Genomic DNA, 52409 nt, shown 5'->3' with positions numbered 1-52409 from the left:
AGAGTCGGCCTCTGTAAACTTACTTGGTGTTGCTCATTGCGTGTAGCATCAGTCTCGAATCCCGTCAATCATCATCCATCGAGGAGAAAAAACAGATGGCTAATCCACCGGCCCGATGACGAATTCTCACGCCTCGGGACTTTGTTGCAGGACCGCTATAAGTCCTGGCTGACGTCAGTCTTTCGGTGTGTCTCTTTTCCCCTCGGTGAACGTCGACTCCAGGGATCCGGCTCTCGAAGGACCAATTAATGATAGGTTTGTAGCATAAACCTATTCGCTGGAACGTTAAGGACAATCTGCTACGCAGCAAAAAGCAAGACTCAAGGCACCAAAGTTCTCTGGTTACTCATGCATGAGGGAGACCTGGCTGGAGCCAAGCGTCGTTCCACCACTTGACCACTGTCAGACTCTCAGCCAGGTTTCCCCACAGCACTCCTTTTATTGTGGTTACATGAATATGCATAGGGTCATTAACATATAACATCTTACATAGGTATACATGTGAACAAAGAATACTGTGTGTGTGTGTGTGTGTGTGTGTGTGTGTGTGTGTGTGTGTGTGTGTGTGTGTGTGTGTGTGTGTGTGTGTGTGTGTGTGTGTGTCAAAAGGGTCATATAACATCCTTGGTCAGGAAGAGGGTAGACTAGACCCCCCCGGTAAGGAAGTCCAGCAGTTCATCTAAACAGAAAAGCACTTAGACTAGAACAGACGTAGCTACGTTAATCCTACCATAAAACAATTAAGACAAGATGCGACCTCTTCCCATGCTCCCAGGATGTAGGTGTGCATTCTAGTGTGGAATACACACCAAGCCTCTGTAGCCTGTTAAAGATCACACAACTTATCACTACACAACTTATCACTACACAATTGATTATACACCTCTAAGCATATATGGTTAAATGTTTCCTAATACAAATGACAATAATAAAATCTAAACCCAACAATCTCCAAGACTCTCTTTGAAAGAACTAAAAACCTTTGTTCTCATGGTCCAATCATGAGTGAACTCCCCGATGAAGCCTTGTGTGCTAAAACATGTCAGAGTTTTAAAGGTTAAACATGAGTTTCCAAAACGTTTTGCTGGAGAACAATGAACTATTTGACTGAGTTTCAATCATTTACAGACGAGCAAAACCAGGACAGAGAAAAAAGGACGAAACTGACTCAGTAAAACAAAGAAAAGAAGATCCCATGTAGATCTGCATTATGTAGAAGTTCAGCCCAGCAACCAGTTCAGTTCAACACAAGTTTAAATGATTCTATCTGAACTCTGTGGAGCCTGATCTCAAGCTTTTTGAGTCTGACACAGAAACCAGAGGATCTTTCTGTGTCTTCAGATTCACTGTGATCCAGTGATGGGAGTGATTTCAGCCCTGAGTGATCGCGCTGATGTTTGCACAGAGCAGACAATGAGGTGAATGTTTGGGCACATTGGTAACAGTGAAACAGTTTATTAGTAACGTGGGATCGTTTGTGTGCAGAGTATGATCTGAGCTTCCTGAAGCTCTTGTCACACTGGTCACAGCTGTAGTTTCCTTCCATGTGTGCACGTTCATGAATGTTACAATGACCTGACCGTGAGAAGCTTCTCTCACAGTGTCTGCACTTGTGTGGTTTCTCTCCTGTGTGGACTCGTTTGTGTGATTTAAGCTGACCTCCAGTGGTGAAGGATGACCCACACTGATCACAGAGGTGCTTTTTAACCCCACTGTGAATCAGTTCATGTTGTTTTAAGTGATGTGATGTGGTGAAGCTTCTCCCACATTCTTTGCAGTATTTCAGTTTGTCTCCAGTGTGTCTACGTTGATGTCTTTTTAGGGTCTTTTGCCGACTGAAAGTTTTTCCACAGAGGTCACAATGAAAGTCTTTCCCACCACCACAGTGATGACAGGGTTGAGAACTGGATCCATCTGTGTCGCTCTGCTTCTAAACAAAGACACAAAGACAGTGTAAGTCAGTCCTTCAACATTTGTATCCTGAACGTCGCCTGAAATAAAGAGCATCTCTGCAGACGTCCAACTACATTTGACTGTTTCAGTTAACACACTCAGTTTACTGGGCTGCAATAACTACAATACTACCACCATAATACTACAGTAATACTAAAATCATAACTGAAAGGAAAATCTGAATAATCACTCAGAGCTGCTTTTCCATGCAGTAGAATTGCTAACATGCTAACACAGTTTAATGAGCAGAGTTGTTCCAAACAGTCAGGCTAAAATGACAAGATAACAATATAAATACATACCTCACAGTAGCTGCACTTGTAGAGTCTCTTTCTGGTGTGGATCTGTTGGTGTTGTCTCAGGTGATGTGGAGATTTAAAAGTCTTCTCACACAGGTCACATTGATAAGGTCTCTCCTCAGTGTGGGTAAACATGTGTTGTTGTAAGTGTGCGTCTGTTGTAAAGTATTTGCCACACTGTTCACAGCAGTACACATCATGTCTGGTGTGAATGCGTAGGTGTGTATTTCGGTTCCCTCTCCGGCTGAAAGTTTTTCCACAGATGTCACAGCTGTATGCCTTAATTCCAGAGTGGGTAACTAGATGATTCTGTAAGTGGCTACTGTGAGTAAAAGCTCTGCCACACTGATCACAGCTGTACGCTTTAACTCCACTGTGGATGAGTTGGTGTTTTTTTAGGGAACGCTTGAAGGAAAAAGACTTTCCACACAAGTCACAGCTGAACGGTCTCTCTCCAGTGTGGATGACCTGATGCTGTTTTAGTGAAGCCTTCAGAGTAAACTCCATCCCACACTCGTCACAGCTGTATGCCTTAATTCCAGAGTGGGTAACTAGATGACTCTGTAAGCTGCTACTTAAAGTAAAAGCTCTGCCACACTGATCACAGCTGTATGCCTTAATTCCAGAGTGGGTAACTAGATGCCTGTATAAGTGGCTACTTTGAGTAAAAGCTCTGCCACACTGATCACAGCTGTACGCTTTAAATCCACTGTGGACGAGTTGGTGTTTTTTTAGGGAACCCTTCCAAGAAAAAGACTTTCCACACAAGTCACAGCTGAACGGTCTCTCTCCAGTGTGGATGACCTGATGCTGTTTTAGTGAATCCTTCTCAGTAAAACCCTTCCCACACTCGTCACAGCTGTATGGCTTAATTCCAGAGTGGGTAACTAGATGACTCTGTAAGTGGCTACTTTGAGTAAAAGCTCTGCCACACTGATCACAGCTGTACGCTTTAACTCCACTGTGGATGAGTTGGTGTTTTTTTAGGGAACGCTTGAAGGAAAAAGACTTTCCACACAAGTCACAGCTGAACGGTCTCTCTCCAGTGTGGATGACCTGATGCTGTTTTAGTGAAGTCTTCAGAGTAAAACCCTTCCCACACTCGTCACAGCTGTATGCCTTAATTCCAGAGTGGGTAACTAGATGACTCTGTAAGCTGCTACTTTGAGTAAAAGCTCTGCCACACTGATCACAGCTGTACGCTTTAACTCCACTGTGGATGAGTTGGTGTTGTTTTAGGTAACCCTTCAAGGAAAAAGAATTTCCACACAAGTCACAGCTGAACGGTCTCTCTCCAGTGTGGATGACCTGATGCTGTTTTAGTTTAGCCCTCACGGTAAAACCCTTCCCACACTCGTCACAGGTGTGTTTTTTCTCTCCCTTTCTTCTGTGAGGTTTGTCGGCCTCCTGAGAGCGCTGACTTCTGGCTCCATGTTGGTCCTGCAGTGACAGAGATACAAACAGAGGCAGTGAGTGAAATGCAGTCGTGGAACAAACTCAACCTTCAAACTCCATTAACACTAGTTTTAAACCTGAAGGTGGAGCGTGGCACCAAACACCTTAAAGGTCTCTTATCCCCACCTGCTGGTAGTTCTAACACATTACATCCAACCTGCTGTTAAAGATAATTCATGACTGTTCAAACACTAAAATCATGCCCATCCCTCCTGATTGTACACACACACACACACACACACACACACACACACACACACACACACACACACACACACACTATTTTATAATTTAGATTATTTTGTTGTTTCCTATTACATATTTCTATAATTTGTATAGATTTATACAGAATTATTCAGTGATAATAAATCCTATGTTTGTTTATTCTAAAGGAACCCCGTTAGCTTCCACAACAGATGTTGCTCGTCTTCCGTCAAATACTCACATAAAATATTACACAATAAAGTGGATTCAAGATATCCACATAATTTCACTCTTACATCCACAGTGAGGTTTCACAATTGTTCAAATATAAGCAATCAATAATAATAATATCAATAACATTGAGGCACATTACACAAATTTCAAAAACAAATCATGTCTTACAATATTTACAACAACTAAAAGCTCTGTAAATCGGCTTTTAAGTGTTCATTGAAGTTTTGAATAATTCTCTAATTTTATAAGGCAACTTATTCCACTTAAAAGTTGCTCTAAATGTAACAGTTTTACAAAACGTTACTTTTAACTCGAGCATTTACTAAATTGCAGTTTGTTGAAAACTGTGTAATATGATGATGTATTTCATCTGAATACTGCAGCTGAGCAGAATAAATGTGGTGTGTTTAACAGAATTGCTTTTTTTAGAACTACAAGTAAGCCATAGAATATTTTAGCCTGTACAGGAAGCCAAGAAAGGTTATTATGCATTTGATCAATATTAGTATAGTATGACCATCCTCCATACCCGCTTGATACCATAAAGGACAGGGCTGTGGCTCCCCACACTCCCTAGCAGATCATTACATGGAGAAACCTTTGGAATGCAAGCATGCTGATCCACACAGGTATGCACACAGGTGTACACATGGGTATTCACAGACGTGGACTAAAGCTTTCTCGGCTGCTGCCTCAAAGCACCCTGTGCGCTGTCTATCTTGCGTGCTGAACAATATCGTCTATTATTTAGTAACTATTGATATCTATGACTAGCTAGTTTATTGTGATGGTGCTTTTTTTCTATTATTATGTTGCTCTTTGTTGTTTGCTGTCTCCTCTGTTTGTTTGTTTTTTTTTTCTCTCTTCCCCCCCTTCTCACCGTCTCTTCTCCCCTTTGGTTTTCTTTCTTTCTCTCCCCCTCTTTCTTTCATTCTTTCCCCCTGTCCTATTAAAAAAAAAAAAAAGTATAGTATGAACATCTTCACACTAATCTGGACGCCTTATTCTGGACTAACTGAAGTCTGTTAAGATCTGTCTTATTAGCTGCTGACCAAATGATTGAACAATACTCCAGATGAGACATTACTAGTGCATTAATGACATCTTTCATAATGAAGAAGTGATACACAAAGAGCATTTCATAGCCATAGCTATGCCTTGTCGGCAGAGTTATGTGACATTAGTGATGTTTGTACTTTCAGCGTTAACTTGGTTTTAAAGCCTTTAAAATATACGCCGTTCAATAGTCGACCTTAATCTGACAGAGAATGTGATGATTTTGTGGATAATTAAAGTCAGTCATATATCCACAAACACAACAAGCTGAAAGTCAGTGATGCTGCTCGGTTTGCAGTCCTGAACATCACGGCACAAGCAGGATTCACTGCACTGTTAATTTCAATTCAATTCAATTCAATTTTATTTATATAGCGCCAAATCACAACAAAAGTCGCCTCAAGGCGCTTCATAGATACAGAGAAAAACCCAACAATCATATGACCCCCTATGAGCAAACACTTTGGCGACAGTGGGAAGGAAAAACTCCCTTTTAACAGGAAGAAACCTCCGGCAGAACCAGGCTCAGGGAGGGGCGGCCATCTGCTGCGACCGGTTGGGGTGAGAGAAGGAAGACAGGATAAAGACATGCTGTGGAAGAGAGACAGAGGTTAATAACAGATATGATTCAATGCAGAGAGGTCTATTAATACATAGTGAGTGAGAAAGGTGACTGGAAAGGAAAAACTCAATGCATCATGGGAATCCCCCGGCAGCCTACATCTATTGCAGCATAACTAAGGGAGGATTCAGGGTCACCTGGTCCAGCCCTAACTATATGCTTTAGAAAAAAGGAAAGTTTTAAGCCTAATCTTAAAAGTAGAGATAGTGTCTGTCTCCCGAATCCAAACTGGAAGCTGGTTCCACAGAAGAGGGGCCTGAAAACTGAAGGCTCTCCCTCCCATTCTACTTTTAAATACTCTAGGAACAACAAGTAGGCCTGCAGAGCGAGAGCGGAGCGCTCTAATAGGGTGATATGGTACTACAAGGTCATTAAGATAAGATGGGGCCTGATTATTTAAGACCTTGTATGTGAGGAGCAGGATTTTGAATTCAATTCTGGATTTAACAGGAAGCCAATGAAGGGAAGCCAAAACAGGAGAAATATGCTCTCTCTTTCTAGTCCCTGTCAGGACTCTTGCTGCAGCATTTTGGATTAGCTGAAGGCTTTTCAGCGAGTTTTTTGGACATCCTGATAATAATGAATTACAGTCGTCCAGCCTGGAAGTAATAAATGCATGAACTAGTTTTTCAGCGTCACTCTGAGACAGGATATTTCTAACTTTAGAGATGTTGCACAAATGGAAGAAAGCAGTCTTACATATTTGTTTAATATGTGCGTTGAAGGACATGTCCTGGTCAAAAATGACTCCAAGGTTCCTCACCGCGTTACTGGAGGCCAAGGTAATGCCATCCAGAGTAAGAATCTGATTAGATACCATATTTCTAAGATTTTCAGGGCCGAGTACAATAACCTCAGTTTTATCTGAATTAAGAAGCAGAAAGTTAGCGGCCATCCAGGTCTTTATGTCTTTAAGACATTCCTGCAGTTTAACTAATTGGTGTGTGTTATCTGGCTTCATGGACAGATAGAGCTGGGTGTCATCTGCATAGCAGTGAAAATGTATGCTATGTCTTCTAATGATACTGCCTAAGGGAAGCATGTATAATGTAAACAGAATTGGTCCTAGCACTGAACCCTGTGGAACTCCATAATTAACCTCAGTGTGTGAAGAGGACTCTCCATTTACATGCACGAATTGGAGTCTATTAGATAGATATGATACAAACCACTGCAGCGCAGTACTTGTAATACCTACAGCATGTTCTAATCGCTCTAATAGGATATTATGATCAACAGTATCGAACGCTGCACTGAGGTCTAGCAGGACAAGCACAGAGATGAATCCACTGTCAGAGGCCATAAGAAGATCATTTGTAACCTTCACTAAAGCTGTTTCTGTGCTGTGCTGAGCTCTGAAACCTGACTGAAACTCTTCAAATAAACCATTCCTCTGCAGATGATCTGTTAGCTGTTTGACAACTACTCTTTCAAGGATTTTTGATATGAAAGGAAGATTGGAGATTGGCCTATAATTAGCTAAGACTGCTGGGTCTAGAGATGGCTTTTTGAGTAAAGGTTTAACTACAGCCAGCTTGAAGGCCTGTGGTACATAGCCGATTATTAGAGATAGGTTGATCATATTTAAGATCGAAGAATTAATTAATGGCAGGACTTCTTTGAGCAGTTTTGTAGGAATGGGGTCTAAAAGACACGTTGATGGTTTGGAGGAAGTAATTATTGAAGTTAACTCAGAAAGATCAATTGGAGAAAAAGAGTCTAACTTAATATCAATGGTACTAAGAGTAACTGTAGATAATATTACATCTGTGGGATGATTATTGGTAATTTTTTCTCTAATGATAAAAATTTTATTTGTGAAGAAGTTCATGAAGTCATTACTAGTTAACGTTAAAGGGATGGTTGGCTCAAAAGAGCTCTGGCTTTTTGTCAGCCTGGCTACAGTGCTGAAGAGAAACCTAGGGTTGTTCTTATTTTCTTCAATCAGTGATGAATAGTAAGATGTTCTGGCTTTGCGGAGGGCTTTCTTATAAAGCAGCAAACTATTTCTCCAGGCTAAATGATGATCCTCTAGATTTGTGACACGCCATTTCCTCTCCAGATTACGAGTCATCTGCTTTAGGGTACGTGTTTCAGAATTATACCACGGAGTCAGGTACTTCTGATTTGAGGCCTTAGTTTTCACAGGAGCTACAGTATCCAGAGTCGTACGTAGTGAGGAGGTGAAATTATTAACAAGATAATCGACCTCTGTTGGGGTAGCGTTCAGATAGCTGCTTTGCTCTGTGTTGGTACAGGGCATTGGAGATGATAACAGTGGGTGGATTATATTCTTAAACTTAGTTACAGTGCTTTCAGAAAGACATCTACTTTGATAAAGTCTACTCTTCACCGCTGTGTAATCAATTATTGTAAAAGTAAATGTTATCAGGAAATGATCAGACAGGAGAGGGTTTTCAGGAAACACTGTTAAATGTTCAGGTTCGATGCCATATGTTAAAACAAGATCTAGAGTGTGATTAAAGTGGTGGGTGGGTTCTTTTACATTTTGAGAGAAACCAATTGAGTCTAATAACAGATTAAATGCCATGTTGAGGCTGTCATTTTTAGCATCTACATGGATGTTAAAATCACCCACAATAATTATTTTATCTGAGCTCAGAACTAAATTAGATATAAAGTCTGAGAAATCAGACAGAAACTCTGTGTAAGGCCCAGGTGGACGATAGATGATAACAAGTAAGACTGGTTTCTGAGTTTCACAGCTGGGGTGGACAATGTTAAGCATCAGGCTTTCAAATGAATTAAAAGTCTGTCTTGGTCTTTCATTAATTAATAGGCTGGTGTGAAAAATTGCTGCCACACCGCCCCCTCGGCCTGTGCTTCGAGGTTTCTGGTAGTTAGAATGACTCGGGGGTGTTGATTCATTTAAACTAACATAATCATCCTGCTGCAACCAGGTTTCTGTAAGGCAGAGTAAATCAATTTGTTGATCAATTATTAAGTCATGTACTAACAGAGACTTGGAGGAGAGAGACCTAATATTTAATAATCCACATTTCACTGTTTTACTCTTTGGTTCAGATGTGGATACTGTATTGTTCTTTCTTTGTGATTGTTTATGTTTAAGTTGTTTGTTGCTGGTTTTTACTTTGTTTTTTGTCTTTTTGGAAGCTGACACAGTCTCTATGGAGATGGGTTTTTGGGGGGGTAGCAGGAGGAGAGAAGCTGCAGAGAAGCGTGTAAGACTGCAACTCTGCTTCCTGGTCCCAACTCTGGATAGTCATATTTTGGGGGGTTTAATAAATTTGTCCATATTTCTAGAAATGAGAGCTGCTCCATCCAAAGTGGGATGGATGCCGTCTCTCCTAACAAGACCAGGTTTCCTCCAGAAGGTTTGCCAATTATCTATGAAGCCCACATCGTTTCTGGGAAACCACTCAGACAGCCAGCAATTTAAGGAGAACATGCGGCTAAACATGTCACTCCTGGTCTGATTGGGGAGGGGACCAGAGAAAACTACAGAGTCCGACATTGTTTTGGCAAAGTTGCACACTGATTCAATATTGATTTTAGTGACCTCCGATTGGCGTAACCGGGTGTCATTACTGCCGACGTGAATTATGATTTTACTGAATTTACGTTTACCCTTAGCCAGCAGTTTTAAATTTCCTTCAATGTCGCCTGCTCTGGCCCCTGGAAGACAATTGACTATGGTTGCCGGTGTCTCTAGCTTCACATGTCTGAGAACAGAATCGCCAATTACCAGAGTTTGACCCCCGGCGGGTGTGTCGCCGAGTGGGGAAAAACGGTTAGACACATGAACGGGTTGGTGGTGTACCTGGGGCTTCTGTTTAGGACTATGCTTCCTCCTCACCGTGACCCAGCCTCCCTGATTCCCCAGCTGCTTGGGACCTGCCGGGGAACAGCTAGCGGGGCCTACGCTATTTTCGGCTGCACCAGCTACAGGGGCCTGGCTAGCTACGGGTGAATGAAGGGTGCGAAGCCGAGTCTCCAATTCAGTAATCCTGGCCTCCAGCGCTGCAAATATGCTACATTTGTTACAGATATCATTACTGCTAAAGGAGGCCGAGGAGTAACTAAACATCTGACACAATGAGCAAGAAAGTGCAGGAGGGACAGGTGAAGTAGCCATGGTGCTAATGAGTCGGCTACGAGCTAAGCTAGGCTAGCGAGACAGTACAGAGACAGTGAGTGAATACTTTGGCTATAAATTAGGTAGTGAGTACACAGAAAGTGTGCTTCGGATGAAGCACGTGAAGATTATACTATGAAAGAAGAATGTATTTAAAAGTTGTTAATTAAATCGCTAAGCAAATAAGCTACTCAGAAACACCACTGTGTTTGAGCAGGAACAGGAAGTGATGGCTGGTTAATGTTAGCTGTCTAATATTGCTGCCTCTGTTCGGTGGTGTCGAGCCAAACGCACTTTAACGTGTGTTTGAACGAGCTGACGGTTCACTCGTTAAGCTGAAAGAAAGATGCTTTAATCACAGCAGTCACATGTGTCCACTGCACCATCTGGAACTCTTCTTGTTTACACTCGTAATAACACAAACACTAAATCCTGCTTCTCTGGTGCTGTTGTGTAGCAGTGTGTACACCTGAGACTGTCACCTGTCTGTCTGTCCTGCACTCTCTCTCTGTTTCTTTCTCTCTGATTGTGGAATAAAAGTATGAACATGTGTTTATAAGTTACACTTGTGTTTGAATCCTGCAGCTTATCACACATTTGATTTCCATGTGTGACGACTGCAAGTGTCCAGAGTGAGGACAGACTGAGGGAGCCACTGCTGCACATCATCTGTGAGGCTTTGCAGCCCTGATGATCCACCAGGACAAACTCAGCAGTGTGTGAGGAAGAGGAGGAGGAAGAGCCAGCAGCAGCTGACAGATGGAGAGAATAGACAGACTGTTCCCTGTTTGTGAAGGACTGCTAGGAAAGTTTAACATAACTGTCTGTGCTGAATCAGTCTTATTAGGTAATGTTCAAATAATGTGATCATCCCAGTGTTTTCAGTGTGGGAGAAAGTACTCAGGGCCTTCAAGTTACACACTATGAAAGGCAGCAACAAGTTTAATGTTCAGAAACCTAAAGTCTGTATCAGCAGCAGAATGGAGCTAAAATAAATGTTGGTTTCAGTTCTATGAAGCTTTGAGTATTTTGGATCAGTAGCTGCTGTGTTTGTTGCATCATATTGCTGTAACTGTTTATATGCTTTATATATTCTGAGCTAAGCTGATCTATAGTGTTACATCATATTCTATAAGGATGTTATGTGTTTGTAGACTTTCTGCCCAGTTTGACCCATTTAGCAGAAGTCAGCCTGTTTAAGGCTCTGATATCTATTCTGTGTGACTTACAGCAGTTATGACATGGTCTGATTTTCTCACCCAATAAAGGAATATTTCATATATCAGTCTACTCTTCATTCTATCAGACACAGTTATCACAGCTCCTACATTTGCTTTTTACACATATATGTAAGCACTGAGCCAAATTTAGTACCAACATATTAAATGAACAATATTTGTCTCTTATATATGATACATCTGTATACACACTGTCACAGATACTTGTCTGTGAGTGAAGTGATTAATATAATAACTATAATATTGGCCATATTATATTTACATTACCACAGTGAGATGACTTTAGTCTCATGAACAACATCAGCTAATTGTTATTTACAGCTAATCTTAAACGACTGTTCAGCACAGAAATGAAGCCCAACAATCATGTTTCACAGTCCTGTGGTCTCAGCCTCAGATACTCATCAAATCACACAGAGCTCATGTAGAAACAAATGAACTAAATATGTTCTCCTTCATTTCTGTCAAACAAAGCTGTATGAAACGTTTCCAGCTGTTAGTATCATGGTTGCTAGGCAACCTGGGCAGCGCGACGGAGGCTAGACGTCCCATTTCACGAGCCTACGAGCCTCGCACTTCGGCCTTAGCGGTCTTTGAGTACGCGGCCCTTGAGGACTTTAAAGCTGCAGAACCTGAATCGGGATACAGCCATGATGATCTCCAGCCTCGTGCTCGCCAACATTCTCACCTGAGTTAAGAAGACGATCACTGAAATGGTCTCAGCAGGTCCTTTGATGACAGCAATGAAATGCAGTGGTAAGGCTTTTTGGGGATTAAGTTCGTTTTCATGGCAAAGAAGGACGATGCAGTTCATCTGATCACTCCTCATAACATTCTGGAGTGCAGGCAAAATGCTATTATAAAACCTTAAGCAGCAACTTCTCCAGGTTCCAATATTTATGCAATTCTCAAACCTTTTGGCCACGACTGTATAACCTCTTCTGAAGTTTAGTGGATATTATACATGGTTATGCTCAGGATGTGTCGGCCAGTTTCCACTGGAAACGCCTTTTGGTTAAACTGTCAGCGAGGAATTTGCATTTGCACTGTTACATTTTTATATAACTTTAATGCACATAAACAACAGCTGCTTGTTTCAGTGAAAATACATTGATGGGTTTTTAATAAAGTTGTGCAGCTGTAAAGTATTTTGTCTGGTGTCAATTCTATCGTCAGCTACATCGTTATGGCAAATGTTCAAATGTATATGGTGATAAATATCTTTGGTCATATGGTCCTGCTCTGTCTGTCACCTTCTGTGTTGAGCTCATTGTTTCCTCTGTAGTGGCTGAGCTGAGTCCAAGTAGCTGAAAATGTTCCTCTGCTGCTCCGTCAGACTCTCCTCCTCCTGCTGATCAGCTGGGACACAAAACAGCTCTTTGTTAGGCTCCACACTGCACTGAAGAGTCAAAGTGTCTCATATGTTCATCTGACAAGTAAAAGAACACATTTTTGTTTCCCGAGGTGGGCAACTTGTTGGAAACAAACACAAAAGCTTTGAGCACTGATACCTGCCATTGCTGCCATTGAAAGATGCAACGCCAGCAATGTGGATTGTCAAGACTCAAACCAATCATCAAGCAAAGACAACAGGGATCATTTGTTTCTGTTTATTTAGCATTCACAGCATTTGTAGTTGCCTTCTGTGCAGGGGAAGTCCACGCACACTGTGTGGTACCGCCATCCGCAGAAGGTGCATTCAACCTCTGTAAGAGAAACGAGATTGTCTGAGACTGAAATGATATTAACTAAAGAAGTGGTGATTTGTAAAACTTCACATTTTGATCCGGGACGTACTCTGCATGAAAACAAGCGCTCACTCTTCCTGCTCAACAAATGACAAGGGCGGAGCCTTATACCACGTGATACAGAAGCTGTGCCGTGTGATGCTAAAATTAGCAGGGAAAAAACAACGGAGAGCACGTCAGGGATGACGAGAAAGTGACAGGAGAAAATCCGTCCCGGTCAACCACCCAAACATCAATAACAGGAACCTTATACAGCGCTTCCCTATACACGTCGAACTCCCGCAGGCACAAAGACATCACGGAGGCTATCACTTATCACCTGACCAAAGATATGGCTCCATCAACACTGTGCAAAACGAGGGATTTAGGAAAACGATCAACACCCTAGACAAACGCTACACAGTGCCGTCCCGCAACTATTTTTCTATTGTTGCACTACCTGCTCTGTACACGCAGCGTCGAGCAACGGTGGAGACGGAATTTCAAGCAGGACAACATTTTGCTGCAACAACAAAACATGAGACATTTGTTGTTTTATGTTTATTTATTGTTATGAGAGAATCATGATCTCAATTCTAAGCCAAAAAAATCGTGATTCTCATTTTATGCAAAATCGTGCAGCCCTAACATTAACACAAAACTATTGTTTCACCAGAGAAACACACATGAAGAGAGAGAGAGAGACAATAACAGCTACCAAACAGTCGTCATAATTCGTCACACAATGAGAAAAGGACAAATCAACAAGTAACAATGACTAATTAATATTAAAATCTGTAACATAATGTATTGTTTGGAGTTTAGTCTGATTGGTTCAGGATGAGCTGCCATTATCCAATCACACGTCTGCTTACCTGCATCTTTTCTCTTTTTTCTAACCTGAGCACCTGATGGCTTTGAACTTTTATTGTCCATCTTCCATTGGTTTGAATTTTGCGCTCCAGTACAAACACAAATCCCCCAACCCGAGGATCAGCACAATTAACCTAACAGACCTACACCTTAGTTCACAGATTCACTTTGTCTAAGGTTGATTTCTGGGATTTCACACAACCCAGGATTCAGATCGTGAATCCATGATGGGCTTGGATTTACATCATTATAAATGAAATGTGCTCTACTTGGAAGCAGCCGGCCCCGCCCCTTTTGACGGCTTGCGTGAGACTTTAAATCATCAAACTGTAAATTATAAATTTAAATTGTTATTGATCCTTTACCCCGAGTCCTAAAGTGTAGATTTATTTTCTTACTCTTCTTATATTTATTGTTTGTTTACTTGCACCGCTGTAACTGCAGCCTCGTCGTCTCGTCTCTCTATATGCTGGACTGTCTGTAGCGGAGATGACAATAAAGTTTACTTTGACTTCAGCAGCGCGCAGGCGCACCGAGGGCTCTCGCGCTCACTTTATAGAATTTAGAAAAAGCATCGGTGCAGATTATAAGTCTGTATCATAATATCTGTTTGTTGTGTTGTTTTTATTTTGCGAGTTGGTTATTAGATGCCGCTCCAGCCAGCCAGAGACTCCCCGCCGCCCCGCCCTCTCCTCCCTGTGCCGCCAGCAGCAGGCGCACCTCGCAAACGGAGGGCGCCCTTACTCCCAGCAAATGGCTGATAGAAAACCGATCGGTGCCTACGAATTTCCCAATATGCGCTGGCATGACGTCGGGGAAGCATGGGTACGACCGATTATTTTATTTTTTCTTGCCAATGCCCGTGATGCCCCCCCCACCACGATGCATTCTATTGGTTTGCACACTTACACACACCCAGCTGTGGTTTCCTGTTTTGCTGGACTCTGGAGAGCCCCGCCTTTAACGCTCTTCTCTCACAGAGAGCAACAGAAAACTTGGAAAAACTCCAGATTGACTGAACTCAGTTCAAAGTTACCTTGACACCTTTAGATGTGAGACGTAGCGATGGTCCGCTTGAAGCTGACGCTCCGGTGCGTGTGTCAGAAAGATCAACGCGCTGCTTCAGAAGCACCGTGTCGAGGCTTGATTCGTTTGGCCAGAGTCACGTGATCAGTGACGTCTGAAGCTTCGTTTAGAACGTACCTTTTTTTAAATCGAACTTTATTGAAACACAATGAGTATACAACATACAAACAGATGAAGTTTACAAAAGAACAGAACATGAACATACAGAATCAGAATCAGAATCAGAATCAGAATGGGGTTTATTGCCAGATGTTGAGGTTTACAACATTAGGAAATTGCTGCGGTGCTTCAGTGCAAACAATAAGAATTAAAGTGCTATGTAGAAAGAAAGATATGTGCAGAACCAGGAGTAAAAAAATTATGATATGAGTAGGCGAAAAAAATCAACATATTGTAACGTGCAGTGGAGATGAAGCCAGCCGCGGAGGTGTGCAGGTGGATAGCGAATGAGCAACAGCTTCTGACTTTCCAAAAAGTACTCATTTATTTACAATATCAAAAATAAAAGTGCTACCTCTACCACACATTACTAAAGAGCACACTAGTCCGCGTAAACACGGGAGCATCCATTACAGGAGGAGTGCGAAGAAGAACAAAAAGGGGGTGACACCAGTCGTGAGACAGGAGGCGCCGCCATGTGGTGATACACTGCATTACAATAGCAACTGTTACATAGTCCCCCCCTGGTGAGAAAAAGGCTGTCCTCAGCCGTACACAGCTGAAAAAGCACACACCACACCTAACAGTACCCTATACATAGAGGTTACAGCTAAGATTGGTGCACACACACAGGGCAAAAGACCATTTAAAAATGAAATTGGTGAAAGTAAGACGAATATGTACAGTGGAAAATCAGTTTTCTTAGTTTTTTTCTTTTGTTCTTTTTTTTTCTAAGTAAATGCCAAGAATGAACCTTAACGCACGAAAGAGCCATAAAACTGGATTAAGTAGAGCAAACAGAAACATCTACATATCATGACTCAAAGTAGCAATGCAACAAGACAGCATCAAACAGGTTTAACCAAAACATTTCACTTCAGATCAATCCTGGTTGTGTGAAAATCATTAGTCCATCTTTTGTTGCTCCAGCCAGACGTAACTCTGGGGCAACGTCTGGGCCTGAGATTGTAATGTCCACCAGCAGCTGGGTGCTGGACAGATCTGGGTGAAACACTCTCTGGAACAGCGCCCACACCAGAAGAAGAGTCAATGTCCGGTAAATCAAAGGGGAATGGCTCAGAGTCAATGTCAGTGTCTGCAGGGGGGCCAGGGTGGGCCTGAGAGTCAGAGTTCAGACCCTCTGCGGTCTCTCTCTCAGCAGGCAATGAAACAGAATGTTCTTTGGAAGTGAGAGAGTCCCAGGTATGGAACGGTTGCATGTTCACAACATGATAAACACCTGCATCCACACCGGAGTCCACCCAAGTGAGCCTGTAATTAACATCACTGAGTCTCTGAGATACACACAATGGTCCCTGAAACAGTGGTGCAAGTTTAGCAGTAAAGTTAGACTGAGCGTCTGACCTCACAAGGTCACCAACACGAAACGTGGCATGTCGATGTCTCAAGTCATAGTAATGTTTTTGTCTGTCATGGCTATAGTCCAAAGCTGCTTTGGCGTGGTCGTGAGCTTCCTGCAGGGAGGCTCTCAGAGTCTCAGGGTAAGGCACACCCGGTTCATTAACACCTGCTGTAGAAGGCTGAGTGATAAGGTCAAGCGGGGTGTCTAACTCACGACCATAAAGCATCATGGCAGGAGTCATACCTGTACTGTCATTAGGGCTGCCACAAACAATTATTTTGATAGTCGACTAGTCACCGATTATTTATGCGATTAGTCGACTAATCAGATCATCATCCACTGGACGTAAAACTACAGCTTATTGCACCAGCAGCATCTGCTCTTATATAACTATCATTAGCTTACAGCTTTAAGCTTTTAAGGTGCTAACTAAAAATAAAGACAAGATGATAGTTTATTCAATTTTAATGAAATTTGCAGATTGTTTCGGTAAAGTTTAATAAACTCCTTGCTATCTAAAATATAACAGGACACCGGAGTATATTCTCCAGCATCTCACACTTCTGATAATCAGCTGTCTGCTTGACGTTTATTCAGCTGTGTAAAAACTATAACTTTAATCTCAGCCAAACAGATTTACTCAGGAACAAATAAAATACTAAAAAAAAAAAAAGCCAAACAACAACATTTTTAATTTATCTAAGTGACTCATATATATTTAACCTGAGCTCATTGCAAGTAAATGCAATGAGTATACAACACAATTAAAGACGGCGGTGGGTTTGAAAACAATTTGCCGGGAGTCCGGTGTTCTCACAGCGCTAGTGACCTAGCCCCCGGCTAGCTATCGAGCTAGTGGGTAACAGACGTCTCCGAAAACGTCGGAGCGCTTTTGAAAATATGTGGTGTCTTGATAAACTGAGCAGATATTTGAGGTTTACACAGCTACATTCTCGCCTGAAAATATGTTAAACGTTTATTTTGTGACCCAGAAAGAATAATAAGAGTAATATTAAAACTAACTAGCTACCGCCATTGTTGGAAACTAAGCTGGGCCGCGCTATGAATTCTGGGACACAGCTGCTTCTTCTTCTTCTTCGGGGTTTAACGGCAGCTGGCATCCTTGTACATGCAGTGCTGCCATCTTCTGTTTCAGTCCGTTATTACACTCTTAAATCCTGCTACTTATTCCTGTGTCTTTTGCGATCTTACAAAGCTTCAAACGACGCGTCGACTATTAAATCAGTCGTCGACGATTTTGATAGTCGACGTAATCGTGACTAGTCGACAAATCGTGGCAGCCCTAACTGTCATGGGGGGGGGGGGGGGGGGCGGTGCGCAGAGCAAAGCAAATCTGAGGGAGAAACTTGTCCCATGATGTGTGCTTATCACCTACATAAGCGCGGATTGCAGTTTTCAGAGTCCGGTTGACGCGTTCAGTAGCATTTGTCTGAGGGTGATATGCCGTAGTGAGTCTGTGCACCGAGCATAAGGCAGAAACAACATGTTCAAAAAGCTCACTCACAAAAGGAGACCCTCTGTCAGAAATGAGGTAAGTGGGTGTACCATGCCTAGCAAAAATGTCAGTGACGAATTTACCAGCTGCTACCTGAGATGTAGCTTCTTTGACAGCACTGGCTTCAACCCATTTAGTCAAATAGTCAACAAACACGACCAAATAAGCATTACCAGTGGGGGTGCGGGGAAGTGGCCCAACAAAATCCACACCCACATACTCCCAGGGTTTCTGGGGGACAATGGGAACCATAAGACCGGCTGCTTTTTTCTGACTTGGCTTGGTGAGTTGGCACACTGAGCATGAAATCACATAGCGTTTCACATCAGCTGCCATTTTGGGCCAGAAAAACCTAAAACGCAGTCTAGCCAAAGTCTTAGAAACACCCAAGTGACCTGCTGTGGGGTGGTCATGGTAATAGTCCAGCAAGGTGCCTCTCATGGAAGTAGGGGCAAACAGTTTCAGCTCTTTCAAAGGGTGCAAAACACATGTGGACTTGGGTTCTCTGTGATACAAAAGAGAGTCATACACAACATACTGTAACAAGGTGGCATTGTCCGAGCTGTTCAGAGAGTCTGCTTCAATGTCTCTGAGGAGTGGACCTGTGACATGATCGTCTAACTGCAGCTGTCTGAATTGTGAACGGTCAGCCAGAATGACGGGGGGCAGAGTACGAATGTCCAGGCTGCCCATAACAGCATGATCTGGTAAAAGATCAGTCGGCCTGTCACAGGTCAGAGGCAAAGGGTTGCGTGACAGTGCGTCGGGAACTTTGTTCTGTGCACCAGGTTTGTGCACTATTGTGAAATCAAAGTCCTGCAAACGAAGTGACCAGCGGGCGAGTCGGCCCGTTGGGTTTTGACGAGACATGAGCCACCTGAGACTGTTGTGGTCAGTGAAGATAGTAACATGAACACCTTCAACATATGGGCGGAAGTGTTCCAGAGCCCATATCACAGCGAGGCACTCCTTCTCTGAAGTGCAGTAGGGGAGTTCAGCTTTGTGAAGGAAGCGACTAGCAAAAGCCACAACGTACTCACGACCCTTGTCATCCTTTTGCATCAACACTGCCCCAAGACCAAATGTCACATGCATCGGCGTGAATGGAAAAGGGACGGTTGAAGTCTGGAAATGACAGGATCGGGGCTGATGTGACATGATCCTTCAAAGTGTCCATGGCCCTTCGACAGCTGTCGTCCCAGTGGAAAGCATTGTCCTTTCTGGTGATGGCGTGAAGAGGTTCGGCATGGCGGGCATAATTCTGAATGAAGCGTCGATAATAGCCAGTCAAGCCAAGGAACTGACGGACGTGTTTCACTGAGGTTGGGGTATCAAACTCCTTAACCGCCTTTACTTTGTCCGGATCGGGCTTAACACCTGATGATGTGATGCGGTACCCGAGAAAGGTGAATTCATCGAGGCAGAATTGGCACTTTTTGAGCTTCAATGACAAGCCAGCAGCCTGGAGTCTGCCCAGCACCTCCTCTAGATCCACTAAGTGCTGTTCAAAGGTAGGTGAGGCGATAACAATGTCATCCAGGTAGACTGCGCACGTTTTGTAAATGAGGCCAGTAGGGCTGCCACGATTAGTCGACTAGTCACGATTATGTCGACTATCAAAATCGTCGACGACTGATTTAATAGTCGGCGCGTCGTTTGAAGCTTTGTAAGATCACAAAAGACGCAGGAATAAGTGGTAGGATTTAAGAGTGTAATAACGGACTGAAACAGAAGATGGCAGCACTGCATGTACAAGGATGCCAGCTGCCGTTAAACCCCGAAGAAGAAGAAGCTGTGTCCCAGAATTCATAGCGCAGCCCAGCTTAGTTTCCAACAATGGCGGCAGCTAGTTAGTTTTAATATTACGCTTATTATTCTTTCTGGGTCATAAAATAAACGTTTAACATATTTTCAGGCGAGAATGTAGCCGTGTAAACCTCAAATATCTGCTCAGTTTATCAAGACACCACATATTTTCAAAAGCGCTCTGACGTTTTCGGAGACGTCTGTTACCCACTAGCTCGATAGCTAGCCGGGGGCTAGGCTCACTAGAGCAGCTGAGAACACCGGACTCCCAGCAAATCGTTTTCAAACCCACCGCCATCTTTCGCTACTCAGGTTAAACATATATATGTCACTTAGATAACTTAAAAATATTATTGCTTGGCTTTTTTTTAGCATTTTATTTGTTCCTGAGTAAATCGGTTTGGCTGAGATTAAAGTTATAGTTTTTACACAGCTGAATAAACGTCAAGCAGACAGCTGATTATCAGAAGTGTGAGATGCTGGAGAATTTACTCCGGTGTCCTGTTATATTTTAGATAGCAAGGAGTTTATTAAACTTCACCGAAACAATCTGCAAATTTCATTAAAATTTAATAAACTATCATCTTGTCTTTATTTTTAGTTAGCACATACCTTAAACACTTAAAGCTGTAAGCTAATGATAGTTATATAAGAGCAGAGGCTGCTGGTGCAATAAGTTGTACGTTTTACATCTAATGGATGCATGATCTGATTAGTCGACTAATCGCAAAAATAATCGGTGACTAGTCGACTATCAAAATAATTGTTTGTGGCAGCATGAACAGAGTTCATGAGTCTCTGAAAAGTTGCAGGTGCGTTGCAGAGCCCAAAGGGCAGCACCCGAAACTGGAAGAGACCGCAGTGAGAGATGAAGGCAGTTTTAGGCTTCGAGTCCTCTGCTACAGCAACCTGCCAATAGCCTCGCGCTAAGTCCAATGTCGAGACAAACTTTCCTCTTGCCAGAAAGTCCAAAGACTCATCTACACGAGGCAGGGGATACGAGTCTTTTCGGGTAACTTGGTTGAGCCCTCGAAAGTCCACACAAAACTTTGGTTCCGTGGCAGCTCTATTTACAATGACTACAGGAGCTGCCCAAGGGCTTGTGGAAGGTTCAATGATGTTGTCCTTCAACATTTGTTGCACTTGTTCTTCAATCACACGTTTCTTAGCAGGTGACGTGCGATAGGGTGGGAGATTGACAGGTGTTGCATTGCCAGTCTCTATGGCGTGCTCAGAGCCGTTCGACCAAGTTGACCATCAAACAAGGAGCTAAACGTGCTGAGCAGATTTAGTAAAGCATCCTTGTTGTTCTCTGAGAGACTTGCTTCAGACAGTTTGGCTGTTAAGTCTGAGCGAACCAAGTCCAAAGACATCAGTGTTCCAGGTGAATGTGAGTAATCATTTTGAAGGTCCTCTTCATTGTCTGCGAGTGGGCAGGGGATGTCCTCAACGTAGACTGTTCTAGTGGGAATGTGAATAGAAACAGAAGCTCTTGCCATAAAATCCATTCCCAGAATGAAAGGAGAGGACAAATCTGGTATTATGGCAAAACGCTGGTAAAAGTTCTTGTTCATGAATCCAATATTGAGCCAAATAACACCAACAGGGATACAGGGAGCATTATTGGCGAGGTTAACTGCAGGACCATTCCACTCACTTGTGTTTCTAGGGTAAGAGTCATTTACTTGAATGAGATCTGTTCGTACAGCCGAGAGGGAAGCACCCGTGTCGAGGGTAGCATCCACAGATGAAGCATTGAAGTTCACTTTCGTTCTTAGTGGGGTATTCCAGTGGACTTGTGAAAAATTGTCTTCCAAGTGTCCAAGACTGTGTCCACCCTGTAGTGAATCAGGCGTGTGAGGCTCCGTTAGTAACTGGGGGAAGGTTGGCCTCTGTGAAATGTCCTGTCCTCCCCCCCCCTGTAGTTTCCCGACTGCCTGTATTGTGGCTGGGATGTGGTGCTGCTTAATTCCACCTTTTCATGGCCAGGGTCAGAGGGGCCAGGTGCTGGCAATGGCTGGACTGGGCCATGCCTAGCGGTGTTCGAGGCTCGTTGTGGCAAATGAGGTTGGGTGTTACAGTTTGGGCAGGTGCGTGTAGTGAACCCTGGCTGAGAGCATTTGAAGCAGTAAGGTTCAGGCTTATAGTTGTCTTTGCTACATAAAGCAGGCTGTGGTCTTTGTGGTCCAAGCACTAAGTGAAGCTCATGAGCGCGTAGCAGCAAGTCCATTACAGAAGTGACATTAGCGCCATACAGGGCAACTCTGTATTTTTCGAAAGCATGTCTACTAATTAGGTCAATTCTGTCTTTTTCAGGTGGGGGGCTCTTCAGTTTGTCAAACTCACTCAACATGTGGGCGACAAAGGTTGGGAGCGGCTCGTCCTGAGCCTGAACACGATCCAAAATTCCTCTCAGGATGCGTTCTTGGTTGTCGGAGGGCAGAAAAACTGTCTTAAACAGTTGACAGAATTTAGCCCATGATGTGATGTGGGAACTCAGTGCCTTGAACCATTTCCCGGGCTCTTTTGCAAGAAAGTGTGGCAGTTCGTTTGGCAATTGCCCATCAGTTAGGTTCAATGAGGCTTTGTATGTGCCAACTGCATTTAACCAGTCCTCAGGTTGCACTTCTCTCTTTTTCTTTCTCCCAAGCGGAGCAGCGGCACACCACGGTATCCAGAAATTAGTCGGGTCCCACCTGAGCTGAGGCTGTAGCCATGGCGGGAGAAAACGTCCGAGAGTCCGCAAAACTGGGGGGATTTCCGAGACAGTTCACGTGCTAGAAGAGAAGAATCCTCGGCGGGATGCAAAAATCGTCTGAAGTCCAAGGGGAAAAAGTTCGGGCGCCAGTTGTAACGTGCAGTGGAGGTGTGCAGGTGGATAGCGAATGAGCAACAGCTTCTGACTTTCCAAAAAGTACTCATTTATTTACAATATCAAAAATAAAAGTGCTACCTCTACCACACATTACTAAAGAGCACACTAGTCCGCGTACACACGGGAGCATCCATTACAGGAGGAGTGCGAAGAAGAACAAAAAGGGGGTGACACCAGTCGTGAGACAGGAGGCGCCGCCATGTGGTGATACACTGCATTACAATAGCAACTGTTACAATATAAATATTGTTCTGAGGCTTTTTGTTGGTTGAGTCTGAAATTGATTGTATGTACAATTCATATCCTTATAAAACGGCAGAAATATGGTGTTTTATTAATAAACTTACATTTATGGATATAAAATAGGGCTGCCACGATTTGTCAACTAGTCACGATTACGTCGACTATCAAAATCGTCGACGACTGATTTAATAGTCGACGCGTCATTTGAAGCTTTGTAAGATCCCAAAAGACGCAGGAATAAGTAGCAGGATTTAAGAGTGTAATAACGGACTGAAACAGAAGATGGCAGCACTGCATGTACAAGGATGCCAGCTGCCGTTAAACCCCGAAGAAGAAGAAGAAGAAGAAGCAGCTTTGTCCCAGAATTCATAGCGCGGCCCAGCTTAGTTTCCAACAATGGCGGTAGCTAGTTAGTTTTAATATTACTCTTATTATTCTTTCTGGGTCACAAAATAAACGTTTAACATATTTTCAGGCGAGAATGTAGCTGTGTAAACCTCAAATATCGGCTCAGTTTATCAGGACACCACATATTTTCAAAAGCGCTCTGACGTTTTCGGAGACGTCTGTTACCCACTAGCTCGATAGCTAGCCGGGGGCTAGGTCACTAGCGCTGTGAGAACACCGGACTCCCGGCTAATCGTTTTCAAACCCACCGCCGTCTTTCGCTACTCAGGTTAAATATATATGAGTCACTTAGATAAATTAAAAATGTTGTTGTTTGGCTTTTTTTTTTTTTTAGTATTTTATTTGTTCCTGAGTAAATCGGTTTGGCTGAGATTAAAGTTATAGTTTTTACACAGCTGAATAAATGTCAAGCAGACAGCTGACTGCCTCCTGACATCTGACCCACGTTAAACTCATGGACTGAACATACACACCCCCACAATGGACAACTGTACCCTCAAACACGCAATAATAACATGCACCACTCACAACCACTAGCACTTTATATAGCCTCTGTAGAAACTATCTACACCCTCACTTATCTTAACTGCACTACTGTATAGCTCTGTGTAAATAATCATTCTGTACATTCAATAATCTTTAATCCTACAACTGTTTACAACTTGCATAGTTCCCATTTCTGTATAGCTGTATATCTCAGATTTCTGTAAAGTTATTTATTTCATATTCTGTATAGTTTTTCATATTTATATCCTGTTCATAGCTTGTACTCACTACAGCCTGTACATACTTAGTTATAGAATATTCACAACATACTTCATACCGTGTACATTATAACATACCATAATAGACCCATTTCTGTAATATACTTACATATCTATACTATTGCTAATATATATTGTAATATACCTATATCACTAAAGCACTTCTGGATGGATGCAAACTGCATTTCGTTGCCCTGTACCTGTGCATGTGCAATGACAATAAAGTTGAATTCTATTCTATTCTATTCTATTCTATTCTGATTATCAGAAGTGTGAGATGCTGGAGAATTTACTCCGGTGTCCTGTTATATTTTAGATAGCAAGGAGTTTATTAAACTTCACCGAAACAATCTGCAAATTTCATTAAAATTGAATAAACTATCATCTTTTTATCATCATATTTTTAGTTAGCACCTTAAAAGCTTAAAGCTGTAAGCTAATGATAGTTATATAAGAGCAGATGCTGCTGGTGCAATAAGCTGTAGTTTTACGTCCAGTGGATGATGATCTGATTAGTCGACTAATCGCATAAATAATCGGTGACTAGTCGACTATCAAAATAATCGTTTGTGGCAGCCCTAATATAAAATAGCTAAAAGTATTAACAAATATTTTATAAAAAAAAACATTTATCATTCTTCCTGGGGAACTTAAAGAAAAAGAATAAAACATTTTCCATCGTAAAGAAAACTCCCTTAAAATATGGACAATAACAAAACTGCTAAATTCTTCCAGAATCTCTGTGTAGAGGAACCAAAAGAGATGTGCCACAGTTTCTGGATGAGCCCCACAGAAAGTTCAATTAGTATTTATGTCTCTTTTAAATGTTACCATATAGTGACTGGCTGGGTCACATTTATGAAGAATTTTATATGAGATTTCCTTCACCTTGTTCACAATTAGATATTTATGGGATCATCCAGACTGTCTTCCAGGTGATATCTGGAACATGTCGGTTCCAGTAAGATATTCTATATATGGGAGAGACATGATATCTTCTTGGAATAAACTACGTATTCTCTTATTGCTGTTACCAAGTTCCTGTGAAAAGCAGATTTTTCCCACTGCTGACTCAGCTGGATCAGGGAGAGTGACTGAGGCAGATATTGAGCTGTCAGTGTTTTTATATAACATTAAAGTCCCTGAGGGTATGGCACCAAGCACCATTGAGAATTCCCCAACACTGTTTGACAAGTTTGACGAGCATCTTGACTTTTGGTCTTTGGATATTAACAGTCCTGGATATGTGACTTCTTGTTTAACAGAAATGTTACAGAGAGCATTTGCAGTGCAGCCTTTAATTGCTAGTAATTCACATTTTTTTAGATTTTGACATAAAGCAGATGCCTCAGAGAAATCACTAATAACACTAAGGGCTGGACGGATTTGATTTGCATTCTTCAAGAAGAGTGTGGTGTCATCAGCTAGCTGGCTGATGATGAGCTCCTTATCAGCTGTGCTGATTCCTTGTATAACAGGTCAAATCTCGGGGTGGAGTCTTAATCATTTTAATTGAGCTATTGCCATTCGTGTACAAGGTTTTGATAGCTTTACAGAAAAATGCCAAATTTTTCCAAAGAGTGGAAAATAAATTGATGTTCAATTGTATCAAAAGCCTTTTAAAAATCCAGGAAGAGAATGAAGCTATAGTCAGATACCAAATCAGAGTAATCAAGTAGATCTAAAACCAGTCTCATGTTCTTAGAAAGGTGTCTGTTTCTCATAAAGCCTGATTGTGTCTCATCGATAATTGTGTCCAAGAACTCTTTCATTCTGTTAGCAAGTACTAAAGCCATAATCTCATAGTCATCATTGAGCAGACAGATGGGTCTCCAATTATCAATAAGAAGTAAGTCTTTGTTTGGCTTTGGAATAAGTGTTATGAGACCCTGAGTAAGAGTAGGAGGGAGGATGTTATTCTCTACACTTCCTATGAAAAGCTGCAGTAAGAACGGAGCCAGGAGATTAGAAAATGATTCATAAAACTCTGCAGTTAAACCATCTATGCCGGGAGATTTGTTGGCCTTAAGTGCAGAAATAGGATTACAAACGTCCTCCACAGTCAGAGGGCTGTCACAGTGACTTCTATCTTCCACAACAATAGTTTTTAGGTTTTTAATATTATTGAGAAACAGCGTTGAGACATATATATATATATATTCTACTTTTCTAAATGATTGACTATTTCAATGGAGAACCTAAATGACACGGACCCGTGTTTGTTATTACATATCTCTATTTTGAATGTGACAAGTCTATCATTCCCTGTTATTCATACGTATTAACAGAGTTTTTGGCCTTTTTTTCCTCTATAACAGTTAATTGACTCTTTACAGTGGCCTGCTATGGTTAATAATAACATGTTCAGTCATGAGTGAAATCAAAGCTTTTCTTCACTTTAGCATTTAACATTCCCAACAATATAATGTGATACCTTAATTAAAGCACAGCTAATAAAACACAATTTTCTTAATGCAAACATCAGTGACTCAACATTAGCAACCAAAGGGTTCAGTCTGCAGCTCACACTCATGTGAAGCTACAGCCTCCCCCTTTAGTCTCTGTCATCCTTCTGCTCCTGCACAAACAAAGCAAGACAAAACCTCCACCCTTCTTCTACAGGCTGGGTGAATTGTTGTGGACATTCACTAATCCTAAAGTCGGCACCGTTTTTGTCTCAGTCTCAAGTCAGTTAAACTTTTAGTCGTCAGTCCATCACAGTCCAGTCACATGCATACATCCACACACATTCATACCAGATATTGCTGATAATGGAGTCTCACGCGCAGCCTATTCGAGCCTCCATCACCAGCAAGATGACGTCATCATTTTAAAGGAAAACAGCTCCTTGTTTTTGGACTGGATTGACTCGCTGCAATCCTTTTAGGCTCAGGACTTCTCATGTGATCAATGTCACATATAAGTGAATTTCTCCCAAGCCCATTATAATCATGGAGAAAAACACTTTGCCACTGTTTCCAGTAAGAATATTTTATAGCGCTTTAAAGTTCAACCTCTCAGGTCTGGATTAAAGAGCTGATTTGTTAAATCGGGAACTCACAAAATACCAAAATATCACCACCGGTGGATCACACCTCTCAGATGTTCTTATCTCAGTGCACTGTAACAAAAGCACAAACAAACGCAACCAATAAAATACTAATAAAGTAACAAATACTGGGGGCCATTGCAAACATGTCCAAGCATAAAACCATCTTTCTCTCTCTTAGAGAAAGAAAACAATCCAAACCTCACTGATAAAATCAACCTAGTGTCAAGCAAAACCCAAAAATCAACCAAAACTTCACCAGAAAGTTTTCCTCCCTCCCGGGACAATATTGTGCAGGAATACAGGCACCGTAACTCCTTTTTGCACTGACAAAAACATGTTGGATTTACTTGATTCAATAGTGGACACTGGTTGCACACAAAGGTTTAGCTTTGGCAGAAACTTAAACAACTGAGTTAAATCAACACAACCTTTTCATTTTCAGTAAACCTGCATGTTGTGTTCATAAAACACGATTGAAACATGTTCAGATGGAGTAAGTTGAGCTCCTGGAACATTTTAATCCTTCAATTGAAATTGAATGGGTCTACAACAACTACCATCCTCCTATCTCTATCCTGGTTGCAGCAGGGCTGGGAAATAACCCTGAAGTGATAGGTTACCAGGCAGGGTACACCCTGGACAGCTCACCAGTCTATCAGATAGAAACACACAGCCGTTTACATTCATGGATAATTTAGCCCAGGACCTTCTTACTGTGGAGCAACAGCACTAACCAGCATGCCAACAATGGAGGAAATACAGGAAAGCTATGATTTCCTGTATTTGAGGCAGAATTATTTTGTTCTTGCCCTTGACAGGTTAATCCACAATAAATAGCAACAGCATGCATGTGGTGTGTGTGTCGTTGTCTGCCTCTTATAACTCCAGTGATTTTCCTGTAGTTTGAAATCTTATGCGGTGTTGACACAATAATTTGTTGTAAACCAGGAAATTCCCAACTGTGGTAGAAAGCACAGCTTAGCCTGAGCAAATGTTCAAAGAAAAGTCGTCACTTCCTGATTTCTGCTTCACTGATAAATATTGTCACACTGGGGTTTTTGCAAATGATATCAGTGAGCACTGTGTGGCAGCTGGAGTCAGACAACTGAAGCTCCCACAATCAAGACCACAAACAGCTTTCAAAGGAGATTTGAAGCTTTTCTGGCAGCAAGCTTCATGATTTATGGGACTGGAACTGGAACAGAAACTACCTGATCACCAATGGTGAGCTGGCATGGAATTATTTTTATGACATTTAATCAAAGTTATAAATAAGCGTGCCCATTAACACATAGTGAGTGAGCATGTTGTCTTCCCACGCAGTGAACAGCGGATGCTAATGTTTTTGTCACTTTTACAGAGTCAAACTCAAAGTAAGGTCAGTGCTTCCACGCTTTAAACGCTGCACGCTCACACTCTCTCCACACTCGATAGATTATCCATTGTTCATCTGCACACAGCTGCGGTTTTAGTAACGCAGTAACGCAGCGTGCTTACGGGAAAGTAACAGTAATCTAATTACCTTTTTTGCAATAGTAATCCCTCACTTTACTCGTTTCTTGAAAAAAGTAATCGTATTACTGCCCATCTCTGGTTGGAGCTGTGCACTTGTGGGTTCCACCTTGTGTACACGTTTATCTTTGATGTGTGTACTTGTACCTCTGAGTGGAAGCTGAACTCTTGAGTTCGAGTATCGAAGCATCAGCTGTGACGTTAAAGTCCAAACAGCTCGTTCATTTGACGTGCAAATGAACGAAGGTAACGCCGTTTTCATGTGGATGTGTCACTGAGACACTTTCCACATCCACAGCTCACAAAATGGGAAAACTATAGAAGTATAACAATGAAGAAGTTACTATGTTACGGGTCCCAAGGATGAAGACCTCGATGACAAATATGTTACCTGTAAAAGCAGGTGAAGAGCAGAGTAAGGAAGACACGATGCGTCTCTGCTTTCCTCCAGAACGTGTCTGAGTCTGATTTATTTCACACAAATAAATGCTATAAAACACTAAACATGAGCTTTCAATATACTGTTCAGCTGGTTCCTCATTCACATCAATTACATTTACTTATTTCACAACATCAGTGAAATATACTCTTTTTAACTGGTTCAGTTTCTCAAGTTCACACTTCTTTCCATAACAGCTACATCCTTTTATCATATCAATAAACACATCACATTGTCTTCTGCAGTGTCTTACTGGCTAAACAGTTCTATTCAATAACAGCATTGGTAAATACATTACATTTGTTCCCTCCAGTAATTTACTGGCAAAATCACTATTTAGTGCATCATGAAACACAGCTTGTTGAATCAACCCATGAATGCCTCTGTTAGCTACACAGAGTTGCTCAGAGTGCTTGTGTTACACTAGCTAATCTACTCAGTCACTTTAACAGAACTATTAACATTCACATCTCACAGAACTGATTTGATTGGAGCATTACAACACGTTTGCACAGAGCATAGGAGCGCACTGACTCTGCTTCACGAGCGCTCCACCTAACGAGCGGGCTCGCGGTGCGGTCGCGCGGGACACTCCTCTGGTTTTCTCCCGTGTTTACATATAAATAACTTTGGCGGACCGCCTTAACTCTCCCATTCACATTAACGTGGGTAACCATGGTGACAATAAACAACATTTTCGGTGCGAGCACCGTGTACCGACCTGTAAAAGCAGGTGAAGAGCAGAGTAAGGAAGACACGATGCGTCTCTGCTTTCCTCCAGAACGTGTCTGAGGAAGCAGCGGAAGGTGGGCTCCACTTACTGCTCCCCGAAACCCCGGAGCAAGCACCAAAGTTCCGCCCTCACTGCTTTCTAACATAAAATGAATCCCTGTTACATGGATTTTCTATCCTCTTAAAGAAACTGAAAATAAATACATATAGCAATGAAAAATGTCCCGTTACATGAGTGTTTTACACAAAATAATATTAATGTGGTCATTCCCTCACAGGGGTGCCACAACTACACTGCTGTTTTGACAGAGACACAGTGTGTTTATCTAACTTGGCTGAAGCCAAAGTTCTCCAGACAAATTCAGTCTGTTTCTGCCAAGTGTGAACTCACTGGATGAGCGCCAGATACACAGAATCAAAAAGGGATAAATTACTTTTCTTATGTCATGTTCCCGTCACAAACTGGCTCAAGGAGAGGGGAAGCAGGAGTCCACAGATGAAATGTTCCTATAAATAAAGTGGAATTTATTCAAACTTTACCAAAACTTCAACACATCAAATACAAGCAGTTCAGCAGGGAGTGGATGTGTGTTGCATGTGCCAGGTGGATGCAGAGAGAGGCCAGGGCCACGTTCAAACCTGAACACGCTGCACAGTGTTTTGTTCCATTTGTTAGGGATGAATGAAATGCTTCCTTGAAAGGATGTGTGCAGTCACCAGTGGGCGTGGAAGCATGTGCGCCCTCATTTGGTGGGTGTGCAAGAAAAGTCATCCTGTCACACAGCAATGCCTACATAAATCACACCACTCTGCTTAAAATAATAATGTTTAGTGAAGCAGGTGAAGCAAAGGGCTGCTTTTAATAGGCTGGGAGACCCAGGTGTGCTGCTTTAGCTGCTGAGCCTCTTATGACAGAACAGCGGAGAGTGGTAAGAAGGGAGGAGGGGGTCTGGCTGTGTTTGTGAACGATAGATGGTGTAACTCTGGGCATTTCTCTATCAAAGAGACGCTATGCTGTAAGGACATTGAGCTGCTAGCGGTTAGCATGAGACCGTACTATCTACCACGAGAGTTTACACACGTGATTATGATAGCTGTGTATGTCCCGCCCTCTGCTAACGCTGCAGCAGCCTGTGAGGTCCTGCACACTGTAACCAGCAGACTCCAAACACAGCACCCTCAGGCCCTTTTCCTGATCTCTGGGGACTTTAAAGATGATGTAACCATTTAATTATGGTTACATAATTAATTATGTAATTAATTATGCAAAATGCAAAACGCTCAGCTGTGTCTCCAATCAAAGCTCTGTAACTTCAGAGGTGATGTTCATATGTTGACTAATGGTTTTCTTTCATTTTTGATGTACTGCAGAATATTTGTATAAAATCCAGGCCAGGAAAATCTCCTTCATGTGTTTCTGTGTTTTGTCTTCAGCTACGTTGACACAAAGGCCTCTGCTGTGACGCTCACACCTTTGATAAAGTCTGGAGAGTGTCAGCTTCCTGTTTATAGATACAAAAATATGTAATGTTGTGAACTCTGGCCGCAGCGGCGCAAGAAAAAGGAGAATTACGGGAAGCACTCACAACAGGTAAAATCAAAATAACAAAGTAAAGTAGGATAAAATAAAAACCAACAAAAGAACAACACAATATACTTCCCCGTACTGTTACTGCTAACCTCTGTTAACCTAGTAACTCTTACCTTCTAACTGACAGCTGGTCAATAAACGAGCTCCATAAACGCTCCATATTCACCTTTACATGGAATATAAAGGGAAAAGAAGAAACACAGTGCTGTGTCAGCGTTAGACATATAGATATATCCTTGCTTTTAATACATTTGAAGGTGGGTGGGAGAGGTGCTTCTCCGCGTAGTCTACGGTCTCTTTGGGATGGGTAAAGCTTTTCCTCACATCACCATGGGTCACTAACAGCTTTGCAGGGTATAGCAGTCTGTACCTGACGCCGGTCATCCCACGTAGTCTTCCTCTCATATTTGCAAATGCGGCTCTGCGTTTCCAACAGAGGGAGGGAAATCTGGGAGGATGTTTATTTTAAAAACCCTTATACATCAGGTTCTTGTTCTCTGCAGCTTTCAGCAGAATTTCCTCACCAATGTGGTAGTAGTGCAATCTCAAGATGATGGGCCGAGGAAGATGACTTTGTTTGGGACGCTGGCGATTCGCTCTATGTGCTCGATCGATGAGTGGCTTCTCCTCGAGAGATAGCGCCTCCGCCAACAGGTGTGAACCAACTCAGTCATCTTGGGTCCCTCTGTGCCTTCTGGTATTCCTGCAGTTCTTAAATTATTCCTCCTGGAGTGCCTCAAGAGCTCCACATCTCTCATCTAACTTCTTTACCTCCGCAGACAAACGCTCCACAGTGGCCTGGAGAGTGGCGATGGTGTCAGAGTGGTTCGAGGCACAGTCCTGCAGTTCAGTCAAAGTGTTATCATGCCTGGCCACGTCGCTTTTTATGTCCGAAATTGAGGGCTGGATGCTCTGGTTCAAGGATGATATCTCGCCTCCTATGGTGGTAGAAATCTCTAATATGCAAGTGTCCAGTGCTAGTTAGTTAGTTCTAGTTCTAGTGGTTAGTGGGGCTTTATTTGATGATTCTAGTGTGTGTTACATTGTTGTCATATTGTTGAGTCGCAGAGCTGTACAGTGTTACAGTTTCTGTAGAGTCTGGTATAAGGAACTCAGATCCCTCTGTGAATAATGTTCACTGAAACTGATCTGTAGTTAATGAACTAGTCAGGATTTACACTAGAGAACGTTTCTGCCATTACATGGCCTGTATTTGTAGAGCGCTTTACTCGTCCCTAAGGACCCCAAAGTGCTTTTTTGCCCAAGGACACAACGACCGAGACTGTCCAAGCCGGGGCTCGAACCGGCAACCTTCCGATTACAAGACGAGCTGCCAACTCTTGAGCCACGATCGGCCCACATATTGTTGTCTTTTGTTGCAGACACCAAGTGTTGAGATCCTGTCTCAACCTCCTACATTCTTCCAGCAGGTTACACATTATTTTTTGTACTTGGAATCAAATATATGTGTCAGTTGGGCCTAGTGCAGGGGTCAGCAACCTTTAACACCCAAAGAGCCTTTTGGACCCGGTTTCCACGCAAAGGGTCAGGGTTCGGGAAAACACTGGGAGCCGCAAATACTTTGTGACATCTAAAATGAAGATAACACTGTGTATATTGTTTTTACCTTTATGCTTTGTGTGAACAACTACAGTGTGTTGCTTATGAAATCCATGAAGTGCTACAGAGAAAATTACATTTGATTTATGTAATGAACACATTTTGAGCTCTTAAAGAAATATAAGAAAGGAAAGCTGAACTACAATGATCCATGTAGCAAACACAAACTGTTATATCGCCTTTGGGCTTTTGGAGCCTTGACCTGACTTTTAAAAAAAGCGCGTTCATGCAAACATCGTCGGGTCTGCCGTGATATGTTTACAACGGGACTTCTGCTCCTGAACCTCTGCGCACAGCGTCTGCAGGTCGGGGCTGTACGAAGTCACTTTATCTCTACAGGACTGTAAGCTGTCGTCTGTGAGGCGTGAGCGTGTTTGTTTGAACACAGTTCACGGTGGAGAACAGCTGCTGACATAATGTGGATCCGAAGATCCATAACTGGCCTACCTGGGGCTGAAAGTCTCCATAAATGCAGGCGTTTCGGCGGCTACACCGGCTTCCACCAGTGTGACGCTTATTTTGAGAAAATAATAGAATATAAATGTATTTTTCTATTTCAATATCACAATAATCTTCCAATGTAGAACTACAAGTTAAAAAAGAAGTAACATAAATCAAATCCACTTCAGCTAAATACTTCTCATTTATTTCCATCTTACATGCTGTGACTGCAGCCATTCCCACATCTCTGTGAATGGGACTCATGGACATGGATCAGTGGTTGTTGATCAATGGTCCTGAGAATCTGCATAATTAAGATGAAGGAACGGAGCTCCCAGCCCATCGTTCCTGCAGCTGCTTTCAGTCTTTATGCAAATGTCCTGTTTGTAAGACTGAAACCTGCAGCTGAGACTGAAGACGTCACCTGATGATGACGACACGTTTCTCCCACAAAACGCTGCGTCCAGATGAACAGAAGCAACAGACTCACTTTCCTGGATGATTGAGATGCATCAAGACTTCATTGTGTGTTACTTCTCATTCAGCACAGACACATTATTCCTGTTAGGTCATGTCAGCTGTCACTCAGTACAAGCACAACTGTGAACAACACAAACTTCTCTTCAATGTGTCACAGAAACACTAAGTGTGAGAGCCTGTATGACACACAGGACAGACTGTAAGCTCTGCTGGCTGCACAGCACTTTGTAGCAGTTTTCCAACATGTCCTCCACCCGTGATGTCAGTGGTGGGACCCCAGTCACAGCACTCAGCACCACCTCCTTTAAATGGATTTTATAGCAGTTCCTCCCGTTACTCGGTGCAACGCTTCTTAAATGTGTTTTTGCAGGATAAAACACAGCAGGTGGTGTAGAGAGGACGTCAGCTGACGGAGCAGAGGGAGGCAGACTGTGGATAAATGACAGAGTGAGAGGAGAGCAACCATGACAGAAGCACAGGTGTGGCAGATAGAAGTGGCTTTATAGACACTTATTGTCAGTCCTCGTGCATGCTGTGGAAATAAGTGTCTGTGTCATGAGGTGACATGTGAGCTTATCTTTGGTCAATAAAGCTGAACGACCAGTTTTCACTTTGCTTGTTACGCTTGTTTAGTGACGTCTGGGTTTCTGTGGAGCCCGAATTTTGATGAGTTCTGGTGAAATCATCTGAGATCATCTGAGCATCGGTGAAGAGTCAGCAGAGAAAGTGTGGGACAGAAGTTTGCTTTGGACACATGGACTGAAATCAAAAAGTAACAAACAGGATTTCCAATGGACAGTATGGAGAAGTGAAAGTACACAAAGGCTGTGCTGGAACACGTGTGTTACACTTTTTGACAGCTGAGAACAAAACACAATATTTTGCATCATCTCTGCAGTGTCTCTTCTTTCCTCTGCTGTTGTGCTTTTAGCTCCAAACTGTTTCAAATGGTTTGTCAGCAAGCTGACCTCTGACCTCTGCAGTACTAACTCCTGACCCGTACAAAGAGCGGGCGTTTCTGACCTTTGACCTGCAGCTGTATGTCTCTCAGTCTCAGTTCTTCTCTCCGTCACTGATGGAGCAGGTGTAGTTGCTGCTGACAGTCAGTCGTTTGTTTTCTCAGAGTGAGGCTGAAGTCTGAACTGTTCAGAGCATCAGGTCTCATCAACGTGCGCTGCTGTAACGCCGCTTTGTCCTCTGAGATCACCAGGTATGAAACCTGAGTGCTGACAGAGCAGCATGTTCCCCCTCATTCACCTCCACCACCACAGCCAAGGCATGCTGGGAAACTGAGGACACACAGACGGAGAACTGAAGTGTCTGCTGTGTGTTCATCTCAGAGTCCTCACAGGTGACACATTAGCTCCAGAACACCAAGCCAGGTGTTTGAAGCCTGACAGGGATTCTTCCCATCCAGAGGGAGGATTTAGCTGCACAACAATGAACATTAGTGTGTAGTTTAGAAACACAGACTGTGCCTGCACTGCATCTAGTGAAGAAAAGTGTTACTGCGAGAGAACCAGGCTCCTTTAAAGCAGCTGATATTAAGGTTGAAAAATCAACAATAAGCTGATGTAATCAACGTTTCACAAAATGGTCAGCAGCTAAAATCTGGAGCCGTTCTTTGGTGGTAATTAACAGTTTGTTCTTGTTAGCTAATTATGTCATTAAAGGTAGCAGCAGAAGCCTTGTGTTGAAAGCCCATTCACTCACACATTCACACAGTATGTGTGTGTCTGTGTTACACTGTGGACATCCCTTCTGTTGGAGCGCCATCTTGTGGCAGGTTTAAGAAATGTTCTTCTTGTAAATCCAAACTGATGCACCTCCATAGCAGACTGTGGAGGCTTTCAGTGACATGAAGACTTGATTTATACTGTCATATTCTCCTGTTACACAAAGCACAGCACGCTGAACATGGATGAACTGAAACTCCCAGCATCTGACTGAGGAAAAGCACAAATCATTCTCACACTGACTCCTGCTTGATTTTAGATTTGCTTTCAAATCCTCACACTTTCATATGAAGCACTAAATGGGCTCCAGACTGTTTATCTCAGCTTCCTGTCAAACACACTGCTGCTCACACCGAGGCTCAGTTTACTCCTCCAGCCTGGCTTAACCTGCTGTCTGTTAAAAACAGTCCCACACTCCTCTGTTTAATCCTTCTGATCAGACTCTTTGATTTTGTATTGTTTTTACCTGAAGTTGTGTTTTTGACATGGTTCTGTCTGTGAAATAAAGCTCACACACACACTGCTACAGTCCTTCATACACTTAGAAACGAAGCTGCTCCTTTCCTCAGTGCTGACACATAAAGAAGAGTTGGTTTTATATCCAACACGTCTCTGTTCCAGAAAACAGCTTCAGCAGCCTCTGAGTCTGAACTTGGAGTTGGTTATAAGCCACAGGCCTGTGTGCACAGCAATGAGGAAATATAATGCAGTAAGTGAAACATGGATGTGTGGAACAGATTATCCCAAAGGTTGATTCTGTTCATCTGGACGTTCTCAGTGAAACATTTGGTCTCTCGGTCAGGTGACTCCTTTAGTCTCAGCTGACTGCAGCTTTCCAAACCTTTGTCACTGGATCACTCACTTCATCTCCAACGTGTCCCTGACACAGACAGCTGGAGCCGTTACAGCAAAATCATTGATCATCGTTTTTAGAACATTAGCTGGTGTTGGTGGGCAGGCTAGCAGTGCTAATTGTTAGCACTAGTTCTGCTGCTCTCCCTTTGTCTCTGTTATTGTTGGTCTTTAGTGAACAATAGAAAGTGTCTTCATGAGACTGTTGCCTAATGTTCAAATGTAGATAACACCACCTGCACCAACCTGTTACACAGCACAACCCTCTGGTGTAGCTTTGGCTGGAGCACATATTGGCAGCTCCAGTGACATCACCACTCCATGGTGACATCATCTCTACAGACTGTGGCTGTTACATATCCTCACCTGGTAATAATAAGACTGTCCTCAGCTGCACACAGCTCCAAGATGAACAAACTGAAGTAAATACAAATTAGAGTTACGATAGATTGAAATCTTGTAATCAGAGCTAATTCTTAGTGAAACTCTCACAACATCATATCATGATCCTGGGTTAGTGTCTCGGTCTCAGATCACAACATCAGCACAGGCTTGGCTTGGGTGAGGTATTGAGTGGTTCTTGTCCATGACAGCTGCAGGTACAGTGCCATCAGCCATGCTGCACCACATGTCTGCCCAGGAACATTAGTGTGGCTGAGTCTCATGTAAACATTGTGCTAAAGTGGTGGGAAAGTGGCTGCAAGCTGGCTGCACTGTGTCCAATACTCTCAGTATGATATCCACAAACCTCTGAGTGTCACAGAGTGGGCCTGTGCTCAGCTCACTGTGCCCCATTCAATTCTACTTGCATAGTTTTACAAGTAAAATTAAATATACAAGTTGCTCAATGATAAGTTATTGTAGTAACAACTAAGTCCATGGTCATTATTTGTTAATAGTAGCTTAAAGCTTCTGCACCAATCATGGAGCAGCAGGTTTAGAGCATGTGGATCTACAAAAGTAAGTCCCAGTAAGATGGGCTGAGCCTTACATACTAGAAGAAACATGTCATTCCCAGCAGATGAAGCGCCCTTTAAAGCAGGATCTCACTTTAAACCTAAAGAACTTGCTATGAGCATGCAGTGCATTCATGGTTATTATTCATACGATTGTGGGGAGCTAATAAAGTGCAACTATCACATTACATTTTATTATTAAATTGTTGTTAACAATCCCTTCACTTCTGCTTATCTAATTCATGGTTGCAGGATGGCTGACAGCTTCCATTAGGCAGGAGGTAATGTCCATTCTGGCCACAGTGCAACCCACAATGTGTAACTGACACTATTATATTGCATTATGTCACATTGTTACATCTTTTTAATAAATGATGACAGTCAGCTGAATTTGCTGCCCCCTTGGTGGAGGACATCAGGATCAGCAGCTACTGCTCCATCACAAACACCACAGAAGAAGAACAACACTGGATCAGATTATCTGGACGTGTTTGACAGGGACAGTGTTCATGTTCATGGACATCAGGACAAAAACAGACGATGGAAACCTGCCAGATTTGAGCTAAACTGCTCGTTTCCATGTGTAGTCCCTGGGAGGTCACATGACCAACAAAGACACACAAGCTGTGTCCCAAAACGTCGGCTGCATCCTCCGGAGGCTGCATTTGAAGGCCGATGACGTCACAGCCAGGCGACGAAGGCTGTCCCGATTCCTCGACTCCTTCAAATGCGTCCTTCATTCCCCCGAGTTTGAAGGATGGGTCGGGTGTGTCCTTCGTGGCCCACCATATCCCAGAATTCATAGCGCGGCCCAGCCAAATTTCAGCTGCCAACAATGGCGGCCGCTACTAAGTTTTAAAATTTAACGAGGGAGTACTACTTACTTACAATGAATTCCTTACACTATATAATTTTCCCGTCAGTGTTGGGGAATTCTCAATGGTGCTTGGTGCCATACCCTCAGGGACTTTAATGTTATATAAAAACACTGACAGCTCAATATCTGCCTCAGTCACTCTCCCTGATCCAGCTGAGTCAGCAGTGGGAAAAATCTGCTTTTCACAGGAACTTGGTAACAGCAATAAGAGAATACGTAGTTTATTCCAAGAAGATATCATGTCTCTCCCATATATAGAATATCTTACTGGAACCGACATGTTCCAGATATCACCTGGAAGACAGTCTGGATGATCCCATAAATATCTAATTGTGAACAAGGTGAAGGAAATCTCATATAAAATTCTTCATAAATGTTACCCAGCCAGTCACTATATGGTAACATTTAAAAGAGACATAAATACTAATTGAACTTTCTGTGGGGATCATCCAGAAACTGTGGCACATCTCTTTTGGTTCCTCTACACAGAGATTCTGGAAGAATTTAGCAGTTTTGTTATTGTCCATATTTTAAGGGAGTTTTCTTTACGATGGGAAAATGTTTTATTCTGTTTCTTTAAGTTCCCCAGGAAGAATGATAAATGTTTTTTATAAAAAATTTGTTAATACTTTTAGCTATTTTATATCCATAAATGTAAGTTTATTAATAAAACACCATATTTCTGCCTTTTTATAAGGATATGAATTGTACATACAATCAATTTCAGACTCAACCAACAAAAAGCCTCTCAGAACAATATTTATATGTTGATTTTTTTCACCTACTCATATCATCATTTTTTTACTCCTGGTTCTGTATGTTCATGTTCTGTTCTTTTGTAAACTTCATCTGTTTGTATGTTGTATACTCATTGTGTTTCAATAAAGTTCGATTTAAAAAAAGGTACGTTCTAAACGAAGCTTCAGACGTCACTGATCACGTGACTCTGGCCAAACGAATCAAGCCTCGACACGGTGCTTCTGAAGCAGCGCGTTGATCTTTCTGACACACGCACCGGAGCGTCAGCTTCAAGCGGACCATCACTACGTCTCACATCTAAAGGTGTCAAGGTAACTTTGAACTGAGTTCAGTCAATCTGGAGTTTTTCCAAGTTTTCTGTTGCTCTCTGTGAGAGAAGAGCGTTAAAGGCGGGGCTCTCCAGAGTCCAGCAAAACAGGAAACCACAGCTGGGTGTGTGTAAGTGTGCAAACCAATAGAATGCATCGTGGTGGGGGGGGCATCACGGGCAAGAAAAAAATAAAATAATCGGTCGTACCCATGCTTCCCCGACGTCATGCCAGCGCATATTGGGAAATTCGTAGGCACCGATCGGTTTTCTATCAGCCATTTGCTGGGAGTAAGGGCGCCCTCCGTTTGCGAGGTGCGCCTGCTGCTGGCGGCACAGGGAGGAGAGGGCGGGGCGGCGGGGAGTCTCTGGCTGGCTGGAGCGGCATCTAATAACCAACTCGCAAAACAAAATAAAAACAACAAACAGATATTATGATACAGACTTATAATCTGCACCCATGTTTTTTCTAAATTCTATAAAGTGAGCGCGAGAGCCCTCGGTGCGCCTGCGCGCTGCTGAAGTCAAAGTAAACTTTATTGTCATCTCCGCTACAGACAGTCCAGCATATAGAGAGACGAGACGACGAGGCTGCAGTTACAGCGGTGCAAGTAAACAAACAATAAATATAAGAAGAGTAAGAAAATAAATCTACACTTTAGGACTCGGGGTAAAGGATCAATAACAATTTAAATTTATAATTTACAGTTTGATGATTTAAAGTCTCACACAACCCGTCAAAAGGGGCGGGGCCGGCTGCTTCCAAGTAGAGCACATTTCATTTATAATGATGTAAATCCAAGCCCATCATGGATTCACGATCTGAATCCTGGGTTGTGTGAAATCCCAGAAATCAACCTTAGACAAAGTGAATCTGTGAACTAAGGTGTAGGTCTGTTAGGTTAGTTGTGCTGATCCTCGGGTTGGGGGATTTGTGTTTGTACTGGAGCGCAAAATTCAAACCAATGGAAGATGGACAACAAAAGTTCAAAGCCATCAGGTGCTCAGGTTAGAGAAAAGATGCAGGTAAGCAGACGTGTGATTGGATAATGGCAGCTCATCCTGAACCAATCAGACTAAACTCCAAACAATACATTATGTTACAGATTTTAATATTAATTAGTCATTGTTACTTGTTGATTTGTCCTTTTCTCATTGTGTGACGAATTATGACGACTGTTTGGTAGCTGTTATTGTCTCTCTCTCTCTCTTCATGTGTGTTTCTCTGGTGAAACAATAGTTTTGTGTTAATGTTAGGGCTGCACGATTTTGCATAAAATGAGAATCACGATTTTTTGGCTTAGAATTGAGATCATGATTCTCTCATAACAATAAATAAACATAAAACAACAAATGTCTCACGTTTTGTTGTTGCAGCAAAATGTTGTCCTGCTTGAAATTCCGTCTCCACCGTTGCTCGACGCTGCGTGTACAGAGCAGGTAGTGCAACAATAGAAAAATAGTTGCGGGACGGCACTGTGTAGCGTTTGTCTAGGGTGTTGATCGTTTTCCTAAATCCCTCGTTTTGCACAGTGTTGATGGAGCCATATCTTTGGTCAGGTGATAAGTGATAGCCTCCGTAATGTCTTTGTGCCTGCGGGAGTTCGACGTGTATAGGGAAGCGCTGTATAAGGTTCCCGTTATTAATGTTTGGGTGGTTGACCGGGACGGATTTTCTCCTGTCACTTTCTCGTCATCCCTGACGTGCTCTCCGTTGTTTTTTCCCTGCTAATTTTAGCATCACACGGCACAGCTTCTGTATCACGTGGTATTAGGCTCCGCCCTTGTCATTTGTTGAGCAGGAAGAGTGAGCGCTTGTTTTCATGCAGAGTACGTCCCGGATCAAAATGCGGTACATTTGATCCCTGTTGTCTTTGCTTGATGATTGGTTTGAGTCTTGACAATCCACATTGCTGGCGTTGCATCTTTCAATGGCAGCAATGGCAGGTATCAGTGCTCAAAGCTTTTGTGTTTGTTTCCAACAAGTTGCCCACCTCGGGAAACAAAAATGTGTTCTTTTACTTGTCAGATGAACATATGAGACACTTTGACTCTTCAGTGCAGTGTGGAGCCTAACAAAGATCTGTTTTGTGTCCCAGCTGATCAGCAGGAGGAGGAGAGTCTGACGGAGCAGCAGAGGAACATTTTCAGCTACTTGGACTCAGCTCAGCCACTACAGAGGAAACAATGAGCTCAACACAGAAGGTGACAGACAGAGCAGGACCATATGACCAAAGATATTTATCACCATATACATTTGAACATTTGCCATAACGATGTAGCTGACGATAGAATTGACACCAGACAAAATACTTTACAGCTGCACAACTTTATTAAAAACCCATCAATGTATTTTCACTGAAACAAGCAGCTGTTGTTTATGTGCATTAAAGTTATATAAAAATGTAACAGTGCAAATGCAAATTCCTCGCTGACAGTTTAACCAAAAGGCGTTTCCAGTGGAAACTGGCCGACACATCCTGAGCATAACCATGTATAATATCCACTAAACTTCAGAAGAGGTTATACAGTCGTGGCCAAAAGGTTTGAGAATTGCATAAATATTGGAACCTGGAGAAGTTGCTGCTTAAGTTTTTATAATAGCATTTTGCCTGCACTCCAGAATGTTATGAGGAGTGATCAGATGAACTGCATCGTCCTTCTTTGCCATGAAAACGAACTTAATCCCCAAAAAGCCTTACCACTGCATTTCATTGCTGTCATCAAAGGACCTGCTGAGACCATTTCAGTGATCGTCTTCTTAACTCAGGTGAGAATGTTGGCGAGCACGAGGCTGGAGATCATCATGGCTGTATCCCGATTCAGGTTCTGCAGCTTTAAAGTCCTCAAGGGCCGCGTACTCAAAGACCGCTAAGGCCGAAGTGCGAGGCTCGTAGGCTCGTGAAATGGGACGTCTAGCCTCCGTCGCGCTGCCCAGGTTGCCTAGCAACCATGATACTAACAGCTGGAAACGTTTCATACAGCTTTGTTTGACAGAAATGAAGGAGAACATATTTAGTTCATTTGTTTCTACATGAGCTCTGTGTGATTTGATGAGTATCTGAGGCTGAGACCACAGGACTGTGAAACATGATTGTTGGGCTTCATTTCTGTGCTGAACAGTCGTTTAAGATTAGCTGTAAATAACAATTAGCTGATGTTGTTCATGAGACTAAAGTCATCTCACTGTGGTAATGTAAATATAATATGGCCAATATTATAGTTATTATATTAATCACTTCACTCACAGACAAGTATCTGTGACAGTGTGTATACAGATGTATCATATATAAGAGACAAATGTTGTTCCTTCAGTATGTTGTTACTAAATGTGGCTCAGTGCTTACATATATGTGTAAAAAGCAAATGTAGCAGCTGTGATAACTGTGTCTGATAGAATGAAGAGTAGACTGATAGATGAAATATTCCTTTATTGGGTGAGAAAATCAGACCATGTCATAACTGCTTTAAGTCACACAGAATAGATATCAGAGCCTTAAACAGGCTGACTTCTGCTAAATGGGTCAAACTGGGCAGAAAGTCTACAAACACATAACATCCTTATAGAATATGATGTAACACTATAGATCAACTTAGCTCAGAATATATAAAGCATATAAACAGTTACAGCAATATGATGCAACAAACACAGCAGCTACTGATCCAAAATACTCAAAGCTTCATAGAACTGAAACCAACATTTATTTTTAGCTCCATCCTGCTGCTGATACAGACTTTAGGTTTCTGAACATTAAACTTGTTGCTGCCTTTCATAGTGTGTAACTTGAAGGCCCTGAGTACTTTCTCCCACACTGGAAACACTGGGATGATCACATTATTTGAACATTACCTAATAAGACTGATTCAGCACAGACAGTTATGTTAAACTTTCCTAGCAGTCCTTCACAAACAGGGAACAGTCTGTCTATTCTCTCCATCTGTCAGCTGCTGCTGGCTCTTCCTCCTCCTCTTCCTCACACACTGCTGAGTTTGTCCTGGTGGATCATCAGGGCTGCAAAGCCTCACAGATGATGTGCAGCAGTGGCTCCCTCAGTCTGTCCTCACTCTGGACACTTGCAGTCGTCACACATGGAAATCAAATGTGTGATAAGCTGCAGGATTCAAACACAAGTGTAACTTATAAACACACGTTCATACTTTTATTCCACAATCAGAGAGAAAGAAACAGAGAGAGAGTGCAGGACAGACAGACAGGTGACAGTCTCAGGTGTACACACTGCTACACAACAGCACCAGAGAAGCAGGATTTAGTGTTTGTGTTATTACGAGTGTAAACAAGAAGAGTTCCAGATGGTGCAGTGGACACATGTGTGACTGCTGTGATTAAAGCATCTTTCTTTCAGCTTAACGAGTGAACCGTCAGCTCGTTCAAACACACGTTAAAGTGCGTTTGGCTCGACACCACCGAACAGAGGCAGCAATATAACACAGCTAACATTAACAGTGCAGTGGATCCTGCTTGTGCCGTGATGTTCAGGACTGCAAACCGAGCAGCATCACTGACTTTCAGCTTGTTGTGTTTGTGGATATATGACTGACTTTAATTATCCACAAAATCATCACATTCTCTGTCAGATGAAGGTCGACTATTGAACGGCGTATATTTTAAAGGCTTTAAAACCAAGTTAACGCTGAAAGTACAAACATCACTAATGTCACATAACTCTGCCGACAAGGCATAGCTATGGCTATGAAATGCTCTTTGTGTATCACTTCTTCATTATGAAAGATGTCATTAATGCACTAGTAATGTCTCATCTGGAGTATTGTTCAATCATTTGGTCAGCAGCTAATAAGACAGATCTTAACAGACTTCAGTTAGTCCAGAATAAGGCGTCCAGATTAGTGTGAAGATGTTCATACTATACTAATATTGATCAAATGCATAATAACCTTTCTTGGCTTCCTGTACAGGCTAAAATATTCTATGGCTTACTTGTAGTTCTAAAGAAAGCAATTCTGTTAAACACACCACATTTATTCTGCTCAGCTGCAGTATCCAGATGAAATACATCATCATATTACACAGTTTTCAACAAGCTGCAATTTAGTAAATGCTCGAGTTAAAAGTAACGTTTTGTAAAACTGTTACATTTAGAGCAACTTTTAAGTGGAATAAGTTGCCTTAAAAAATTAGAGAATTATTCAAAACTTCAATGAACACTTAAAAGCCGATTTACAGAGCTTTTAGTTGTTGTAAATATTGTAAGACATGATTTGTTTTTGAAATTTGTGTAATGTGCCTCAATGTTATTGATATTATTATTATTGATTGCTTATATTTGAACAATTGTGAAACCTCACTGTGGATGTAAGAGTGAAATTATGTGGATATCTTGAATCCACTTTGTGTAATATTTTATGTGAGTATTTGACGGAAGACGAGCAACATCTGTTGTGGAAGCTAACGGGGTTCCTTTAGAATAAACAAACATAGGATTTATTATCACTGAATAATTCTGTATAAATCTATACAAATTATAGAAATATGTAATAGGAAACAACAAAATAATCTAAATTATAAAATAATGTGTGTGTGTGTGTGTGTGTGTGTGTGTGTGTGTGTGTGTGTGTGTGTGTGTGTGTGTGTGTGTGTGTGTGTGTGTGCATGATTTTAGTGTTTGAACAGTCATGAATTATCTTTAACAGCAGGTTGGATGTAATGTGTTAGAACTACCAGCAGGTGGGGATAAGAGACCTTTAAGGTGTTTGGTGCCACGCTCCACCTTCAGGTTTAAAACTAGTGTTAATGGAGTTTGAAGGTTGAGTTTGTTCCACGACTGCATTTCACTCACTGCCTCTGTTTGTATCTCTGTCACTGCAGGACCAACATGGAGCCAGAAGTCAGCGCTCTCAGGAGGCCGACAAACCTCACAGAAGAAAGGGAGAGAAAAAACACACCTGTGACGAGTGTGGGAAGGGTTTTACTGTGAGGGCTAAACTAAAACAGCATCAGGTCATCCACACTGGAGAGAGACCGTTCAGCTGTGACTTGTGTGGAAAGTCTTTTTCCTTGAAGCGTTCCCTAAAAACACACCAACTCATCCACAGTGGAGTTAAAGCGTACAGCTGTGATCAGTGTGGCAGAGCTTTTACTCGCAGTAGCCACTTACAGAGTCATCTAGTTACCCACTCTGGAATTAAGCCATACAGCTGTGATCAGTGTGGCAGAGCTTTTACTCACAGTAGCCACTTACAGAGTCATCTAGTTACCCACTCTGGAATTAAGGCATACAGCTGTGACATCTGTGGAAAAACTTTCAGTCAGAGAGGGAGCCGAAATACACACCTACGCATTCACACCAGACATGATGTGTACTGCTGTGAACAGTGTGGCAAAGAGTTTATAACTCACACAGACTTACAACGACACATGTTTACCCACACTGAGGAGAGACCTTATCAATGTGACCTGTGTGAGAAGACTTTTAAATCTCCACAGCACCTGAGACGACACCAACAGATCCACACCAGAAAGAGACTCTACAAGTGCAGCTACTGTGAGGTATGTATTTATATTGTTATCTTGTCATTTTAGCCTGACTGTTTGGAACAACTCTGCTCATTAAACTGTGTTAGCATGTTAGCAATTCTACTGCATGGAAAAGCAGCTCTGAGTGATTATTCAGATTTTCCTTTCAGTTATGATTTTAGTATTACTGTAGTATTATGGTGGTAGTATTGTAGTTATTGCAGCCCAGTAAACTGAGTGTGTTAACTGAAACAGTCAAATGTAGTTGGACGTCTGCAGAGATGCTCTTTATTTCAGGCGACGTTCAGGATACAAATGTTGAAGGACTGACTTACACTGTCTTTGTGTCTTTGTTTAAAAGCAGAGCGACACAGATGGATCCAGTTCTCAACCCTGTCATCACTGTGGTGGTGGGAAAGACTTTCATTGTGACCTCTGTGGAAAAACTTTCAGTTGGCAAAAGACCCTAAAAAGACATCAACGTAGACACACTGGAGACAAACTGAAATACTGCAAAGAATGTGGGAGAAGCTTCACCACACCAAGTGAGTTAAAACGACATGAACTGATTCACAGTGGGGTTAAAAAGCACCTCTGTGATCAGTGTGGGTCATCCTTCACCACTGCATGGAAGCTTAAAACACACAAAGGAGTCCACACAGGAGAGAAACCACACAAGTGCAGACACTGTGAGAGAAGCTTCTCACAGTCAGGTAATCGTAACATTCATGAACGTGCACACATGGAAGGAAACTACAGCTGTGACCAGTGTGACAAGAGCTTCAGGAATCTCAGTTCATACTCTGCACACAAACGATCCCACGTTACTAATAAACTGTTTCACTGTTACCAATGTGCCCAAACATTCACCTCATTGTCTGCTCTGTGCAAACATCAGCGCGATCACTCAGGGCTGAAATCACTCCCATCACTGGATCACAGTGAATCTGAAGACACAGAAAGATCCTCTGGTTTCTGTGTCGGACTCAAAAAGCTTGAGATCAGGCTCCACAGAGTTCAGATAGAATCATTTAAACTTGTGTTGAACTGAACTGGTTGCTGGGCTGAACTTCTACATAATACAGATCTACATGGGATCTTCTTTTCTGTTGTTTTACTGAGTCAGTTTTGTCCTTTTTTCTCTGTCCTGGTTTTGCTCGTCTGTAAATGATTGAAACTCAGTCAAATAGTTCATTGTTCTCCAGCAAAACGTTTTGGAAACTCATGTTTAACCTTTAAAACTCTGACATGTTTTAGCACACAAGGCTTCATCGGGGAGTTCACTCATGATTGGACCATGAGAACAAAGGTTTTTAGTTCTTTCAAAGAGAGTCTTGGAGATGTTTGATGTTTCTGTTTTTCTGAAACCACCTGAAAGAAAAACTATTTTTCTTGCTTTATGTAGTGTGGAAGTTTTTAATGTTTCTTCATCTGTGATGTTCTTGAATGTGTTCACGTGAAGATGGTACAAATAAACTGTCCTTTCAGCTTTAGCTCCTAATTTATTCATTATTTATGGATGTAGCACAGCAGCCGTCTCTTGATTAACACATGGAGGGCTCGGGATCTGATGGTGTCGTCTCCCTAATTTGCCCACTCAGTAAATCTCACTCATGGCCAAGAAATTGAAATAAACCTTGTTTCCCTGCTGGATAGTGATCCACTGTAACTCTGCTCCTCCTTCCTGTTTAGGATTTCTGTGGCTGAAGTAAAATTCCCTCCATCCATCACTTATCCCAGCTAACCCAAAGTGAAATAAAGTTTTGCTGGTCTTAAAAAAGCATTACAATAATGGGCATTACCAATGCAAACTGAATGATACAGAAGATGAAAGAAGAGACTTTGATCAGTTAATAAAGCTCATGATCTGGATTCATTGTGGCTGCTACACAGATACTTCTGGGTCACTTCTCTCAGTTAAGATAAGATAACCTTTATTAGTCCCACACGTGGGAAATTTGTTTTGTCACAGCAGGAAGTGGACAGTGCAAAAGTTATGAGGCAAAAATTAGAATACAATAAGAATAAATACAGTACACAACTGTACAGAATAGAATAAAATAAAATACTATATACAGTAGAATAAAATAAAATAAATATACAATAAGATAAAAATAGAATACAAATACAAATACTATATACAACTGAGTAAAAATACAACGATGACAGAAAGGATTATTGCACTTAGTATTATTGCATATGTATGGATGTGTGTGTTTGATACGCAGCAACACAGAAACACTGAGAACTTTAAACAATGATGGAAAGTGTTATAAATGACTTGTTGGCCTCTGATCTGTCACAAACAGCTGAAACGTGTCTCTCATGAGTCACATGAAGGTTTTTGACAGAAAGGACAAAAAGTAGCTGCAGTCAGTTTGTGTCATTTTTATATTTATTCATCTGGGAGAAAAATCTGAGGGACATTAAAATGTGTTTTCAACAGAGACAAGAACATGAATATAACAGAACAGGTAAATGAACATGTTTCAAGTAAACAGCTGGACTGATCAGGTCCAAACACAGAGTGATAAACTTGTCAAACAGCTGTCATATCTTTATATAGAAGCTCTTTATAAATGCTGCTCACTGCAGTCTGTTTACTAATAATGTCAAAGTGTTAGAAACACAGAAACATCAGAATGGTCTTTGTTCACAGAAACCTGTCTGGGATCCTTTGTTGTTCTTTTGATGCAGAGTTACATTATAAATATAAAGAGTTATTTCAGAGTCTCATCAGTTTTCCTGCATGTCTTTATTTAACACATCAGCAGGGCTGAAGCTCTCATGTTAAACACACACTGATCTATGGACACGTTCATGTGTTTCTAACAGAACCAGGCTGTTATCAGCCTGCACTAACATTATGTCACACACACTGAATGTAACAGTGACAGTTTACATCATCACACAATCAGCTGTGATTGTTTCACTGTCATCAAACGAGTCAACAGGAAGTAGAATCAATAGAAACCAATCATTTACTGACAGCATGTCTGATGGAAATAAGTGCAGATTATGTATGAAGTCTAACTGCACACAGTAACTGTGTTACAATAAGGACTTAACAGCGCCCTCTGCTGGAGTGTTTCAGTACTGCGTTAACTAGAATACACCACCTCCTCCTCACACCACCTGCTACAGCTCTACTCTTCTATGACTACAGTCATCCACAGCACTGATGTGAGGTCACATGGTTCATATGTAAGGAGCACAGCTGACCTCAGGTCAGTTTAATGACTGTGAGCAGCAGCTGTGTTATTGTCACTGTGACAGGGAGACACTCTCAGACACAGCGCTCATGTCAGCTTGTTCTCATGCAGGAGGATCAGGAGCTCCATGTTTGTCTTTCTGTTTGAATCATGATGTGTTTGTGCCATCAGAGTCTGTCATGAGTACTCAGGGTTTCACAGCAGCTCTTCTGGATGCTGACGAGGACTCCAACCTCATGTTTCACCTCTCTGAGCTTCTGATGTCTGTGAACACTCGTGTTTCTTCTCTGGGCTCATCTGGACAAAAACACCTTTCTGTGTTTGGCTGCAGCCTCATTCTGACTGACAGGAAGTGTGTTATCCATGAGCTGCACTTCTGTGAGGAAGTTTCCTGCTGTGTTTCCTGTCTGTGGACAAACACGAGTGTTCCAGCTGAGGACTTGGTTCCTTCCACCTGTCCATACAGGACATCACGCTGTCTGCAGCTCTGTAAATGCAGCTCCAGGTCCTTCCACGTGCTGCTCTGTATTTGTGCAGTTTGTAGTGTGTCCTGGGAAACGTAGCACACATGGTGTTCTTCTGCTGTTTCCTCCTTTCACTGAGTGTGAAACACTGACGCTGTGCTGTTGTTCACAGAGGGGAGCTGATTCTAGCTGCAGCTGGACTCTGTCATCTAACTGAATGTGTTGGTGCTGATCACGGGGCTCTGAGGGGGGAGCAGCAGGAGGACTCTGGATGCTGACGTCAGTGTATCTGTGGAAGCTCCCACAGCGTGTCTGTCATTCAATATTGTGCTGTATATTGTATCTATGCAAAGATGAACAGACTGTGTGTTCACTGGTCTCTGTGCTGCAGCTCTGATGTCATCATCACTCCCTCCTCCACCCTCAGCAGTCCCAGCATGCTGCTGTGGTGCACCCCACCCTCACTCTACACCTGAGCCACAGACCACACCCTCCACCTCAATATACACCACAGTTTTCTCTGCTGTGGAAATGAGATCAGGAGGAAATCATCATTATTATTATTTAATAAACGCTCACATTAATGTGGGCTTATTTGTTTCATATTAGAAACATTAGTTGAGTGTTTTTAGTATAAAATGGTCAAAGTCCCTCTTTTTGCTCCTCCCCTCACCTGTGGATGGGCGGTGCTGTTACCGTGGTGACAGCTTGGATGTGTTTCAGTCCTGCCTGGTTATCACTGCAGGAATCTTTCACATTTATTACAGGTAATAACTCTGATTTTTCTGTGTATTATGAACCAAATGTATCCTGATACACACAGAGATGGATGAGCAGAGGTTTCTTTTGCAGTTTATGTAGTTACTATGGACTTAATGCATACATATTATTAAAATTAGGGCTATAACAGTTGTATTGATGTATAGCAACTTGAAATGCTCCCACAAATGGCTCCACAGCATGTAAAAATATAACAAAAGCTCTGGCGGACTTGGTTCTGTGGTCAGTCTTAAAGGGTGAAGTTAAACTCTGTAATCTTCACTGTGTCACAGAGTTCAGTGAGTCCCGTTATTCACAGTATCAATCAGATCATCAGAGAACAGCTGATCAGCAATCAGTGGTGCCAACAGCGCCTCCTGTGGTGAGAGGATGCAATAATGCAATGTAGCATTTTTCCACTCAACACTTGCAGTCATGGAAACTGTCTGTTGGATCTGTGTGACGTTGCTTTCTTGGTTAGAGTTCCTCACAAATGTCCAGATGATTCTTCTAATGAGGCGTCGACCATGTTTGCAGCTCTTTGGAAGAAAACGTCGCCCTTTGCCATCCTTACTTTTCTTTGACTTCTTCAAATGCAGCTGAACTCCAGCTGGTATTTTCTTGGACTTTGCAGCTGTTTCTGGTCATCAGTTCATTCCTGCAAACCTCTGAAGCTGAACAACAATGATGCTGCATTGCTGGCTGATCCCAAAAGGTTGATTCTGTTCATCTGGACGTTTTCAGAAACGTTTGCTCACTGATCAGGTGACTTCTTCAGTCTCAGCTGACTGCAGCTTTACAAGCTTACAAACAGCACATTTGCACAATGACTGAAAGCAGCAGCACCTGATATATATGATACTAATATAATACATATACATATATAATCCATACTAATGATGAAGGAACTGAGCTCACAGTCCATTGTTCATTCAGTGAACTACTCAGTTTATTTTGGGCCTCAGAAATGCTCACTCTGTTTGTACATCACTGTCAGCAATAGACTCATTCTGCTGTGTGGACAGGAACACATGTGACATCACTTCCTGTTTGTTTGTGACTGAAGAAGTTTACAAGGAATCATTTAGAAGAGTTTCAAACATCAACTGATTGAATCCATGAATCTGAAAACGTGTTTGTGAGTGAAAGAGACAGACATGTACAGACTGAACTATCTGTTCAACAGTCAGAGTGTTTCTGTAACAGGAGACACTCTTTACACTCCACTCAGCACAGGGACACTGAGCCACCAGGAGACCAGACTGTAAACCCAGGATAAAGAGTTTGAGTGAATGTGGTGTTGAAGGTGTGGAGGTGGATCAGAGTGTCAGAGGAGACTCTGTAGAAGGACAGAGTGCCAGCAGGACAGTCCACATACACTGCTGCTCTGTTAGAGACAGAGGAGGAGGAGGAGGAGGAGGAGGAGATGGATGTGTAGCTGTTATTGTGACAGACAGACTGAGGACCATCATCAGAGCAGAACAGACTCCAGGACTGATCACTGAATCCAAACAAACAGTCACTGTCTCCTTTCCTTCTGATGCTTCTGTAACTCACTGATATATAAACGTCTCCTCTCCACTCGACCTCCCAGTAACAGCGACCAGTCAGACCATTTCTACACAGCAGCTGATAATTAAAACCATCAAATCTGTCTGGATGATCAGGATATGACTGAACCTTCCTCACACGTGTCACCTTCCTGTTGTTGTCAGACAGTTGGAGCTTTGTGTTCACTGTGTTTGTGTCGATTGTGAGTTGACAGGAATCTGATGGAGAGAACAAACACAATCCAGCTGCAGTTATTGATCCATCATCTGTTCATTGATTGACACTTTGATGATGACTCCTGACATGATGAAGATGGTTGAATGTGTGCTGCTTTGTTTTCATGAATCCCATTAAAAACACACTTACACTTCCTCAGACCTGGTCTCAACCATCGGACTCCAGCAGGCTCCACCCTGAAAGGAGGAGGGGGGTCAGAGCAGCACAGTCAGCATGCACACATGGACATTACATGGCTCTCACACACACACTGTTACACACTGAGCTCAAAGCTCGGCTCCACTGTTTTATTCAAAGAAATCTACATTTATTTATCAGCACATTTAAAAACAGCTTGAGCC

General features: G+C 42.3%; 2 protein-coding genes and 1 pseudogene across 5 annotated transcripts in view; 1 reads left to right on the top strand and 2 right to left on the bottom strand.

The window, feature by feature from the left end:
• Window positions 1-516: 516 nt before the first annotated feature.
• On the bottom strand, window positions 517-29013 carry LOC308397508 (uncharacterized protein). 3 transcript variants are annotated; one of them, XM_080883439.1, is made up of 4 exons: window positions 28954-29013; window positions 12432-12537; window positions 2256-3692; window positions 517-1930 (listed from the first exon to the last, which is right to left on the bottom strand). In XM_080883439.1, exons 2-4 carry the CDS (start codon window positions 12447-12449, stop codon window positions 1238-1240), a joined length of 2148 nt encoding a protein of 715 aa, XP_080739565.1. In that variant the 5' UTR covers window positions 12450-12537; window positions 28954-29013; the 3' UTR covers window positions 517-1237. The 3 variants fall into 3 exon arrangements, with proteins under 3 accessions (XP_080739565.1, XP_080739563.1, XP_080739564.1); XM_080883437.1 differs by lacking the exon at window positions 28954-29013 and adding an exon at window positions 14815-17582; XM_080883438.1 differs by lacking the exon at window positions 28954-29013 and adding an exon at window positions 12976-13174 and having other exon boundaries at window positions 12432-12884.
• A 10231-nt stretch (window positions 29014-39244) lies between these two features.
• Window positions 39245-47338, top strand: LOC308398261 (uncharacterized protein). Its single transcript, XM_080884793.1, has 4 exons — window positions 39245-39356; window positions 41452-41557; window positions 45198-45878; window positions 46210-47338. Exons 2-4 carry the CDS (start codon window positions 41540-41542, stop codon window positions 46894-46896), a joined length of 1386 nt encoding a protein of 461 aa, XP_080740919.1. The 5' UTR covers window positions 39245-39356; window positions 41452-41539; the 3' UTR covers window positions 46897-47338.
• A 3843-nt stretch (window positions 47339-51181) lies between these two features.
• The window catches only part of LOC308399140 (protein NLRC3-like), a 125413-nt pseudogene continuing 124185 nt past the window's right edge, over window positions 51182-52409 (bottom strand). The window contains exons 9-10 of the transcript XR_013974784.1: window positions 52198-52244; window positions 51182-52049 (exon numbers count right to left, since the gene is read on the bottom strand). The product of XR_013974784.1 is annotated as a protein NLRC3-like (transcript). The remainder of the gene's footprint in view (window positions 52050-52197; window positions 52245-52409) is intronic.

This window comes from Rhamphochromis sp. 'chilingali' (assembly GCF_963969265.1).
Source record: "Rhamphochromis sp. 'chilingali' genome assembly, chromosome: 1".
Classification (NCBI taxonomy): domain Eukaryota; kingdom Metazoa; phylum Chordata; class Actinopteri; order Cichliformes; family Cichlidae; genus Rhamphochromis; species Rhamphochromis sp. 'chilingali'.
The sequence above is the reverse complement of the archived record's forward strand: the minus strand, read 5'-3'. Positions and strand labels throughout refer to the sequence as shown.

Coding starts and splice junctions, on each gene's coding strand:
- LOC308398261 (XM_080884793.1), top strand. Junction 45,879..46,209: donor ACAAGTGCAGCTACTGTGAG/GTATGTATTTAT, acceptor GTTTAAAAGCAG/AGCGACACAGATGGATCCAG.
- LOC308397508 (XM_080883439.1), bottom strand. Junction 1,931..2,255: donor ACAAGTGCAGCTACTGTGAG/GTATGTATTTAT, acceptor GTCTTTGTTTAG/AAGCAGAGCGACACAGATGG.